Source organism: Neopelma chrysocephalum, unplaced genomic scaffold (assembly GCF_003984885.1).
Source record: "Neopelma chrysocephalum unplaced genomic scaffold, ASM398488v2 Primary Assembly neopelma1_26, whole genome shotgun sequence".
Lineage (NCBI taxonomy): Eukaryota > Metazoa > Chordata > Aves > Passeriformes > Pipridae > Neopelma > Neopelma chrysocephalum.
Genome location: NW_020897695.1, coordinates 29,267,423 through 29,339,511, shown reverse-complemented (window position 1 = coordinate 29,339,511; position 72,089 = coordinate 29,267,423). Strand labels below are relative to the sequence as shown.

The 72,089-nt window shown below is 41.3% G+C and overlaps 1 protein-coding gene across 2 annotated transcripts; it reads right to left on the bottom strand.

Annotated features, from left to right (window-relative positions):
- Positions 1–13,762: 13,762 nt before the first annotated feature.
- Positions 13,763–70,495, bottom strand: MBOAT1 (membrane bound O-acyltransferase domain containing 1). 2 transcript variants are annotated; one of them, XM_027676042.1, is made up of 14 exons: positions 70,376–70,470; positions 47,632–47,777; positions 47,022–47,099; positions 43,268–43,363; positions 40,129–40,140; positions 32,948–33,003; positions 30,694–30,748; positions 27,943–28,126; positions 26,004–26,196; positions 22,944–23,047; positions 20,140–20,204; positions 18,663–18,795; positions 17,360–17,511; positions 13,763–15,628 (listed from the first exon to the last, which is right to left on the bottom strand). In XM_027676042.1, the coding sequence occupies exons 1-14, from the start codon at positions 70,463–70,465 to the stop codon at positions 15,496–15,498; spliced, it is 1,497 nt and encodes a 498-aa protein (XP_027531843.1). In that variant the 5' UTR covers positions 70,466–70,470; the 3' UTR covers positions 13,763–15,495. The 2 variants fall into 2 exon arrangements, with proteins under 2 accessions (XP_027531843.1, XP_027531844.1); XM_027676043.1 differs by lacking the exon at positions 40,129–40,140 and having other exon boundaries at positions 70,376–70,495.
- Between the last annotated feature and the right edge of the window lie 1,594 nt (positions 70,496–72,089).

The following is a 72,089-nucleotide window of genomic DNA, read 5'->3' as shown; positions in this document are numbered from 1 at the left end:
CCAGGGGATGGACCATGTGAAAATCTTGCATGCAGGTCTGAGGTGTCTCTGTAGAGAACCAGTGCATGCCCGGCTCCAGTGTGAGGGAAGCTGCACATGCTGCTGTGCTGGCTTTGTGCACAGACGGTTTTCCTTTCCTCCCTAGGACCCCGTGTCCTGACACTGCCACACTCCCTAAATTCACAGGAGAGGAAAAAGCAAGGCACTAGACAGAGGTTAGCTGACCATGAACCCTCAGCCTTGTCCCTCATAGATATGTAAACTACCCTAAAAAAATATCCCTTTGATATACTAATGTTTTCTAGCTCTGAAAAAGTGACTTTCATCAAGCTGCAGCATTTGAGGAGGACTAGTATGCAGCACTCATTATCTGGACTCAATATCATTATCTGGACTCAATATCATTATCTGGACTATTTTTCTCGTGAGGCTTTTTTTTTCTGCATCGGTGAAACACCTCCACCGTCTCCTGCCTTGCCTTAATCTTTGGGCCAGTAATAAAATGCAAATGAGGAAGAGCCCATCATGATGTGGAAATAACAAACAGATAGTGACAGGACAAGGGGGAACAGTTTTAAATTTAATGAGAGGAGAGGAGAGGAAGAAATTCTTTACTCAGAGGGTGGTGAGGTGCGGGAACAGGTTACGCAGAGAAACAGTGGATGCCCCACCCCTAGATGTGTTCCACGCCAGGATGAATGGGGCTCTGAGCAGCCTGGTCTAGTGGAAGATGTCACTGCCAACATCAGGCGAAGGAAAAAACCCAAAACAGAACAAACAAACAAGCAAACAAAGACCTAAACCAAGAAAAAAAAAACACACACACACACAAACACAACCTGAGGTTTTGCAAAAAGCTGCATAACTTGTCTTTGGGGCTGGAAGAGAAAGAAATGCATTTGCCTCAAATGAAGGAGAACTAAATCCATCTATTTTCAAGCTGGAGGATTTTAGCCATTGGTGCCCTTTTGCTGATAAAAAATATAGTGTCATTAGTGATCAGCAGCACTAAGCATGTGTACCTACCTTCTCATCCCTAACCTGCTGATGAGCTGAAGGTCTGTTCTGTTTTACTTTTAGGAAGGAAATCTTCAGGGTTTATTTTAAATAATATTAAGATGAATACTTCTACGATTCCATGTGAAAAAGCAGGAAAGAAAGGGTAAAGGGTCCCAGCGCTCTGCCCTCGTTTTCGTTTGGTTTTGCAGCCTCCTCTGTAAGGAAATCGCTGATTTCTGGGTTTGGGTTTTGAACATCGGACGCCGAATTCTTGGGGGAGCACTGCCCTCTGCCGGGCCGGGCCGGCCCCGCCGCCGGGGCCCCGGGGGCTGCGCGGGGCAGCGGGACCCCCCGCCCCCCGAGCATCACCTCACTGCCCGGAGATGGGGGAGCGGGCTGTGTGTTATCAAGCTCGTGACTGAAGGTTTCCCTTTGATGTAGGGCTGGAAGCGAAGGATTTTGCCGAAGCATTGCTGCCCAGAAGAAAATCGTATCATCATAGAATGGCTCGAGTAAAAGGGACCTTAAAGAACATTCAGTTCCAACCCCCTTGCCATGGGCAGGGACACCACCCACTAGACCAGGTTGCTCAAACCCCCGTCCAACCTGGCCTTGAACACTTCCAGGGATGGGATCCACAACCTCCCTGGGTAACTTGTTCCTGTGCATCACCACCCTCATAGTCAAGAGTTTCTTCGTAATACCTAATCTAAAATTACTCTCTATGTTTAAAGCCATTACCCCTTGTCCTATCTCTACATGCTTTCATAAAAAGTCCCTCTCCAGCTTTCAAAATGAGGTCTGGGAAGGGAGCATGGATTGCTCAACTTTTTATCGCATCAGTCCTGTTCACTCACCAGTTTGATTCCCTTCACTACAGTATCATGCTTTAACACTTATCAGGATTTGGTTTTATTTGCTTAATTTAATTACAGTCAGCTTCCTCAGAGTGACCGGTGGATGGACATGTGATTATTTCCCACACTGCCCACTGCACTACTGAGTCACTTTTCAGCCTAAAACTGTACACCCAGGTTTCGTGCATCTGCCTGGGAGTGGTGGTACCCCCAGCTGCACAGCCCACTGCTCAAGGTAGACGATGGGTGATGTCCTCCAGCAGCTGTCTGAGAAAGTGGGCAAAATCCTGCCACCAGCCAGTGACAAACCAGTCAGGCGCTGAAGGCCTGCACTAGGAGTAATAAAGCAAGAGCTCTGAAAAAAACCCCCTGTTTTCCTCTGAGTGTTTGTGTGTGTGTGTGCCCGCGCGCGTGCAATTTCCATAATAATTGTGTCTGTTGTCTGCAGACATGAATTCATTACAGCAGGAGGTAAGAGAACAGCCAGACTCAATATACATTTCAAATTCCTTGCTACAGCCTTGATTTATAAGGCACAACCTGAAACACTGACTAGCTCGTTGCCTTTCAGTGAACTGAATTTAGCATGATAGCTGAGAGGACTGAAAAACAAACGAACAAATTTTGTTCTTAGAACACTCCATCTCTGTATTTTTCATTTTTAAGAGTTGCTAGCTGTGTCCCGGATATCACCCTGCTTCCCCCACTCCACCCCCTTCCTTTCTCCTGTGCATGCTCCATCGGCGTTTGCATTAATCCAGACCTGAAAGTACTAAATTGATTCACAGTAATGCAGGCACCTAGGGGCAGAATATTCCTGGAACAAATGAATTAATCATCTCAGAGCTTCCATGCTAAACCACATAAAAGCTCGCTGCCCAGAGCAGCGGCGATGAGGGGCACAGCCTGGCCCCTCTTCGCACCACAGAACGTCGGATCCCACAGCAAGCTCCTGGTCTGCCCTGCACATCGCTAGACACGCACGTGGAGGCTGCTGGTCACATGCCCACGTGAGACAGTATGTGTGCTTCCATGGGTGCTCTTTGAAGAACTCCAGCATAGAGAAATAGGTGTAATAGGGAGTCCTGCAGGAAGAGAGGCCTGTAGTCATTATAAATGGACCTTCACAGCAACAAAAAGAAGGGGAAAAAAAAAGCTTTCAGGGAGAAACAGAAAATAACGTTTTGCAATTATGGTTCACAGCTGCCGCAGCGCCGGCACGCGTGCTATACACAGGTGCAGCTATTACAGCAATGAATAGCACACACTAAAGGTGCCATCCATACGCGTGATAACACGAGGGCTGAAAAGGTATTTTCATTTGTGAAACAGCCTGGTGTTGAGAGGGAAACAAACATAATAAGTAGGCTGTTTCCCAGCCACCCAGGTCTCAGCCTTCTCTGAGACAGTGAAGCACCAGGTGGGTAGGTGGGTACTGACAGAGAAGCTCCTTTCACCATCTGACTGCCATGTAATGTGTGAGTTGAAACCATGAGGTTTTAGCTAATAGGGAAACTGGCAGCTTTTTCACTTTGTTGTGAATAGAAAGCTTTTAAAAACTTTTTCTCTTTCTGTTATTTAAAACACTTGATACATTCTTGAGAGTAGGGAAAAGGTGTGAGCCTCTCCTCTGATCTCTTCCACACGACACCCATGCTAGGCAGTGCCACTTCAGCAACTCAAGTAGCAGGGTCCTTTACTGGTATGAACAAGGGAGAACCAGACAGAGAAAAATGGCCGTGGGACCCATTCATCAATATTTTGACCTTTTCCCCCACCCCTATCCCTGTGTCAGCCCCATGTGGCAGCAAGGGGGCCTGGACAACCTGACCTCCAGAGGTTTCCCCAACCTCGTTTATGCTGCTTCTGTGACCTCCCTCTAGCGAAAAGTGACTGACTGTTGCTTGGTTTCATTGTGATCTCTTGCAGCTAACAAACCCTCTCCACTGGTGTAGACCTGTGACTCTAGGGGCACAGGAAGATTACTTCTCTGCAGCCTAGTTTGTCCCCCTAAATCTTGTCACTGTGAGACAGGTCTTAGAAGGGGACAGGGTGTCCCTTGAAATCATAGACTTACCAACTCCTCGCAAGCAAGCCAAATGCTTTACAGACTGTTATACCACACATATCCTTTCTTTTATCAGAAAGGGAAGATGTTTTAAAGATACTTAGCAGAGAGCTAAAAGAAAAGCAGAAAAGGGGTTATCCAGTCCGATAGGGCATCCTACACCAGGGTGAGCTCTTTTTTCCTATCTGTAGGTCACTAAACATTTTTCCACTGGTGACGGAGATGTCTAAATCACAAATGTAAGGCTAATATCAGGTTTGCCTTTTCCTCTCAGAGCTCTTGGCAGCTGTCCATAAACTCCCAAGCATCCACAAGTCATAGGCCCCTGACCTAGCATGCAGCATGGACAGCTGTCACAAGTGCAAGGGTGTTCTCATCCCCCATCACCTCTACTAACTCTGAGGCCACACCAAGGTCCGTGTTGCCGCAAAGCCAGCTAATTTAAAGCTAAATAAATAAGTCCACCACGAGCTGCACCCTTTCGACTTGCAAACCACACACAGACCTAACCTTTTTTTAATTTTTTTTTGGACCTTGTATGGGAAAACTACATCACTTGTCACTTCACCACTCCCACCCAGGTTCAGCTGGGCTTTTCTGGAACAATCCCAGCTCTGATGAGTTAGTTGAGCATGGAGTTGAGGTTGTGAGGCTCAGGACTGCCTTGCCGGGATTGCCTGACCCAGCACAGCGCAGGGCAGGGCAGTGACATCCAAAGCGTAACTCCATCCTCTGACTCAAGGGGTGCTTGGGAAGGGTCCGGATGTTTTCAGACTAATAGTGCCAGGAACCCACTGAATGCAGGCAGGGGAAACAGTTACCCTCGGCACCAAGGCAAAAGCATCCTCCAGATTCCTGAACAGGTCCCAGTTCACCAAGGTAAGCACAACTGAGGTCTTTTTATAGGCCTTAAAATTGAGGGAGGCATTAAAATTAATTTGAAAACTTTGCAGGAAGCTGGCATAATGAAAACAAAAGTGGATTGATGCGCTGGCTGGCATACCCTCACTCTGGGAAAGAGCTCAGGCAGCCGCTTCCAGAAAAGCTGGAGCCTGCTGGAAGAGAGTACAAAACAGGAAACACTACTCAAAGGAAGCTCGCAGACAAAGTGGCAATGTGGAAGAAATTATAATGATTAATACAGCGCCTGAAGTGTGCAGGGGAACTACAAAAGATTGAAAAAAAAGACCCAGAGATTTGATTTTCCACTGCCCTTCATCAGCAGCAGTCATTTTATACCAGCACAAAGCGGGAGTGCAATCTTCACAGCATAGAACAAGTGCACTTTATGTTGCTTTTTTCCTGCTTTTTTCTCTATTTTCCTGCTGCAAAGCTCCCAGGGAAAGGGGCAATCAAGACCATTTGTCCCTGACCACTGGGGATTGGAGCCTAAGCTAGGACAGAGACCATAAACAACAGACAAAGGGAGAAGGAAACCACTGAGAAGAGCTGCCACATTTATCTCTGGCGAGGATGGAAGAGGGAATAAGAATAAACTGGGGACAACATCCAGTGACCACCTGCAGAAAAAGCACAGTTACAGAAAAGAATAACATGTTCCTTCTCTTAATTTGATTGGACTCCAGAGTTTTGCCACAGTCAATCTCTTCAAATATTAAATGCAAACCGAATTAGAGCCTTAGGTAATAACATTTTAAGCCTGTAGTTCAGATTCAGTCACTTCTCTATATCCATCATAGCAGGTCAACAGCAATAAATAGGTATAGATTGATAGACAGGCATATAAGCCAGGTATGAAATGCCACCAAGGCCAAACAGCAGCTTTTGACAGTAGCACCAGCTTTCAGCTGCACTCTCAAGGCATTCAGGGTTTGTCCTGTGAGGTGCCACCACATTTCAGGCACTGAATTCTCTGATTTCTCCAGAGTGAAGAGGGTTAAGATTTCAGTTGTCATTCTGCTTCCTGAAGAGCTGTGACTTGAATTAAGAGGCTTCTTGCTCAGATTTGCTGTGAATGGGAATATGTTTCTTCCAGGTCTGACTTCAGCTCCTCGGTGCAGATGAGCACCAAACCAAACTGCTGATGAGATTTTCACTAGTAAATTAAGAAACTTAAAAATATCTAGATGACCTTAAGGATTACAACAATGGGCAAAGGGGTATTTTAGGTATAAATATCCCTCAATACATTAAAAATACATACATTCACCTGTTATTTATTTGCTGCATCAAGTCCAATGCAGATGAGATTTGCACGTTGAACTTCACTGTACCACACAGGCAGGGCCTGTGGTTTTACAGGTTACAGTAAATAAGTTGGAACTAGGCCATACAGGGGCGACAAAAACTCCAGATGTGCTGAAGGAAAGGATGGACTGAGCCTGACCATATAAATGTTCCTTACTTCTGATTTGCAGTCCATACAGCAGCTTTGGGGCAGTGGGATCAGATGCAACCGCAGTAAATTTGCTGACCACACCAAGCTGTGTGGTGTAATTGACATGCTGAAGGAAAGGGATGCCATCTAGAGGGACCTGGAAAGCCTTGTAAGGTGAGCCTGTGCAAACCCCATGAAGTTCAGCAAAGCAAAGTGCAAGGTCCTATACCTGGATTATCACAATCCCAAATACACTTACAGGTTGAGTGGAGAATTGATCGAGAGCAGCCCTACGGAGAAGGGCTTGAGGGTGCTAGTTGATGAAAAACACAACGTGAGCCAGCAGTGTGTGCTCACAGTGCAGAAAGCCAACAGAATCCTGGGCTGAATTAAAGCAGAGTGGTCAAAAGGTTGATGGAGGTGATTCTCCCCCTCTACTCTGCTCCTGTGAGATCCCACCTGGAGTACTGGCTACAGTTCTGGTGTCCCCAACATAAAAAGGACATGGAACTTTTGGAACAAGTCCAGAGGAGGGTCACGAAGTTGATAAAGAGGACTGGGGCACCCACCCCACAAAGAGAGACTGAGAATGCTGGGGCTGTTCAGCCTGGAGAAGAGAAGGTTGCATGGAGACCTCATAGCAACATTCCAGTATATGCTGGGGGCCTACAGGGAAGCCAGAGAGGGACTCTTTGTTAGGAACTGTAGGGACAAGACATGAACTAATAGGCACAAATTGAAGAAAGGGAAATTTAGTTTAGATATTAGGAAGACATTTTTTACTTTCAGGGTGATGAGACAGTGGAACAGGTTGCCCAGGGAGGTTGTGGATTCCCCAGCCCTGGCAGTGCTCAAAGCCAGGCTGGATAAAGTCTTGAGCAACCTGGTCTGTTGTGTCCCTGCCCATGGCAGGGTGATCTGGGACTAGATGATCTTTAAGGTCCATTCCAATCCCTTAATATTCTATGACTCTGTGATTCTATGCAGTGTCTAAGTGTCTCCCAGGGGTTGTTGCACCTTTGTGACAGGGGAAGAATGTTTGGTCTCCCTAACTTCTGGCTTTATAAGGCTTCATAAAGACATTTGAATGTATAGTAGCTGTATTCTGATATGTATTTATGTCTGTGATAATGTTTGGACTAAGCTAATGGGGGAGTGGGGGGCGGGGATGGGGGGGGAAGGGGGTAGTGTCCAAAGCAATAGGCTACTTCCCTCTAAAACAAAAAGCAAACAAACAAAACCAGAGCAAAACTTTGGTGCTAGATCTTTTAATTTATTTTTTTTAAATAGAAGAGGAATATTTTTTTATCTGGATATCCAGAACATTCTTCCAGCTCAGAAGTATTTATCTCCTGACTTATGCGCTCTTGCAGCAGTCTCTGAATTCCTTTGAGTCATTAAAGGATTTTGTCCTCAAGTCATTCCCATTAGGGGAATATTCAATTTAGAAACTTGCCTGCTGTTCAAAGTTTGCATGTGAAATTCATGGTTAAGATCCCTCCTCGCTGAGTTTCAGGTCAGTGCCCTCTCCACTGAAGAGAGAGAGATATTTAACGATTAAATAGTCCTCTAGGCTACGTCTGTACGAGGCAGCCTAGGAGTGCTCCCCAGCCCAGGGGTCTACGTGCCCTGACTGTTTTTGCTCCATAAAGGAATGGTCTCACCCCGCCTCTCCCCATACTCCCCTTCCCAAAGGAAGGAAAATTCTCTGCAAGGGTCAGGAAGGATACACAGTGCCTTCCTGGTCCTCAAGGCAAGCAGGTGGGGTCTCTGGCCACAGAGCCAGCCCTGTGGCTTACAGCAGCTGAACACTGCTGAAGAGCTGGGCACAAGTTCCAGAATTATCTCAAGGTGTCTAAACACCTTGTGTAAATCTTTCCATCGCTTCAGGCACCCAAGAAGTAGGAACAACCTGAAAGGTAGGGGGACATAAGGGCATACCTTTGCCTGTTCAAAGACGACACAGTTCTGCTTGTAGACAGCAAGTTATTTTTCCATTCTTGGGCTTTTGATATTAAGAATTAGCTATCCACTTTGCAGAAAACAGGGAATTAGTCTTTCCAGACTACCTATTTAACAGAGAAGAAATGAATCTTCATGAGCTCAAGACATATTCCCTCTTCTTCTCTTAGCCCCTCACCCCCTGCCTCATATCTCTTCTATGCAGTTTTTCAAATAGTTTAATAATATTCACAGGGACATTAGATTAATTGGATTTTAATTCCAAATGACTGTGAAAGCAGAGAAGTGAGTCACCAGTCCATGCTAATGAGAAGATCTATTAAGGACCCTTCTCTGATAGACACATAGAGTAGGGTTATAAATATTTCATATTCAATTAATTGAATTTTGCCCCCTGTTATATGATGCTGCCCTGGAATGTTAATCAACTGGGACCAGAGAAAGAGGGAGAGAGGAAGAAAGAGGGGGGAAAAAAATCTAAAAGAGTGTCTTTAAACAACATCAGAGACATTCCCATCCCCAAATCCTCCCAGTTCACACAGCGCCTGCACATCAGAGTAGAGGTTTTCATACAGACTGCATCTGGTTACACACAGTGGATAAATTAATGTTAATTAATCAGACAGTCATTTTATGGAGAACTGTGCGCAAAAGGTTATTCAAGCCCTGCTGCAAGTAGATTTATAGGTATAATTGCCATGTTGAATGACCCTCTGCACATAGGCTCATTAAACTGGCCATCAGTCAAGAAGTCTAATTGAGGCAGGCCCATAGCATGCCGCTGGGACCACGCGGCTGGCTGCAAACAAAACAGCTCCACAGAAGATAGCTCTCTGAAAGCTGCCACTTCCCATCCTCTGGGCAGTTCTGCCACTGCCACTCCTGGCAGCTGAAACTCCAGGCAGGAAGGAGAGAGGAGGGCTCCCATGCCTATCATTGTGGCTTTACACCATTTTCAAAAACCATCGGGGATCTGGGTGCCGCGTGGGAAAGGTTTTATTGACAGATGTGTTTTCTAAATGCCACTCTAGCATTGGCAGTTGGGAACAGCTCAGATGCATGGGCTTCAAAGGCGCCGAGATCAGAAGGTGAATATAAAGACACTAAAGATTCTCGATGACATTTCATGTTTTAAGAGCATCTCTTGATTTCATTGGGGTGGGGGGAACCACGGAAGGGTCCAGCCCAGGAGCTGAAACACCCAGGACTGGCAAGCTGGGTGGGGCAGCTTTCAGGGCTGCAGTCCTTCCCTCAGTGCCACCCAGGTTCTATGGTTATGCCAGAGCAGACAGTCATTCACATGGGGGTTGTCTCCAGCCCCGCAGGTGCTGGGTCTAACACAGACCCCTCTGAAACAGCAGACAAAGCTTTCCCCTGTCTCTGGCACCAGACACGCAAAGCCATAGGCTGGCACTGTGGAAACTTGCCTGTAGCTCCTTCTTGTGGCACGAGCTGTTTGTTCATGGTCACTTGTCACTATCTCTCTGTGCCTCCAGTCCCCACCTACACAATTATCTCTGCTGTCTGCTGCCTGAAGTGATCTATCTTTATGCTCACTGTTTGTTCAAGAATCGTCTCTTATTTCACATATCCAAGGAACCCTGCATCCGGGTTTGCACGCTGAGGACTGCAGTTGCAAGCACTTCCTCACACATGCTGTGGGTTGCCCTCATGTTCCCAGAGTGGGAGAAGGAGAAAGCATGTGGCACCCCAAGCTACCCCAAAGTGTCCCAGGCAGCCACTCACCAGGCCAGCCAGAGGAGCCTGTGTATGTCAGAAATGTAGGGGTTTTTTTGTCCAAGACGCTTCCTGAGACACGTCCAAGGAAAACCTGCACCATCTGCTCCACACAGGAAAGTGTCATTTAAGAGTACTCACAGGAAAAAAAAACACATCAGAGTAACAGTCAGGTAAATGAATTAATAGAATGTGTTCATATTATCTTTTCCAATACTCACATTATTCGCCACATATTTTGAGGTTGCCCTTAGTTGTGTAACAGCCTGATCAGATACAAAACAGCCACATAGCACCAAACACAAGTAAAACAATTAAACAGCAAAACTATGGTGCACTAATACAGAAGCCCTAAAGGCAAGAATAAGTATGAATAAAGAGAAATCCAAGTGTCTCAGAGCAGTGATAATGTCACCATCTGAAGATGTTTCTGATGAAAACGGGTACCAGTTTCCATCCCTGGACAAGGCAAGCGTTGCATAGCATGTCTGGGCTGTGGCAGCATTTCTTTTCATCCTATCCCACTGTGACTGGTTCAGCCTTGATAGGCTCCACACTTTTTCCAGTACTGCTGGGCACAGTATTTACCTGTACAGCATCTGGCAGAGGGATCAGAAAAACTGATTGTGAGCATGGCATGCTCCTGGATCAGCTGCCTGCTGTTCATGCCAGAGATTCAGAGGCCAGCTGCACAGCCTCTCATTCGGGTGCACAGAGAGCCACACTGCATTAGAACAGCCTTCAGGCAAACTTAGGGTCTCACTTTCCGAGCTGCTTTATGGATGGACAATAAATCAGGTCCCAATGGGCACTTCTCAGAACTGATTTTCCCCCACCCTGTGGTTCCCTTACAAAGACCATATTTGAGCGAGGTGAATGAAAATGTAGCCCAACTTCTTAAGGCATATAAACACCATCTTTTCTACCAACCAACAGCATTTCCTCCCATAATAATATTTTTTTCCCAATCTGTCTAAGCGTTTTAATTTCTCCCATTCTCCTGCCCCAAAGCAGAACACCTTTGTTATCGCAGATGTGAAACCCAAGGCTGCCCAGCAATTAGGGCGGCTTTGCTGCTGCAAAACCCTTCGCCTTTGCAGCATCCCTGACTCAGCACACAAGACTCTTATTTTGTTCACCCACAGAGGGCACCACTCGTAAATGTATCTGAGCAAACGCGCTGCCGCTTCCTGTCTCACCAGCAAAACCCAAACCCTCGATGCATATTACTGCTGTCATCTCTAGGAAGAAAGGAAGCAGCAGGCTGATGGCACACAAAAGAATATGTTTTTAAAGCGCACACCGTGCATTCGTGCTCATGCTGAGATGTCAGGCAAGCTTCCCACTTTGTATTGCTGTGGAACGCCTCTAGGCCCCGAGAGCTGAACTACATCAGTTCAATGACAAAAGGAAAGAGAATGGTACTCAAAGGATATTCGATATTTCCATATATGCAACCATGCATGTCACTTCATCTTGGGCAAGGATGAGGACACATATGCTCTTCCTATGTCCACAGCAGGTGGACTATAAGGATTCCACTCTTAAATGTTAAGGACAAGTTTTTATTTACTACCACAGCCAGTAGATAATTTTTCTAAAGTCCTCAGTTCAGGGATAAGGAGATAAAGGCTTTAAATATCAGTCACTAACCTCAGTGACAGGAATTTTACCCTTAGACTTCCTTGGGTGTTGGGATTTCAACCTGTATTTCTATGAAAGGACCCAGATCTAGTTTGCCAAGCCTGCTTTTACATGTGCAGAGAGGTAAGTGCAGGTTTATGCAAACACCTATAAATGGAGTAAAAATCTGCAGCCTTCTCACACACCTATCTCATTTTAAGTGATACAAAAATCCCAGCTATGTGCAATGTATGGACATAGAACAGAGCAGCCAAACAGGGAGGAAAAATATCTGCCCACCTTGTATCCCACTTCAGTGCTGCCTCCGTTGCTTGGTAAGCTTCAAGAGGACATGCAGGAATGTACTTAAGGATGGGACAGCTTACAGGACAGTAAAAATGCACATTGTGCATTCAGTTCACTAAGGAAATTGCTGAGCTGTTGCTTCTTTAAATACCAGACCCATAGTTTAGTTGAAATGAAGTTTTACTCTTCATTCATTTCTCTCTTCCAAGTGCATCTCAACTTCTAGATGAGAAAAATCAAAATATGCTGAAAAATAGCAGCTAGAATTTGCCTTCAATCCAAGGGTGTAATGGTGTCGGTGTCTTTATTGTGTTCTCATATTTAAAATCAACCTTTGTCCACTAAGTACAATCCACCTTTCTGTCTAACAGTCCCGTATTTCTCCCTTACAGACCGTCAAGATTGTTTTTGTCTTCAGAATCTCTCTAGAAGCTTCAGCTCTTGAGCTTTTTGCAGCACAAAGAAGCCAGAAAGGGATTAGAAATTAATAACATGTTGGTAATCACCATTGTCTATTTCAATCACTGAAGCACACCCTCAAATTACACTAGAATTAGAATTACCAGAATTCAAGTTCCTGACATCACCCTTTTATACGGGTATAACCCGAATTTCTACTTTGGTTCTTTGAGTTATATTCTCCTGTGCAAAGTAGATGCACATTACTAGCACAAGTGTCCCTTAAATAGTAGTGGCTATTTGCAGTTTTTCTATAAAATCGAAGTTTCTTCCCTGAGAAGAACAAAAGGAGGGGAGGACTCAGTACAATGGGTTGATCAGGTTAACCCCATAGCTAACAGCCTCTTTTCAAAGGAATATTTTACAGCTATTAAAATCCGGTCTGTATTAGCTTTGCAGGGCCACCACGTTTGGCTAGGTAAGATGCCTAGTCCACAGTAACACAGTACAGCAAAGGTTTTAGATAATTTCCCTTTTTTCACCCAGCTTTAAGATTAATTCAACCAGCAAGTTTCCCTGCAAATACAAGGTTTCAAAAAGACAGTTTCAATTTTAATTCATGTAACACATCATATTAAATCCACATGACCAGTTCTCATTGTCACCCATAGTGCTTGGTTTCAGGGAGAGGTTCAGGCTGAGAAGACAATGTGACAGGAGAATATGAGTTTACTCATTAGCCCTGACTAATTCATCACATTGTAGGAGCTAAAACTACAACAGAAGTTGATGGTAAGTTCCACTTAGGTGAAACTGTAGAAAAGAAACCCCACTGATAATATCTGGCCTCTTGAACGTACAGCTCAGGAAGGGCTGCAGACCAGAGCACGGGCTGTGCAGGCAGATCCCAGGGCACAGAGCAGCAGGTACAGACCTGCAACCACCTTTGAGTTGAGCATTTATTTTCCAAAGCAGGTGCTAAAGCCAACCTGCTGGGAACATCAGTCTTCTGCAGCCTTGCTGTGCATTATGCTGGCTCTGCCAGAGCTTGCAGCAATTCATTCCAGTCTGTGGGAGGTAAACGCAGGCTCAGCACACAGGATTCCACAGCCAGCAGCACCCAAGTCCCCATCCCTTCCTGGGGAGACACCCTGGTTCCCTCCCATGAGAAACAGGAAGGACACAGCTGGACCTCACGGGAAACATTAGATGCCCAAGGTGCAACTGAGGCTGGTGTCACAAGGAGAATACACACACGAGGACCAAAAAAAAGACTTGCCAAGTTAAGGACAAAGCTGCTACAAAAATGAACGGTGGTCATCTTTTCTCCATTTCAGCAGGAGCTGGATGGAACACTCAGCTGCTCTGCAAAATCCAGCAGACCTGAACATCTCCCTTCACAGGTGTGAGGGATTTCACCCACCCACTCACCCATTTTCACATTAAATGTTTGTGATTAATAACGCCAGGCAGTGACACAAAGCAAATGGTTTATTCAGATCAATCTTTTAATCCCATCTTGCCCTTTAAAATAAATTACCAAATAAACTCTTCCATGAACTATGCTCTAAATTGTGAGGTGGTCATAGGACAAAAACTTCCCACAGAGGAAAAAAAAAATCACTTCTTTTGGAACTTGTTTTGGTTTCCCTGATTTTTTTCTCCTCAAAACATTAGGATTCTGTAAAATTTTAATCTGACACAAAAATCAGAATGCAGTAAATAGCAGATTCTTTGCTCAATCACACACTGATTAAATGTTCATAAAGCAATACTTTAACAAGGGAACTGCTTCTACAAAATCCTGATAAAAACATTCCTGGAAAACATTTAAAAACGTGGTTTAGTTGATTTTGATGTGCAGTACCAGCCTATTTTATTGGGGTAAGTGGATTTAAGGAAAAAAATAAAAAAAAAAACTGACACAGTATTTTGCAGTAGGTTATCTCAATGCACAGCAAGCTCTTAGGAATTAAGCCACAAAACATCCCTATAAGTCAAGGACTTTACAAGCAGGGAAACTTGCATCAACAGTTAAGTCAGATGTCAAGATCATACAAGGACTCAGTCTTGACTCTTGTGGTCATCATATCATATCACATCACAATATTTTTCAGAGAATGATTTATTATGACTATGATAATTACTGCTCAGGTTTCTTATTAGTGTTATCTGCTGGAATGTAACCACACCATAAGATGGGATGTTTTTGAGTAGAACAGTCTGATCCACTGCAAAGCTTCTTCAGATTTAACCCATATCTGCAAGCTTTAAAACACTAACCCTGCATGGTTCCTCACTTATTTTGATACCAAAAAGGAAATGCTGCATCACACTAAAACTGCAAACTAAGGCTGATGTAGCAATGAGCTCCAGCTGCATCATTAGAGAAGCACAACTCTACACACCACAGGGTGTATGTCCCTTCTTTTACTCTAGGTTGAGTTCCCCTTTCTGCCTTTTGTTTTTCCTTTACTTGGCTTTAGATTTTGGCTTAGCCAGTTATCAGTGCTCCCAGACATCTATTCCCAAGGGACTTGTCTTGCCCTCATTACCAGCAGGTGTCACATTGAAGGATGTGAAGTACCCTTGCTGCCGAGCTCAGGCTGCAGTCCCTGCTCTGGGGATTGCTGGGGAAAGCCCCATTCCCCCCTCCCCCTGCTGAGGCAGAAGTCAGTGCCAGCACCTTGAGCAACCCCATGTCTGTAGTCTTCTACTTGCACCATCTCTCTCCATAACCAAGAGATGAAAAGTTTCCCCTCCCAGCTGCCCACAGCACCAGGCCATCAGGAAGCTGGTCTAACTCTTTACTAATTGCTTTCTGTCCCTCTCTCTAATCACAGGATTATTTGTTGATTAATAATTATGTATTTCTGTAAAAGAGAAAAAAATGCCTCTCTGTGAAAAAGTTTAAATATATAAAAACATTTCATAAAAATATTTATTATAAAAATCAAAATGCCCCATGAGCCTGTAAACGTTGCCTGTAAAATCTCCACTAACTGCAGTAAATTGAAATACAGTCATTCAGGCTCTTCTCTGCCCTCTCCAGTAAGATTTTAAGATAGCCAACAGAAATGCCACTTGTATTGTACTTCAACCCTCATGCCACCCATTTTTCTTCTTCTTTGTTTGTTTACAATATGACAGTTCGGTTACCCAATGCTGGCAATTTTCTTTGGAGGCATCGTTTGTCTTTGCAGGCATCATTTGTCTTTGCTTTTAATAGAGTTCATCATGGCCTGATTCTGAGCCCTTCTTAGGGAGTGGGTTTGAGGTCTGATTGGTAACAGGAGCAACACCAGGATGCTTAGAATGTGCATGTGAAAATACACAGACCTGGGAACAAAAGCAGAAAGGGAATGTTATATTTTTGTTGGCAATAACATGAACTGTGCAACATCAGTAAGCAGAATTAAGTGCTAAGGGATGAATGCAGAATGTACGAAACCTAGAAAGCACAAAAATACACCCTTGAATTTCACACACTCACACATTTCACACAGATCCACATTTGATATCTGCTGGCATGGATGAAAACGTTGCCGTGAATGTTAATGAGGCAAGGAAACAATCAGCAAACTTCAGAATCCAAAGTCTGACAGCTCAGATAAACCCATGTAATTCAACCCCAGACTTATTCAGCCCATCTCTCTTTTAATGTTAGAGTATAGAAGGCCATGTTCTGAAGAAATATCCTTCATGCTTAAAAAAAACCTTAAAAGTGACAGAAAGAAAAAAATTCATTCAAAGTCCTGACATCTGAAATAAATCAAAGCACTCAAGTTTTAACTGGGGAAGGTCAGGTAATGATGTTTACAGAAGGCTTGTGTTTTTGAAGGTAACTACTCAGAGATATCTTTATTTGGTATCTTACTAAACATCAAATATTTTTATTTCAAATAATTCAGTATACACGAGATTGAAGAGAAATAAAAAATACTTAAACCAAGTATGTGAGGCTCTGGCAGCTTGGTAAGGATGACGTTTGGGAGCAGTATGGTCCAGCTCTTAACCACAGAAATGCATCTTTCCATGGTCTCATTTATGCTTCTTACCACAGTTCTTAATATCCTTGTAAGGTGCTTAAGACCACTGCTAGGTGAGCAGTGCTCAAAAAATTCATGCCCTAGTCCAAAGGTGTATAATTTCCTTGCTTAACAGTCTCTAAGTTTAAATGTTAACTATGCTCAAAATCATCAGGGCAAAAAATATTAAGAAATGAAACTAAGAAATATTTGGAGTAATTTTTATATGGTAAGTTTTCTGTGTTGAAATCAAATGTTTTAAGAAACAGGAATAGAAAATGTCGAAATTCGAATCCCTCCAAACAGACTGGCAGCAGCCTATCTTGACTACCAGTTTCGTGTCTTTTATGTTAGAGGAGGAAATTGTCTATCTTCTGAACCAAAACCTGTTACTCTATGTTAACAGTTCACTGTAGAATGAAAGAAAAGCAAAGCAATGTACTCCAGTCTCCTTTTTCTAATTATTTTCTCAATTTCCCAATTTCAATTTGGTTTTATTAGAGTACATTTGATATACTCTGCAACAGCAGTATTTTCTTATTTTAAGGAACCTAGGGAAGTACTCATTTCCTAAGAAAAGAAGCATACTTTAATAACGAAAAGCATACTAATTTCAAAAAGTAATGGGCTGCCAGAACCCTCCATATCTCCTGATCGATCACATCTCTTTTTGTATCCATTTAGCAGCTGGAAACCTGGTCTTTGCTCAACAAGTCCTTGCTACTGCCAACTCACATTATTTTTAACCTCTTCAGCCTTGGCTATGGCTAATGGCTGAGACTCAGCTGTTTTGAAAATGGAAACAGTATATGAAAAGTTGCATAAGGACACAGAGAAGTACAAGCAAAGTGCTCTGCCTTGGCGTTATGATTACCTCACTATGTTACAGAAGCACAAAAATCACCCCTTATACATTATGAAGCATCCTGCTTGAACTCCTTTCAAATTTGATGAAACGCCAACTGTCTTTCGGTGCGGTTTGGGTTATTTAACGAAAGTCTATGCCGGTGTGGAGACACCCAGTCAAGAGGAGAAAACTTACTTGTAAAACTTAATTGTGGGCTCAACAGCCAGCATAACAAACGGTGCAACAGTATAGCACACAGCCAGTTGAGTGACAACCCAGGTAACAATGTCGTAGGCTATCTTAAGAGGCACTGATGAGAGGAAGTAATGTCTGCAATTGTTTCTTATCTGCAGATTAGGGAAAAGTAAACAGAAAATTATATACATCCATTTCTTAGGCAAAGCCATGTGGACACATTGCAGTGCATAACTCTCCACTTAACCATCAGCATTAGTATCACAGAAAGGTTTTATACACCTGTTAGAAAGCACTGAGAGTAGGAACACAGAAGTGTATTGACTGGCATATCCAAGATCCCACAGTCAGTGGCAAACAGAGAAGTGGCCCCCAATTTCCTCTCTCATAATCACAGAAGCAGACTCTCATTATGGGTGTCTGGCACAGTATCTTTGGGGAGGGGAGCTGTTATGATGTGATCTTCCTCCCTCCTTGTTTTCATTTATTACTGGTTATCAACAGTAAAACAAAGTTACTTTAAATGGACAAATAAGTGTTTATACCTGCAAGTATGTACTGTTCCATAGAGATTTTGGGTTAGTTTCACATTTATGAAATCCTCATAAATGAGAGGCAAAGTACATGTTAAGAGAGCATGTTCAGCAACCTGCTTTAGCCATAGTGGTTAATACTGATTACTAGTTTAATTCACCTCTCAAGTTGACCTGACTATTTATCCATAGTCAAACTCTAGAAGACAACAGTGGTGCTTCCTAGCCCTGCACAACTGGCTGGTTCAGCCTGAAAGATCAGCAGTGATAAATTTATCAACAGTGAGACATGAAACCTGTTCTAACCAGTTTACTGCATCAATTGAATCCACGTAAATTGTTCAAGTTTGGGCTAATGCTCAGCCCATAGCAGCTTCTTGTGTAAGACTGGGCCCAGAGTCACTTACACACCAGCATATAGGCAACGTGACCCAGCAAAAGTCTTGCAATCCAAAATGATCTGGAATCCCAAGCTAATTTGACTGCATGGACACAGTTGGTGGCTCTACTAACTGTATATCCTTGAACAACGTTTCCTCTGACAGCCAGGGATAGTAGTGCATCACGTGCAGAATCAGTGCTGGTTCTAACTGCTGGGGGTATTTTGCAATTAGTGTCAATACAGAACAAAGTTTCAATGAACACCAAGCCTGCAAAGGCACGCAAGAGGGCTCACATCAGGGACAAGTTGCTTGACCATGTGATGGTGCAGTTGGCAACTGGATAGTATCTAGCACTGGCCTTAGAAGAGAACAATGAAAGGTACATACTGCTCTGGCTGCAAGTGTGATAAGTATTCCAGTGAGAAACGTAAAATAATATCCAGGATAGATACCATGCCACAGGGCCGACAGGATAAATGTTAAAGCCGTAGGGTACCAGGGAGCTCTGTCATAGCAGACACTGCAAAAATGAAAACAAAAGAGAAGAGGCTGAATATAACTGAACAATGGACACTGCATTTCAAATACTTCTCTGTTTCTAAGGTCTTACTCTGTTTTCTTAATGGTCTTATCTTGCCTCTGTTACAGACTAGGGCATGAGGCACTCTCCCTTCATTTAAATGGAGCTTTAGATGGAATGAGGAAGCATGCTTTTTGGCACTGACTATCCAAAGAGTGCCTGTACTCATTCCTGGTGCTCAAAGCATTTAAGTAAATAATGGAATAAAGGACAGGCAAGACTTCATTCACCTTTACATCTCTATCTGGAATCATACACTACCCTTCAAAACTCTGATGACAGATCAAGAGCAAGTTGAAAGACAAAGAGATGTGACCCCACCCTTCAGTGGTGAACAGAGATATTTTTAGGCACAGTTATCCGGCAGATGCTGGGAACAACAGGGAGTGCCGTAAGCTATTGCAAAACAGGGGATTCCTGCTAACTTTAGCAGCCTGAAAATCCTATTCCTAAGATGCAAGTGAAGGATAACAGTTAAGAACACAACAACCGGTCCATTTGGCTATCCAAAGTTTAACTGAAACACTGTGTTCCAAAGAAATGAGTCAAGATAAATGCTTTTTTTATCAGGAACATAATTTGAATAATGAAAAATAGTAGACATTGACTTTTAAGATGTATGTATTTAACATCATTATAGTTATGATAGCTACAATAAATCTATGCCTGCATTTCAGACACCATGTTGACTGTACACTGAGCTTTAATCATGCCACAAAGTGTAATGAATAACAAGACACAGCCCAATCTACAAAATTTGTACTTGTGCTAGTATTTATAAGATGTGTCTTAACAGTCAGAGGTTAAAATCAAGTCATCTCAGTGCCGTATCCTAAACAGGGACTCCTTGGCAAGCATCTTCTGGTAACTCCAAACCAGACTACACTCGGACTTTGAAGATTTTGACTTCTCTCCACTTCTTGCTGAACTGGATCCCAGTGACACAGCAAGGTTCACCTCCACATGGGAAACATAGCACAGTAAAGCAAAACAGTACAGGAAGAAAAATGGAGGGAAACAAGAAAATGCTATTACTTTCTATTATGAGGGATTCAAACAGTTCATTTATGACTTTGCTGCTCATATATAAAATATGAACATTTTACATTTGCAGCAATAAAACTTTATAGCACCAAATACCCTTGTATACCACCAACTGTTAAAGACATCGAAACAAAGAAAGAACAAGAGGCTATACATTTATGAGATCCACCAGTCAGCGTTTTTCCAGGCCATGTAGTGGTTTTGGGTCTCACATGCATGTTACTGTTTGATTACTCTTACCGTTTTAGCCAGGCAGCTGTCTGAATGTTCCAGTTTTCAATGTACATTTTAAAACTTGTTGCAGTCTAAGAAAGAAGTTCATGTGAAATGTTAGCACTGAAACTTGTAAAATACTACTTGCATTTTAAATTCATGAGGAGGTACATGGAAAATATTAATTCTAGCTGCTAACTTTTGTGAAGACCGTGCCACAATCCATCATTACATTAATATGATTTGGGAGGGACATTAACTAGGTTGATGGCTCACTGCCAACTTGGCACTTGCTCTAAAGTCTCACTTTGTTACATAAAATTAAATACAATGTTTGGCTATTTTTCAAATAATGGGAAATCTGAAAAGCTTTCTTGTTTTATATGGTTGGTCTTCCCTTCAGTTCATAAACAGCTTCATTTTTGGAAGAGATATCTTGCCACCCAATTATGCAGTCTGGACTTCCCTAGAGTACAATTAAAACAATGTGTTAAAAAAATCAAAAGAAATGCATTATTATTTGGAGAAGGAAGGGGGGGAGACTGAAAATCATGGATAAAAAATTTCAGGACTAAATTTAGAAGCCAACTGTCAGTCCACTGACAAGCTTGAGAAACCAGAGTAGACTCCAGGGTCCTGAGAGAACCACTCATACTTCCTCTGAGTTCCCCCAGCCTTAGGAGACTGCTGGACTCTGTTGTTCAGCATCAGTTCCCTAATCCTGATCAAATTCACATCTGGTGGTTCTCCATCCCTGCTCCCCGCCTCGGTTCCATGCCTGCTGACAAAAACCTTCAAGGGCCGCCTCACCAAGCAGGGACATGATTCAGTGACACTGCATTATTTTGCCATATCAGCTGCAGGCAAGCACACACTGAAAAGATGTATTAAGGGCAATGATTTCCAAGGGGAATATGCAGATATCTTTGCACTTCCACAAAAAATCCCTAAGGCTAGCAATTCATCCTCTGAATTTAAAGAGTTAAAATGATTAGCAATTCCCAGTGCAGCACTGCCACATTTTAATTGCCTTACTGCACCAAGAGAAGCCAAGAAAAATACAGTTTCTCGTCCAACTAATATTGTCACTCTCTTTTGGCCTCCTTTAATTTCCCCAGTTACATTACCAAGAGTGAAAGTAGTCACTGGCTGTCAAAACAAGCATGTTGCCAAGGCTTTCATGTCCCCAACACGTGTTTAGCCCCTGTCCACGTTTTAATGCTTGTACAACTCCTGCCATGTGCTTATCTTACTACAGATCAGATAGTCCCATTTAGCACTCAAGTTCCCAACTCTTAAGCAATTTTACATATGCTGAATATACAGACTATACCTGTACACACTGCACAATCACACTTCAATTTCCAGCATTGTTGTTGGCACATAAAGTGATGGTTCAAGGCTTACCCGAAGTCATGGTCTCTGTAGCTCCTTTTTTTCTCATTGCACACATGATCAGATCAGAGAGCACTCTGCTTTATGCTCTTGGAAACAATTTCTGATCTCTGTTGTCCATGCAACCAATAAAGGAAGTAAGTTTTGAGAGGTATACAGTTCGGTGGCTAGAGAGGAGCAAAAGCTCCTGTTTCCTTAATTTGGCTTGACTGAAGAGCATTGCTTGCACTTAACTTTCCTACTTCAAACAAAAGTTTCCTCAGCTCATCAAAGTAGGAATCATCTCCTGCCAAAGACTGAATCAGATATTTATTCAAGATCTCAGAGTGGCACCTAGGGTGCTGCTATCATTGAGGAGTGTAAAACATTTCTGGGCTCTGTATTCTCTACTGCTCAAGGAGAGATGTGCACTGAAAATTAATTAATATTAAAAAAAAAAAGGAAAGAATGTTGAAAAAGAGGGAGTGTATTATGATACTTCCAATTTTGGCATCTTCAATGAAGAATTACAGGGGCTCTTTCATTTTTGAGCAGAGCTATTACAGCCCGTTCACTTAATCACAGATCATTCTGCAATAAAGCATTCAACTTATTTTCCTCCGTGATTATGTTTAAAATCATAACTACAGAATTACAGAGGGAAGCTCCTCCTATTTCTAAAAAAGAAGCCTTTAGAAAGCAGTCTCAGACACATAAATATTTCCCTATCTCACTGGCATTCACAAAACATTTTTCAGGGCAAACAATTGGCCATCTTTTGCATTAGAGATACAAGCATAAATAGCTCACAAAAGACTAATGGATTTTAAAAGTACACTGCAGTCACAAGAAATGTGTGACAAACATTTTGAGAAACAGTGTGGCTTGCTGGATGGCGTCCTAGACCAGTAGCCATCTAAGCTCTATGTGGCTCTGTCAGTTCCCATTCAGGTTGCTTGATTTGTACCTGTTATGCCTCCAACCCTAGCTTTTCTCCATTTACAAGAGGCACTCCAGCCCTTCCAAGTGTTTGTGCAATGACTGCTTGTGCCTCTTTCACTACCACCACTTATCTCAACTAGGCTACAAAAGTGAAAGTGTTAGAAGTAAATAAACAGACATTTCACAGATGGTGAAGAATCATAGCTGTGAGCAATTTACTGACCCACTGAGCTCAGCCACAATCTACAGCACTTGACTGCTCATTTATTAAATATCTGATGTAATTATTTATAAGCATTCAGGAAAATATTTAGAAATACAACCTGAATACAGACCATGAGGAAGCCTGTGAGACAGATGCTTTTTATCTGCCCAACAGATAAAACACAAAACCTCTTCACACTAAAGAGGAGCAGTCTGGTGGCATGGACTTATTTTCCTTTCAACAAAGCCTCTCGTCATTATCATGCCCATTTCTCCACAATTATGCCAATGCAGCCACTCCTTTATCTCACCTCAATGTTCCAGATATTCAAATTGGATAACAGGTCCCAGCGGAAAGTGCCTCTCTCATCAACTCCACTGAATCCATAACCAGCTGCATTGTTGACTGCATCTGCTGCAATGTCAAAGCAAAACAGGTCAAAATCAGACTGCTGGAAAAGCCATATTTTCTTACAAGTCAGTATGAGACTAAACACATATTCAAACCAGCTTTGTAGCAATTAGCAACCTCTCTTTCCAAGAAAAGCTTTTTCTTTGCAAAGGGGCACTACAATTAGGCTACATAAGAGTCATTTCTTGAAGAGGAAAGACTAGCTACCACTTAGGCAAAAGAAATAACAATGAATAGAAATCACTTTTCCTATTATTTTGCCTTTATTATTTACCTGAGATAGATATACAAGTGTGGCCATAAAATGAATGAGTATTTTCTTCAAAAGGGCAACTGGATGTCACAGCATTTTCCAGAATTCTGAAAAGCTGTAATGTCTCAAAGACATGCTTACCATTTCTATTAAGAGTCCAACATGATTGTTTTAATTAAGACTGTCATTCAGACTTCCACAGACAAAGCCTTTTGCTAATCCTGCTGCTCAGTGCCTCACTAAAGTGTCTCACCATCTCTACAAACCAAATATTGAGTAACTTCAATTACAGACTTAGCTACTTAAAGCACAAGTAAAAGCTTGGATAACAGTAGGTATTACACATTGTTACACTCTTGCTCTTGCCCGGGGTGTTGGTCAACTATCTCCCCTCTCAGACTTGCCTGGAAGTCACCTCATCACTGGATCTCGAGATTCTGCTTTCAGTGTGCCCCTGCTAGAAATACCTTCTTGGAATACTAAGAAAACATTATCACCTCTGAATCACCAGTTGCAGCCAAAACTGAGGATCATTGGAAGAAAAAGTGAAGTGCAAACACAGGTAAGGCTTTTCCTTCTAGATCCTTTACAAAATAAAAGCCTGGTTTTAAAAGCAACATGACTAACAACAAATAAATAAACAAGCAGCCTTGTCTAACCTGAAACTTTCCATTTTATTTTCCACTTTACTAAATGAGTCAGATTTTACTGATGGAAAGAAAGGCCTCCATGTTTTTAATTATCTCCCTGTTTAAAAAAACCCAAACAAACAACAAACAACAACGTTGCATGAAGTTGGCCCATAGGATCCTGCCCAAACTCAGAGGCTGGAGCTGCATGTAACAGTCACCCCAGAGCAGGGGAACTCCTGCATTTGCTACTTCTTGCCCTAAGGGTTGCAGGGACCAACCATTTAGTGTTTATTTGCCAAAAACAAGAAATCAGAAATCATAAGATCAGCAGTTATAATATAGCAGACCCCTCAGCCTCTTGCTTCCCAAGCTGCTGCCTGCAGAGCGAGGTGTGAAGCACAGAAAGATGACAATTGTCCACACTCAAATTGCTCACAAAACCCCCATCTCCACAAAGCTCAGCAGAGGTTTGTCTCCCTGCTGACTTGAACAGCTCTGGTGTATGGCTTTCACCACCCCTTGGGTGGAGGCACTCAAATCTGAAGTGGTTTGACGGCTCAGAGTTAGATTTGCAGCCATGTTCCTATGACTATCGCTAATGCAGCAAGAAGCTGAATTTTCTTTCCGTGGATCTGGAGGAATTCAGCAGCGCAGTCCTCACACAATAGCGTGCCTGTCCTTTTCTGAGGACAGGAAGCGTTTATCAGCCCATTTCAGCAGGCACTTTTGTAATGCCCTGGGCCACACCACCAGGAGCAAAACTGCAAAAGGATAAAGTGTCTGCTGTTCTGCTGCCTGGATTTGCAGTATGAATAACAGAGGCCTCACCCTCCAGTATGCAATGCATGCTTTCCACCCGCCCCCCTCCCATTTGTAAGATATTTCTACAGCCTCTATGGCTTAGTCATGTCACAAATCCAAGTTCAATAATGGACTTTCAGTTAACTATAATGCTGGAGAAAATGGAGGCAACAATTTGACATTGGATCCCACAAAAATAAGTTTGTGAGCAAGACATTCTTAATCTTAAAGCCTTTCCCATCCCAAACATGCCAGTCCTGGCTGCCTTCCCTCGATCTGACAGTTTTATTCCCAGCAGTTTAATCACAGTCTCACAATGAATCTCCCTGACTATTTCCATCCCATCTCAGTGATGTCCTTCTCAGCTTCAGGTTCATGCACTGCTGGCTGGGCTTTTAGGATCTCCCCTACACACAGTGTCTTGTAATACCAGCAAAAAAATTCAGTAGATTTTCAGCCTGGCCTAAAGGATCTGACTCCTCACATACAGATGTGAAACATGACTTCTAAAAGAAAGAAGATAGAATGCAAAAAGATTATTTTGACCACCAGTCTAGCCGGTTCCTAAAAGAAATTCGCTTCTCTTTCTAATGAGCTGTCTTACTTCTCCTTTTCCTTGTAGAGATTTTTGGGTCCTTCCAAACACCTCTCCTTTGTTCCCCGTGGTTCTCCAGTCCCCTCTCTGGACTGCTCAAAGTCAAGGTGTATACAGGACCCCACAGTGCCCTAGAGGCACAGCCTAACTTCAGTCCCACAACATGCACCACAGCTTTCTAATAGAGAGACATGTGCTAAAGAGGGCCCTAAAGAAAGAGAGGGGTCTGTTTGCACTGTAACATGCAAAGCTGAGCCAGCATGACAAATTTTAACCTCTCAACTGTATTGATGTAAGTGAAAAGCTATGAGTACAGCATTAAAATCAATGTTAAGAGGAGGATTTCCTGTAATGATTAATTTGATATATTAACAAAATTTTAAGTGAGAGGAAATTGTTACATTGACTCTACTGTAAAGAAGCTGAAAAATAGATTTGGCTCCAGAGACAGGGAATCTTCACAGACAAGCTGGAATAGATTTTATGCATGTTTTTTCAAAACTTTTGACATCTCCCCACTTCACCAGGGTTCACTGCCTAAGGAACACAAGTACATCTCTCAAGTGAACTACAGGTCTAGGGACCATTTTATTCTGTCCCCATCCTCAATGCTTCCTCTCTCTCCCATTTATGAACTTATTTGTTACACACAAAAATACATGATGTAGCCACACTTACCCAATGTCCACGCAAAATAATACTTTGGTTTTGCTGCCTGTGTTACGACATACAGGTAACCAAGTCTTGACAAGAAGGGTGTTTTATCAAGAAATTCGTTATCAATAATATATGCCATAGGAAAGTTCTTGGTAAGCGTCAGGAATAAAATGAGAGATACTAGTGTGATACAAAGCTTGTACATCACTGCTCCCTAAAAAGACCAAACAATGAAACATTCATTAGAAACATTTGATTAAGGGGAAAACAAGGCAGTGTTCATGACATACAAAAACAATGTGCTTCAAGAACCAATAAAGTTAGAAATTACAAAGTTGATACTGACTAATTCAGAAGATGTGATGAAGAAAAGGCCAGAGTCAAAGCTTTAGTTTCATTTGGTTTACTGAACTACCTATAGATACGTACAAAGGACAATCAATCACAAGTCAATTGTGATTGGTGATGAACTTCATGAAAGACTCCTACACTAGTTAGTGGAGGTCCTAAAATGAGAAAGAAAACAAACAAAACCCTACAATGGAAATTAGAAATCCTCTCTATATGTACTATCATCTCCTGGAACTGAAGACTTGGTTCCTCTTCAAAGCCAAAAGCACTGATATTCAGTATAGGAGTAGGTCTTACTGCCCAGCTACCACCCAGAGGTCTTGTTAAAAATCACTTGTCCAAAAACTGAACGTGTTGTACAGCACACTTGTACCCAGGTACAGGGTATCTGCTCTGCCACAGTGTTTTCTATTACAGCTCCCCACCTTCCTACATACTACTATTGACAATCATGTCAGTAGTTTGAACCTTGTTTTCACAGAATCACAGAATATTCTGAGCTGGAAGGGACCCACAGGGATCATTGAGTCCAACTCTCAAGTGAATGGCCCATACAGGGATCAAACCCACAATCTTGGTGTTATTAGCACCAGGCTGCTAATCTCACGGTCAAACACACGCAATGAGTAAACCCTTCTGGATACAGTCATAATTAAAAAGTAAATCTGACACTTGGGTACCACATAAAAATTGACTCATGTTCTGAAAAGACTAATAAAAATGCAACATACTATTGAAACAACAATGTGGTTTTTGATCCAAAGTACTCATTTTATATATTGTCCACATTCTGGAATAAATTATTGTGAAATTATTTTCTAATGTAGATTCTAATATTCTCTGCTGATTTACATCTTACACAATATAGGCCTTATTCTGACCTCAGTCAGACTAATGTAAATCAGAAGTGACACCTCTAGAGCCAGTAGAAAGACAACTGTGTGCAACAGGAATCAGCTATGCATAAGCTCATACTCAACCTCAGAGGAGACATTCTGCACACACTCACAAAGCTACGCGTTCAGTGTCACCTTAAGAAAAGAGAGAGAAATCTGGTTTTCATGGTGTTATCCTGCTGTACCAGAAGGCCATTTTATAAGAAGGTCTTAAGTAATATTAAAAAAATATAAAATAAAATTAATGTTAATAGTATGTGAAAAACTTACCTCTGAGTCATATTAAAGTGTGAGATTCTCTTGCAAAGCACCTGGACAGGCTACAGCTTCTGATTAGCCGTGAATCATATATTTCTAACATTTCCTGCACTACAGGGGAAATTTTACTTTTTTCCTGATGTTTCCTCTTCTGTCTGGAGCTTAACTGCGACTTGTCATTGTCAGAACCTTCAGACCATTCCCATTGCTTCACAAAGGAGTGCACATTAACCAGTGACTCGTTCGGCAAGCCAACCCATTTGGGGAACTCACTAGTCCCTTCACCCCTGACCTTGTGATAAAAACAGCAGCCACACACAGAAGAAAACCAGTGTAACATTTAGTGGGAAGATAATCCAAAACTGGTTTTTCTTCTTGGTTTTAATTATGAGAATCATGTACAAAGCTGAACTCTCCTACTGTGTGCAATAAATCTTCATCATTTTAAAACTTACAGTTGGAGAAGGATCAGGAAGTCTGTCATAACCCTTCTGCTTCCAGTTCACTTCTAACAGTTTCATGTGCACATGCCTCCCTTCAATGAAGGCGATATAATCCTTGTAATTGCTGCAAGGCCCAGCTATGATGCTCATAAAATTGAGGAGATAACTTAAATACTCCAGTAAAGAAGGTCTTGACCTGTGAAAAATCAGCCACACACAACAAAACAAAACAAAAAAAAAACCAAGGTAAAACACAGCAAAGGCTTTCACCAATTTTTGTTTGCACGGTCTGCCTCATTTCCCCACCTCTCTTCTATCATCCTCACCCCAGCTGAAAGCTCACTAGATCTGTTTGGGGGAAGATGAAACACAATCTGCCTTATAATCTGGCGATGTCTGGCAGATGGCAGTCAGAACAAAGGTAACATGGAAGTGCTTAAGCTACAGGTGAACTAACACTAAGGATTTGAGAAGTTGTAATCTTACAAAGATTTTAGTTTAAAACAGTAATAAATTTAAATACCCACTTTCAAACAAACTGGCTTGTGCATTTTGACCAGGTCACCAGTACCAGGAGTGAGAAGCTGGTAATTAATTTTGGACATCTGTCCAGTATGTCAGGGACCATAGTGCCTTGTTATACAAACCACAGGGTAGGGAGCTTTTAAGACCAGGGCTCTCAATCCTGAGAGAAGCTCTCACTTACCCTTCAGTCCAGCCTTTTGAAAAATGGGAAGTGTCATGTGAGACACAGAGGAAGAGAATGAAGAGACTCTCTCCTACTATGCAAATAAAGGAAGTAATTGCCTATATTGCATCATGAACAGGAAAAGGAACTAAGGGAAAAAAAACCCACATAAATTAAAAGACAGCTGAAGATGAAAGTCAAAGAAAGTCCATCATGTTCATTTTTTTCATTTTGCGCGTGCATATCCCACCAGTTCCTTCTGGAATTTTACATTTTATGTAAAATGAAGAAGATTCACTGCCTTTGCTACAGGAAAAATAAGATGCACAGGGGCTCAGTTTTTTAATGTGGCAAAAAATGCCAACATCAATATTGTGCACTGAGTGCTCTCCACAAATGTGCTAATAGTCACCATTCAAGTCCACATGGAGCCCTGAGATGAGAGCACAAGCGTGAGCACAGTGTTTCAGGGCTCTCCTGTCCAAGGCACAGATGGACAAGCATAAACCAAAACCCACTTAAAATTCTTTCAGACTAAAACAAATTTCTAGCAGAAAAACTAAGCAACAGTTAAACATTTTCTGTTGCCTACTTCTATTCTGAAGTGGAATTAGTTTGAATAAACAGTTAGATTAGCCAGGATTTTCTGCATTCACCCTACTGGTTATTGTAGATGTTAGTGCCTGAACAGTACGTTCTCTGGTGAAAGCATTCCACAGAAAGATGCAGCAAACAATTTGGGGTAAGGCTCATCTTTCTGTTCTACAAAATCAGGTCCATGATTTGGGCTTCTGAGGTCTACAGTAAGATTAAAAATAAGGTCATTAGTTTCAGCTTAGATACTGCACATGGTTGGGTGGGGAGACATGAGCAATGCATGAAGGAATGTACAGAGGATGAGTGAGAAACAAAAACAGACCAAGAACAGGAGGGAAGACAAAAGGCTGTATTACCAAAGGGGATTTTAAACTCTTCAGTTATGAGCTCATCTACTGTAAAAGAAAAAAAAAAGCCTGTTTGGTAAGAATTTGAGTAGAATTAATCATATGGTCACAAGGGCTCAGTGCATTAAACATTATGCTGTGAGCCTTAAAAATAGACACAAAGCTATACAAGACTACCTACAGGATTTTTGCTTTTCAAGAAATTATTCCCCTACTTTTTGAAGCTCATAGGTAGATTTTCTGATGGCTGAATCTTCTGCCTTGGAAATGAAGGAAATAATTTCCTTGGCCTTAAACAAACACTTCATGGTGAAAATTAGTTATGGTTGTAAGACTAATTCTGTAACACAGATTCTTAAAAAAAACCAGCAAACTGACTTGCATCCTGCACTTGTATTGACAGACAAACTAGAAAAAAAGGCATTCAAAAGAGATGATCAGCACACTCTCTCTATCTGAAAAATGAGAAGACTGGTCACATAACGTGAAGAACCAGGAGTATTAACGTTATGGAGGGAGACAGAAAAAATAAAATTCCAGCATTCAAAAATGATGGCAAAGAAAAGCAATACTTGAAGTTTCAGAGTCAAACCAAAATGAATTTTCACTATGCAGTGGTTTGCTGACAGGGTAGGAGTATTCTACTTAGAAAAATAACATATCATAGATCAGATGAAGATAACAGCCAAAAAGTCCATATAGTACAGTCTTAGCCTGAATTTAAAAGAGTTAATTCAGCAAAGACTAGTTTTGTTGCATGTGGAGTATGTATTTAAGTCAATAAGACATTGCCAAGTATTTCAGTGCTTTACTGACCAGCACAGGGATTGGATTGAATCACTGGATTGAAGAAATAAGGAATATAGGAGAGAAGTTATGTTTTTGTAAGGTGGGCAATAACAGCAGCATTACAAAAAAAACACATACTCAAGCAAATAGAAAAAGCACATAGGACTTTTGGCATATCATGAACTGGATAGAAGCAGGGAACATTTTCATGGCCAAGACACAAAGTTGTTCCTAACATTGCAATGAAAAAGAAAAAAACCAATAAAAACAAATAAACAACCCAAACTCTAAACTTCTTTGGGAGAAATTAAACAAAAATCACTAGGGGAATTACATTCTTACTTTACAGCAAGCCGATTTTGCTCAGCAGTGAGTTCCTCGGCTTGTCGCCCTATTCCTAGAAAAAAAAGTCACATTAGATCTTTCCAAAAGACAAACAGTAAAAGCTATTCCCAAAGCCTAATGTTTGCACCCCACATGTAACTTTCTAAAACCACAAACTTCAAAATTTCTTTGTCACAGGCAGTTGTAATACATCTCAATTCCTAACTTTTAGGTCAAGTATATTCATGTTCTATTCTACCTCTTTACCCAGTTTCTTACTTCATTCCCCCTTTCTCACCCTACACTGTCAGGAAGAGCAGCCATAGCATTCCCACACACACAATGGAACTGGCAATGCCACCAACTGGCAGTGACCCCCAGCAGCCTCTACAAACAGTCCTGGGCTGGAAAAACCTCAGTTGCCAGAAGCCGCTTGCTCATTTAAGCACAAGCCTCCCACTGGCTCCTTGGTGAGAAATGGAGCATTTCACAGCAGGAGGAGTGGGCAGTGGAAGGGAAGCAGGCTCTCAGGGAACAGAAGCTCCACTGGTGTGAAAGAGCAGCCCAGCTGCCTGCTGCTGGAGCAAGCCTAAACATACACATCAGTAATAATCTGGAATTGTACAAGGTCTAGACTGGAAGGGTGACCTCCTGTGGAGTGCACAAGACCTTTGGGGCCAGAGGTAGAGCACAGACTCAACATCCCAGGAAAACTATGGAAAAATCTTGTGTGATGGCCAGTGGTAAACCGATGTTGCTTATAGCAAATAGCTCCAGATCTTCACTCTGAAGCTTTAACTGCTCATACTGTGAGGAATCCCACTGGCTTCAGCAGAACTCACCAGGGGATGATTCACAGCACTGATCCAAGCATGCATGTGTACAGCTCCGCAAAATGAGGGGCTTGGCATCAACTTACACTACTGTTCTAAACCTACTGGCCGTAATTACCAATACACACACAGAGGACCCATTTCCTAAAACGACTGCTGATAAGCTGCTCATTTCCATTCTCTCTCTCTACTGTTTCAGTTTGTAAATATTAAGAGAGCCTGAGCTTCAGAGAAACAATTAAGCACTTAATTACTTAAAGGGCTGGATATTTTGTTTGTCTGTTTCCATTTATGGACAGCTGTGTTAAATTTTTACAAATAGAAATTTGTCACTGATGCTTGAACTGCAAGCTGCCTCTGTTTGATCAACTGCTCCATATATGGGTGTTCACAATATAATGAGCCTTTTCCACTGTCATTAATCTGTAGGATTTCTGATCTGTTTAAAACACTCCTGCCTCTGCTGTTATCTTTTTCCTTTCTGCCTGTTCATTTACCTTCCATATTCTAGGTGTGTACCTAGGCTGCACACTGCTGTGGCATGCTGAGCTGGCTGCTAGCTTAACTAACAGAGGCAGGGAAGCCCCGGCAACATGAATGCCAATAAAAAGGTCAATTAGCTAAGCTTCAAGCTGTACTTTAGATTCACTTGTGCAAATCTGGCTTGCAAACAATGCAAACCTGCAGTCTCTGATGTGGCCATCACCTAAATCCTAGATCATAGCAACTCTATAGCAGGTTACTTATTTAGTTGCCCACATCTTATAATGCAATGGGCCTCAGACCATCAGAAATTCACACTGCAACATCAGTAGGTGCAAGCAATAGTGCTACTGATAACAACTGACATTTGTAGCCTTTGCACTGTACACTGTACTACACACAGGCGTTTTACTGAGAAATAATAGTGTTCTTTGTCACAGCACAGCACAAGACTGAAGACAATGCTATTTTGCTTGCAACTGTGCTTCTCTCTGCACTGGGAAAAAGCTACTGAATTCTATCTGTCACAACTCATGGAGTATATTACCACTGAATATATTAGCGCTAGCATATTTTTTGCTAAATTAACGTTAATGACTGAAACCATGCACCACACACAACTCTTGACTTCTGAGAACCAATAACAGCTTCAGAGAGCTTCATGGAGATGCACTGTAGCATCTAAACAGGAGATACCAGTACTAGCTAAAATCCAAATTGGGCCCAAAGGGAGTACCCAAAGGGAAAAATACAGTTGTCTTTGATATTGCAAAGACAATTTGATCCTAGAGAACTGATCACAATTTGAAGTTTCTCATTTTCCTCCACAAAGCACTTTTCTTCTTCATTTGAAACAACTCATTGAACTACATTCATTCACTCCATATCTCAGCCATAGAATGCACTGGAATAAAAAGGTCGTCATCAGGACGCGGTAAGAGATTCCTTTTTCTTACCATCATGTAACTGACATGCAAGTGTTGTGATCTTCTGTGTAATTATCATCAGCGGACTATAACAAAGACAGAAACAACAGTTACATGTCTTGCAGTACAAATTATTCCCAACTTTCTTACTGAATGTCTTTATTCCTTTAAAAGGCATAACTGTATTAGCAACAAGTGGAAAACATCCAATTAAAACTGAAGGAGGCACTCAGGCATAAGACAATTGCCTGGGTTCAAAACAACCCCACAGTAACTTGCACTGGAATTTTTAATTGCTAAGTGCACACAAAGCCTTATTTTATGTCTCCCTATCGTGCAGCAGTGCAAATTGTAGTTCAGAAGAAATCACACCACTAGGAAATACCAGCTTCTGCAGTCCACTGAGCTTCCTTTCAGCAAAGACCAAATTCAATGCAACACCAGAATACAGCAATGCTTCTGTAACATAACTCTGGCTCCTCTTACTGTTACTCTCCTATTGTCTGTCTCCTCAGTGCCCTAAAAAAATGTTGATTCTGCAGATACAGATGCTTATTTCCCCACATGAATAGCTCTATCAATTAGGACTGTGTGCAAATACCAGAATACCTGTCAGCACAGCAGTTTCCCACTTGCTTCTTGGCCATGCAACTGCCTTGTGAACAGTGCAAGATACACTCTCCAACTGGGAGTGTACAGGCATGTGGGATCTGGAACCTCTGAAAACATGAGTTAGCTGTACCTGAGCCAGGCTTACAACCACCCAGAAGCTTTGGTGCCAACTAAACATGCAGCATAGAAATAACCAGTATGCCCAATAGAGCCACTTATAGTTCCCATTTCCAACTTGACAGAGCTTCTTGGCACTGAAGGCAAATGTGAGCTGCTGCAGCTAAGGACTAGGAAAAAAGACAAAACTCAGCATAGAGGCATCAGGAGCTGGTTCCCGTGAGGGTAAAGGACACAGCCAAGAGCATTTAGAGGTAGGTTAGAAGAAAGATGGGGGGAACACCATGGGGACAACTGACCACTTCCTCACTGGGGTAACTGTAGTCCATATACAGCTTCTAAGGGCTCTCGAGCTCTGAACACAAAACCTGGCACTGAATAACTGCAATCTGGAGGGACCCATGGTTGGCAAGGAAAGGGATGAGCACCTGCTCACACTGCTTCTCCCTACCTCTCTGCCCCCGGGGACACCAGCACAGGGTGCCCAGATCCCACACTACCTATGAGACCTTCACAATCACAATAGCCAAGAGGTGGAAATGGGTGATGAGGATTCATCATTATTTTTAAAGCATTAATTGTGAAGACTACATGTAAAACCACATAAGAGATCTGTCTTCACTGAGGATTAATACAATGGATTGTTTCTCAATTTGAGGATAAATTAACATTAACCATAGAGAGGTTTCTGTTTGAACACAACTGATGTGTTCAACCTGGAAATTAAAACTCAAGTTTCTATACATGCTATTTACACAGTTTGACCAGTATATGGAACTTTTTTAAGAGATGTAGATGATTAATCCAAATATTACAGCTACTCACTTTAACTATTGCAATATATTTTCTGGAATGCAATTAAAGAAAAAAAAGTTGAAGGTTTTTTTTAGTTCAAGAACTGTATTTTCCCCACAAAATTCTCAAGGTAAGGAAAGAAGAAAAGTGCAAAAGTTACATTCAATGACGTCTCTATCTAAAATAACATTAAAATACTCACTTCTGCAGAGATTTTCAAGAGATTTTGGATCATCCTTGGCTAAACTGACCTACTGGTTACAATCCCAGTGGCTAAGATAAACTGTTTGCAACCAGACTATCCCTTTAAGATAAATCAAACAGATTTTCAAGATAATTCATATGCGGAGCATGGTAAATGCACAAATTCTGGCAAAAGACATTCTTTCATTCTAAATGGTCTTTTTTTATCACTAAATATCACTGATCTTTTTCCAGAGTCCACAAGTAATTCTGTGTGGGCAATTTGCATTTTCTACCCAAAACCAGAATATGCAATATCAACCAACTTCATAATCAGAAATTATTTTTATTGTTTCAACAGTCCCTGCTTGAAATGTAAGCAAAAAAAGTTTGCACATAAAATTCAGAATAGACTTAAATATGCACAGAACTTGAATACAGTTGTAACATAAGGGCTTGTACATCAGCTCTCTTTGGGTCACCTAAATCAGCTAAGGAATGGACAAAGTCAACAATGACTTTTCACCTTCCAGACAACTTCAGTATTGTAAAATAGTCATTCTAAATTTTATTACAATTAATCTTTCAAGAAAAATTATTTATAAGCTGTTTTCACCATTATCTTCAACATCCTGTTTCTCAAAGTAGATTTTCCCAGACAAAATTTAGTTTTGCTTTCAGATACATAAATCCTAATCCTCTAAGCATATGAAAAGGCAGATTTTTTTAATCCTTAGGAGAGACAGAGGCTGTCAGCGAATCAGCAGTTCTACTGCAATAAACACAGATTTTTATTTTGTCAGTGCTTGATCTTTTAGCTTTATGGAGGAACATTAACACTTGATTCAAATTGGTTCAATTTGTTGCATATGTTTCTTACGGCAAGCGCTTCATGCCAATAGTAAAGTGAGTAACTTTAAAACTCAGGGTCTGAGCCATAACTGTATGACTTTAAGTGCCTAAATTTAGACAATTGACTAAGAAAATTGGGCCCCCACGGTAAGCCAGAGAGAACCAAAATGCAAACAATCCTGACGTGCTGATTAACTGAGGGAAGCCAGAGTACAGTCTGCACTAAAGTCATACAACATATAAACTGAGGAGAGATGTTCTCTTCATCTATATTAGGAATTCATTGCCTCATTGATGGCACATTGCAACCCAGCAGAACAAGTCAGCCTTTCCTGTACTTTAATCAGAAAAGACAGACAGTCTGTCTCCCTCAAATCCCAACTCCAAAGGAGACAAGCAAGCACAAAAGTGATGCTTCTGACATCGTGGGTGGGAAGGAGAGCTACAAAGTACATTAGATACCTTCCATTCTCCCTCCTGACATCATCGCATTACATGTCATACATATTTTCCAGAGTGGCTGGAAAACAGCCCAGTGGAAAAGGACCTGGAGGTGTTGGTCGGCAGCCAGCTGAACATGAGCCAGCAGTGTGCCCAGGTGGCCAAGAAGGCCAGTGGCATCCTGGCCTATATCAGGAATACTGTGACCAGCAGGGCTAGGGTAGTGACTGTCCCCATGTACTCAGCATTGGTGAGGTCACACCTCAAGTACTGTGTTCAGTTCTGGGCCTCTTACTTAAGGAAGGACATTGAGGTGCTGGATCGAGTCCAGAGAAGGGCAACGAAGCTGGGGAAGAGTCTGGAGTGCAGGTCCTATGAGGAGTGGCTGAGGGAATCAGAGAAGAGGAGGCTCAAGGGTGACCTTATCACTCTCTACAGCTAGGAAAGGAGGTTGCATCCAGGTGCTCCCAGGCAACCAGTGACAGGACAAGTGGAAATGGCCTCAAGCTGCACCAGGAGAGATTTAGGTCAGACATTAGAAAGAAATTCTTCACAGAAAGAGTGATTAGATATTGGAACAGGCTGCCCAGGGAGGCGGTGGAGTCATCATCCCTGGACGTGCTTAAAGAAAGACTGGACGTGGCACTTAGTGCCATGGTCTAGTTGACATGGGGGTGTTAGGTCATAGGTTGGACTCGATGATCCCAGAGGTCTTTTCCAACTTAATCAATTCTGTGATCTCTTCTATACCCTACTTGGGAAGGTGAAAACCTTCTGTACAGTGGCACTGGGATGACACACACTAAATCTTTCACAAGATCAGTGTCAGATATCACTAAACAGTTCACAGCAAGGGTAAGCAAGGTTTCAGGTGAACAAGGAGCATCTTCCTCCTCTCTCACCCATCTACCATTCCCCACTGACTTGATCTCATGGGATAACAATGCCTTCACTGCAGGAATAGGCAGAGAACAACAAAATAATGACAGTACTGGAGCTCTCCCTTAATTTTAGGGGGGGGGAACAGTATCATAAATTCCTAAGCACGTGAATTTTGATTATTAAAACTTTGCAATATCAGAGTATTGAATTGTCATTTCTATTCAGCCTTTCAGGCAAACTCTAGTTTTAAAGAGCAATAAAACATTGAATAAGTTAATACATAAAATACAGTACCGTATCATATGTAGTCAACTGTTTCCAACATGGTAATATTTTAATGCTTAGATTCTACTGGAAAAGTCAGTAGTGCTAAAAACAAGAAGGGGAGCTAACAAAATTATAAAACTTCAAATTACCTTTCTTGCTCCCGAATTTTGAGACACACAGGTTATTGAGTGGGGCAAAGTATTAGGTTGAATTTAAAATTTACCTACCACATGTGCATTTACAGATGAAGCATATTTATCTCTAGTAAGGAAGCATTTGAAATAAAACAAATTTAGAAGCCTAAACAACTTGAAATCCACTATATTTGAACACCTACGAATTGCTTTGCAGCCATGTGCTGAGTAGGGATTCCACACCCTCTCCTCTTCACCTGTCCTATTAGGCACTACAGTTACAAACTAGAATTTGATTTACATGAGGTGTGACTTCTCTATGTTTTATATATTGGCTATGAGTTTAATCTCAGGTTGTAACTGCATTGTACCTACTGTACATAAACCATAGCGGCCAACTTTTAATTAAAAAAAAAAAAAACAAGAAACTGTCCCAGGGACAATTTGATTTTTCAAGACATCTAACGTAGGATAAAGATAGCTTTGGAGTTTTGTTTGCCTCACATTAGATGCCCTGAAAAATAACACAAGACTAAAATGCAACAGTTTACAGAATCCTCAACAGAGGGTTTTACCCCCTAATTAAACCTTCCAAATGAAAACATACCAGTTAATGTAATTTTTAAACACAGTTTGCCCCAATGCAATAAATTTGCCAGGCCAGTGGAACTAAAGAATGTTAGTAGACTGCTGTAGGGATCTTCCTCACATTACAGGCTGGCTTTTGCACTGAGCAAGCTTCGATTCTTACAAGAGAAAAGACATTTACCAAGCACAGTCTGCTTGACCTGAGGTAATCCCACGGAGAAGTCTGGCGCACACTGGCTAGAAATAGTTTCCACTGACCTGATTTCACTAGGAGAGGAGGTGGAGTCAAAAGGCTCATAGCAGAAAAGACTCCAAAACAGCAAACATTTATTTCAGGGTTACCTTTTTAGCCCTGAAGCCACGCTGAGAAGTTCACACAGTCACATTCTACTATGACGTTAACCATGCTGATGAGGGGATGGCCAAGCCAGAGACACCACAACAGCTTCACTGGCAGTGGGCTCTTACTTTTACTTTCGACAGTAAAATGAAGTACTGAAGTACACAGAGGAAAAACACTTCACTAAACACACTTGCACTTACAAAGCAACTTCCAATTTGCTTCATGTGCTGATGTGTTGCCAATTTTTTCTTCTTTTTTTTTTTTTCTGTGAAAGCTCCCAAACAGTATTTCTTAATCCTTCACTATAGAAGCATTTCTCCTAAAAGAGTGTTTACTTCTGGAGAAGTGTTCTGGTGCCCTGGGATGCACAATCTGCATGGAGCCCTCTAGTAGTGACTGCCTGCTTGAATTTTGCCTAGTTCCCACACTGCAGTTCTTGCAGGGATCCTGCGTATCCAATGGTAAATGATCTCAGTGCAGTTGCAAGTGGACAAACGCCCATCTGAGCAGTAAAGTAGCAAATGGACACAGAAACAGACTGACCCCCCCCTTACTCACCCTGCACCTGCGCTGCTGTACTGCCCCAACTGCAGACCAAAGTTACCCAGAGCTGCTGGGACAGACAATGCAATGACTCACTGTATGTCATACATTTAGAAGACAATAAAATAAAAATAACCAACTGAATTCGCAGGATCAGTTAGCATCTCTGATCTGTGTTTTAGCATGGTAACAGAGCACAGCTATCTTTGCTCTCATCAGCAAATGTATTTCCTTTGTAAAAAACAGCCGTTGTACCTTTATTCCTTCCTTTTGTGGTTGATACTAAGCCACTGAGAGGGAAAAAAAACAGCAACAAAGCACTAACAACCCAGCAAAAATTCACTGCCTGAAGTGACACTTGTTTCTAAAGTATCTGCTTATATGGCTTTTCGAGAGGGCTCTTTCAATGATCATCCCTTTCTAAGCAGTTTGCTGAGAATGCTGCTGCTGCTGCTGTTCTGCATTTGGTATAGGGCGAACATAAAGATGTCCATGACATCTGAGGAGTGATGTCCACCAAAACACTCATGTAAGAGGTACAGATTTGACATGTGTGGGGAGAAAAACTGCTTTAGTCTCCCTGATAATTCAGCTATGGTCTCTCTAAGACCAACAGAAGATTGAAAGCAGTGTCAGTGTGTGGTGATTTTCACAAACTATCTCTGCTGTAAAGAATGGCAGCAAGAATCATAGAATAATTAAGGTTGGAAAAGACCTCTAAGATCATCAAGTCCAACTGTTAAACCAGGACTATCATCTTCACCACTAAACTATGTCCCCAAGTGCCATATCACCACTTCCCTGGGCAGCCTGTTCCAGTGCTTGAAAACACTTTTCATGAAGAAATTTTTCCTAATATCCAAACTAAACCAGCCCTGACACAATCTGATGCCATTTCCTCTTCTCCTGTCACTTGTTACCTGGGAGAAGTGACTGACCCCCACCTTGCTTTGACCTCCTTTCAAGTAGTTGTGAAGTGCTACAAGGTCCCTCCTTTTCTCCAGGCTAAATAACCCCAGCTCTCTCAGCTGCTCCTCATATATGAAAGAAACTCACATCTGCACAATGACTCTGACATTTCACTGAATGACCTGCAATATTAGGAAATTTTGGTCAGACACTGCAAGAATTCAAAGAGGAAACTAAAAAGCTCTATGAGCTTAATCAAGCAAAGGATTAAAAAGACACAAGTTCCATATGGATGCAGACATCCTCTGAAATCCATCCAGATGATCATATGCGTATGGCATTTGTTCATGTAGCTTGCTAGATTGAAACCATATCTATTACTAGTTTCCAAAAATCACAATCAAGATTCCTTACTTTAAACTAATTTTTCCTTAAAGCTATAATATTACTATACTCAATCTGAGCCTGTGATACAAATGGAAAAAACACAAAGTGTATGATATTACTACCGGTTTTATAAAGTTATACAGAAACAGGTAACTTACCAGCATAATCCTCTTAGCATAAAGAAGAAATAAGAGAGAGAAAGAGTTAGGATTTAGTTTTTCTGGGTATAATGTATAAATGTCAAGCAAAATAAAACATGCATGTTTCTCTCAAAGATTGATTTGAATTAAGGGTGAAGTACAGCATTCAGTTATTGTTTAATTAGTGTTAAAAATGAATAGTTTTCTTTGAGAAAGTAGTAAACAAAGTTCCTACATTATGTCACCACTCATTTGAGAAATCATACAAATGAAAGAGATTTGATAGAATATATATATTTGATAGAATATATATATTTTTTAAAAAGAAATTAAAATTGAAGTGCAGCAAGCTGGAACTGGTTTTCCTTAAAACCTGACAGTAGTTTAAAAAAAAAATTAGTTTTTCCTTAAGTACTACGTAATACATGAAAAACTGTTAGATCAAGAAATTGCTGCAAACAGCTTAAGTACAGTTCTGACTGTGGGACTCAGTGACTAAACCTACTGTTTGCATGAGTTAGAAGAATTAACTAGTCACCAGTAGGGAACAAGTTGCTTATTTAATATTTTTTAACCCTGAAGCGATGCACTGAAGTTTGATCTTCCATTGTCCAGTTTTCTTATGACATAACTCAAAAGTTACTTTGTTCTCTCCATCTCTACCTGCATTTTACAAGCTGTGTTCACAAAATATGGGGGGTCCAAACAAATAGCACAACCAACTATCACTAAAAAGAAAAAAAAATGTATTTGCAAGCACACATCAAAAGGGTTATGCATGCAAGTTGTTAGGTGCACAAAGCAGGTCAAGAGAGAAAGTGAAGGATGCTGGTTTCCAGCATTGCAGCTGGGAAACACTCATTTAACATCTGGCTCGTCATTTTAGGGAACTGATATTGGAAAGGGAATGGCACTAGATCTGGTTAAGTGCCTATCTGATGTAGATTAAAACTCCTCCTTGTAACCAGATATCACCAGAGACTTACAGGATATTGAGACCTCAAACACAAGTCTGCAGATGATGGGCTTTTTTTTCCAACTTAAAGATTCCCCTAAATCCAGTGTCTTGCCTTCTCAATGTATATCCCCAGCCACATTCACCTAAAAGGGTGGGAGGCTGGAGAGAGATGGGCACAGCTCCACAGATTCTGTCTCGGTTGTTTATGAAGTCCTAAGGGAGAAATTTAAGACCATCCTTCCAGCTAGGAACCTGCCTGAATGCTTCCCTATTATCAGTTATCAACTATCTATTATGCAATAGATGAGGAACCATCAAATGTGGCAGGACAAGCAAGAGGAGGTTCAGTTGCTGCTCATACATGATAAAACTGTGGCCAGAGAGCATATTTTGTCTCTCTGGGTCATCACATCTGTTCAGGTATGTGCATAAAGCCTCAGGGGGCACATATTATTTACAGCTGTTTTAAGGCAGATTTATGAGGCAGACCTGGGTTTCACCACTTTGGACTGCAAGTTTTTATTGATACCAGTACAGTATTTTTATTTATGTTAGCTTTTAAAATATACCATGAAGATGCAGTTCATATCCATACTATATTTTCCATTTGTTTACTACTTGGCAGTTTTATGTTTGACTCAAGTTTATAAATTGGCATGTATCTTGAAGCACTAGGACAAAATCAAATAACACAGTAAGTTTAGGTATTATTCTTTCACTGCTGTTATTATCCTTGAGCTAATCATTAAATAAGAGAGAAGAAAATGCTACCTGGTTTATAAAATAAACAGCCACCCTTCCTCTTCTTCCACCCCCAGTCTCAGCTGGATCTTTATTAAAATATCTTCAGAGAGAGAGAGCTAATATGCCTCACAGTGCATTTCTGAATGCACTACTCAGAAAAGTATGATCTCTTGCATTTCTCTCTCTGCCTCTGTCTCATACACACACAGAGCTATCGCATCCCATTTACAGGCTTCTTGGTATGTTACACTCTTTCAAGACATGCTTTTTTGTATTAAAAGAACCACAGAAAAATTATAGAACTAAATTTCTCTAAATGCGTGAGTTCCCATTTCTGCACCCTTCTCTAATAAAAAACCTCAGAATTCACAGAGGAACTTCCCCTCCACCCCCTAAAATTTAATTAAATGCTTAAACCCACTGCCTCAGAGAGACACATGCACACAGACAGCAAAAACCTTCAATCTCCTACTCTATGCCTGTAAGATGACAGACTAAGAAGAGTCATGTACAACTTACTGTGCCAGTTTACAGAATTTTTTCATAGTACGTTACCAATTGGTTTGTAATCAGACATTCAATTAAACAAGTGGAATGCAGATGAGCACACTGTTTTTAAAGCATGCAAAAGTATACCTTCCTTCTATAAAACACATAGGGTTAGCTGTCTCTATTTTTGCAAAGCATCCTCTGCTTCAGTGAAATCAGAGACTACAGTATATATGTAAAACACTGTTTCATGGAAATGCGTGGCATATAAAAACTTGTGCTAATTAAACAGCAGCCACAACCTGCCCCCATGAGAGAACCCACTTTGGTGCCAACAACCAAAGCTGATCTCTTATCTCTCTGTTTGGTTTACTCAGCCAGCTTCCAGCTCCCCTAACAACTCACCCCCTGCCCAAGTCCTCCCCTCATGCCCGCTGAAGTGCCTGGGATGGGTGAAAAACACCTTCACAGCTGGGGTGGGAAATATCTTCCCAGCTGAGGCTTCAAGATAAATCCAAATGGGGGAAAGGATGGCACAGAGACAACGGCTGTGCCTAGGAAGCTGGAAGGAAGCTGCCCACTTCACCTCTCAGGGCAGACCACCAGGGACCAGAGCACCAGCCATGCCACTCACCAGGGCCATAGCAGTCCTCCAGCTCCAGTAAGAGGCTGTACAGACCTACCCTCCCAGGCTGCTCTAGGTGGAAGCCTAGCTAACCAAGCTCTACCTTCCTAACCAGACAGTGCCTCATAAAAAACCAGTAGAAACAATGAGTCAGTGCAAAAATCATACTGTGTTTGTTCCTTCCTTAAAAAAACCTAAAAAAACCCACAACAAAACTCTTGGAAAAAGCTTAAGGGAAAAAAATTGCAGGTGCTCCACAGATAACATACAAATTATTCTTCAAGCATACCAAAATTAACTAATACTAATTGAAACAGGAACCAGCTTGCAGGCTCACTCACCCGGAAAAATCTGTAGTGAGAATACCATAATGAAATATGTATATTCGGCTTATGTGGCACAACGTGAGGTATCCCATAGCTACGACAAAGGAGTACCTAAAAACATAACATACAGAACACATAGTTACCGACACAAGTACCAATAAGAACTAAATTGGGTTTGGGCTACTTTTGATTTTTGCAAATTAGATTGTTAACAAGTCTGAAGCTATGCTATAAGACCTGGAAGACATTTTCAAAGAGGACTGATAGTTTTGTGTACCCAGCTGAAACATTACGGAGATGTCTCTTCACTCTGGCAGTGGGGAAAAAACAAAAGAAAAAATAGGATCAATCCAAGTTGCATATTTCAATTTCAGAGTGCCCACCTTCACATATTATTTTGAAATTTCTGCCCTACTAAAGTATTTGAAACCAGATGATACTGTATGTGCAACACTGAAGTTATTCACTGACCTTTTTATCTGTAAATGCTCTTTATTTACAACTTTCCCTCAGATCTAGCAGAGACTAAAATATTTTAAGGTTCAGGTATTTTCTCTCCTCTGATTTTCTGTAAAGGCATATAATGACACATAGCCACATAGCTCTGGATGCTGAAACATGCCATCTTCCAGAAGAATCATAGAATCATTTAGTCTGGAAGGACCTTTAAGATCACTGTGTCCAACCAAAGAAGCATCCCTTAAGTAGAGGGTGACAAATTCATTCTCTGTTTCTCAAGATGATAACAAACTTATGTTAGGCAGGGCAGCAGCATGACTCTTTCTATTTTAAGAGCTGAACAGTCTGAAGACTCCAAGTGTTGCAGTGTCTGCGTGGGCAGATGCAGCCTTTCATACAAGTAACTTCTCCCTGTATTTATGTGAGCAAGAAAGAGGATACTGAGGAGGTAAGAAGCAGATGGATGTTTGGAAACAGATTGACACATGAAGCAATCTACACAGTGCAATGGAGAGCTGGGGCACCAGAATAAAAGGCTTGCATCACATGGACAGGCCAGGACCTGGTCTACTGTTGTCCGCTGTAGCAGAAGTTACCCATGTGGAGGAGAAGATGCAAAGACCAACAGACTACAGAACAAGATGGCACATCCGGTATGCCTGGAAGAGCCAAGCCATAGGAGGCTGCCAAGCAGGATTCTCCCCCCAGACCCATAAGAGGATCAGTCACGGGGGAGAACTAAAGGTGAAATCAGGCAAGAGGATCACTCAGCAGACAACTGAAAAAGAGCCAGACCTTTGTAAAATTACGGCTGGTTTTAAAATAAATGAGTTTTTCCTCCCTGGGGACTAATAAACTGCAGTGTGAATGACAGTGATGGATTGCAAGTCATCCTGCAGGTCACATGGCCCATAGCAAACAGCTAGATGAAAGGCAGACTGAGGGGACATGACAGATTCTTCAGGAGATTCAGCGTAGAATTTATCTTATTTTATCTGGGTCAGGCATCCCAGGTATCCTGCCTCAGCAAGGTCTTTGGACTCCTCTCTCATCTAGGGAGAGCAGCAAACATCCCTCTAAAGGCAAGTCACCCATCTCAGACATGTAACGGTAACAGACAGCATGAAGGATCTAAAATAAGCCTCAATGCTTAAGTGTAAAGCACTTAGACTGAAAGGGAAGCAAGCAGAGAGAGAGACGCTGAACTGCTTCTGCAGCTGGGAGCATTTCTGTTGCTGGATTAAATTGTCCATTTATAGGCCTTGAAGGTTAGCAGCCTCACCAGAGAGCAAGGTATCAGAAAATAACCAGGGAAAGGAGCATGAAGGTTAAATTATGTAGTTTATTTCATTTGTTCTCTTCCACTGTATTTTTTGGAGGGAAAAAAAAGCCAAGTCTTGAAGCCCCACTACGAAGGATTCTGTGCTTTTACAGGCCACCACAGCTCCAGATCTTAAAGTGACATTGGTCAAGCTTACTCTCAAGCAGTCTGAATACATTGTTATTTTGCCAAAATTAATAATGTTGATGCACTTTGAGTCACACTGCTATGGCTAGTGGAATACAGTGGGAAAGTCCTAACCCAATCCTCCCAGACCTCCTGAGGTTTTTCAACATGTTGAATTGACATTTCACATTGAACCAAACCAACCTATTACTATCTTGCAGCAGTGGGTGACATTATATGAACCAGCTTATTTTGTGTTGCAGTATACAGTTATTTTTCCCAGTGGTGTCCATTTCCCTATCACCACCTCAGCTTACCTAGGAAGATGTAAATAACTATTGGATGATTCCCTGTGTAGACTTGATTCCCCTGATCTACAATCACTAACTCCTGTATTTCTCTCAAGTGACTGGCAGGGACAATGCCCAGGAAACAAGTAATACACATTTTTAACACATTTTTGTTGAGGTCTCTGGATGGCATTTCTTTAACAAATATTACCAATTACTTTTTTTTTCTGAAATTATTAATAATTTCTAGACTTCTGGGATTTGCACTCTGTGAGGGGGTGGAAAAAAACCTCCTTAATACCTATCCTGCTGGTGCAAAATGCTAGTGACTGCTGTAGACAGGTTTGTTGTTTATACTTCATGTTTCTAAATAATCTTAAGTGGGGATCCCATTTAGATATTAGAGAGAGTTCTCCTCAGGAAGTGACTAAAAAGGTGAGATGATTATCTGAACATCAGATCCTCAGACAGCCCTGGCCCTGAGGACAAGTGAAGAAAGGCTTTCCATTCACCAGCCTACACTGTTGTGGATTATGAGCATTCAGCAGCAGCTACAGAAACAGCCACACAGAGTAGAGACAGAAATCACCTGTAACACACCCAAACCACAGTATTAACCACATGCTGTTAGGTAGACCAACAGAAAAGTACAGAAGTGCGAAGAACCACCAGCTATAAAGTAGCAGCTTTACAAATAAAAATTCCTATTTGTGCAGGCTGATGGGAAGCAAACAACTCCACCTAAACAATTTTAAAAACTCCCTGGTGCTGGTGCTGAACTCTCTCTCAAGAGAGTATGGTACCCACATGAGAAGGCTTAGTGACTGAACAGAGAAGTTCTTCCACACGAATTTCCTCTCAGTCAGTGAAAGAAGAAGACATAACTATCCTGTAGTTTTCATTTTCATAAGAAAGCAGTTTTTGTCTTTTCGCCGGGAAGGCACTCACTTGATAAAGCTCTTCGGGAGTCTTATGTGCCTTCCTTTCTCTAAGGCATTTGTACAGGGAAAAGATCAATACCATGGTGGAGAACTTCTCATGATGATACCATAAGCTTCCACTAAGCAGCAATGACAGTTCTGGTACTTTCTACTTTTTCCGGCTCAAAGTCCAGTACCAAATGCAAGACTTCATTTTGTGGATCACTAAGTTAAGCTGCCACATGACCTTATGTGAACCACCTAACTCAAGAATAAGTGGAAAATACCTAAAGGCCAAACAGCAAGGGGAAAAACACATTAAAAAGGATTATCAAATGCAATCCTCAAGAATACAAGACCAAGGAGAACATGACTTCATCATGTTTAAGAAACCAGAGGTTTGGCCATAAATTATTAAGCCTGGAAAAGTCAACTTTTGAGGGCAGCAATTTTGTAGGAAAATACATCAATGCAAGAAACCACAAATTGAGATTACAGCTGCTTCTGTAACTGGATGAACAAAGCTCCTGCAAGTAACAGGGAAAGAAAAGCAAGAAAGAAGAGAAGGTGTTTCTAAAAACCCCTCATGCTTCTCCCTGAAAGCAGAGAGGTGTCAGAGGGGCAGCTCCACACTTGCAGCCACATCAGCTCACCTGTGGATGTTGGGAATACTCGCCATATTCATAATGCCATAGTTCATCATCACCAGGACAAAAAGATGAATGGAATACCTAAAGATAAGAAAGGGAGTATTTAGATAATTTCTATGTTACCTGGAAGTGCTGGCGGTTCAGAGCAAGGGAATATTTTTCCATGCAAATTACATAAATGTGATGTCATATCAGAGTACCAGTAAACACGGATTACCCCAATAGATCTTTATAGCCTGAATATCCAACATAGACTGATACTTACTGACAAGATGTTATTCATGTGTTTCACTGAGAGAAAGAGCAGCCTAGATCGAAGTGCACACTCAATTTCGATACATCTTTTCCAAAAGAGGTATCTTAACAGCAGACTGGCATGGTTTTAACTTCCAGAATAAACATCACAAATTAAATTAAATACTCCACTTAAAAATACTTTCATGACTCATTTTACTTTGAGGATTTGGAATAGGTTATGGAGGTTATGATTTTTTTTTAATTTATTTTTTTAGGATAACCTTAAGTGCCTTAAGGCTTAAAAGATGTGATCCAGAAAAGCTGATATGAAAATATTTTTACCCAAGCCTTGTCTACATGGTGACTAAATACTTACCACCCAAAGCAGAAGACAGCAAAGTATATTCCAAAGAGGGTTGCAAATGCATGGCGAACAGCGGAGCTGGCATGACTGGGACTCAGGTAAATACGAAACCAAAATGCAGCCAAAAGTGCAAACAGTTGACATGCTACAAAATTGATCTGTAAAAGACAAACAAAACAAAAAGCTGTTGTTATTCTTAGAGGAGAAGGGGAAGAAGTCTCTCTGTGCTCAGAACAATTAAGAGTAGAGACAGGAAAAGGGGCAAAAAAGTGAGCTATGCATCTTTTGTTTCTTAGCATTTCACTTGTGAGCCCATATGGTAACTTCTCTTGGCCAATGACAGAAGGGATTAAAAAAGCATGTAGGCACCCAAAAACTCATACAAGAGGAAGGGCAGGCTCCAGCTACCCCAGGGTACAGAAGGGCTCTGGTGTTCCTCACTCTCCCTGGAGCAGGGCTCTACTCTCTTGCCATCCCGACGCAGGTGACCAGGCTGCCAGCCTGACCCCTTCTCTGTCCTCTTGGTGGAAGGCAGAAGCCAGGAAGCAGACTGGGATTTTGAAGCATCACCCCAGTGCCTGACTTTCTCCAACCCCAGCACAAGGGCAAAATCAACAATCCTGATGTGACACTGTTTCACAAGCAGTAGTAACTGGACAGCTGCCTTTGTTGAATTCCTCCACTCCACAGCATCTTCCACACAGACCTTCCAACTCACCATTTTTTGTGGTTCAACAGTGCAAAGAAAACAACTTTGCTCCACCACCAAGCAGACAGTTAAAGGAATATACAATTGTTCTTTGGCTACTGCATGTGGGAATCAGTCTGACCCCATTGTAAGGAGGTAGCGATGGCAGTGGGAGCACAAGACATGCAGAGAGCAAACAGTACATGACTAGAGGCTACTCTTATCAGACACAAGGACAAGCAAAAGCTTCAGCATCCTCAGAGCAAAACTGACATCATGCTGCCTTCAAGTCACCTTGTCTTTGGCAGCCTCAGCAAAAATCCCAGAAGTCAGAGGAAAAAGCAGAGCTCAGGAGCTGTCTCTAACAGAACAAATACAGCATGAGGATACAACATCCTTAAGTCCACCCTGGACCCTAGACAGCTGGAGTTAAATTCATTTATTCAGTTGCAGTCCTTTTTTTTTTTTTTAAATCACCCTGAGCTCTACAGCAGCAAGTCATTCCAGAATGAGCAAAACTAAATAGGCTGCAACATTTAAGCAATCACTTGGATTAGAGGATTATCCAAAGCTATCAGTCCAGGACAGGATGATATATCTCACTCAAATGCTCTGACATGCTGGCTGCCCAGAGGTGGCTGGATTCAGCCAGGCTTCTTGTCAAAAACATTTACAATGTGTTTAACAAGATACTACAGCCCCAAAATGCTTTTATTCTGGTGGACCATATCCAGTACGGTGCAGTTCATGCAAATCCTCTTATTAGAGGTTTGTTGGCTTCATTGCTGCAGTTGCTTTATTTCAGTCATGCAGGCACTCATGCAATAGAATAATGCAATAATTTAAATACTTAGGTATGCTGAGTTTTAGTTCTTTGGAGCGGAGCCAATATCAATTGGTTTCTTGCTCATGTAAGCAACCAGCATTTATAACAGATGATATCAGGGAACTATACTGAAGCAAATAATTCTTATTTTTAGTGCAAGATTTAAAAAGCAAGAGAACAAAATTGCCCTGGTCTCACAAAACACAGATGTTGTAGTAGAAATCCCAAACTCTTGTCTATTACCATAGAGTTACACTCAAAACATTAACACCTTGCTCCCATCCTTCCCCAGCCAGAGGTACAGCAGAAATCTCTGAACCCCCTACAGGGCTGCTCTGATTGCATGCTTTCTAAGCAAGTTCCCAAATCGATGGATGCCAACTCATCAATGACAATACAGTGAACCTTAATCCCACCTCAGCCTGCTCCCACTTAGGGTCACACCAGCACATCCAGTGCAGCTCAACTCTGCGGCATGCAGAGCTTCTCTGATTCAGTATAAAGAAGGGAAGTGCAAAGACTCACAGGAACTTGATGTTGCTGATTGTCTAAAAGACACAGAAGCTTTACAGTAGTAAAAGCCATCAAGATAAGCAAGAGTTTGCTTTTGACTTTCATCCAGCTCTGGTATGCCCAGTTCGAGATGTTAAGGATGCTGGGATTTCAGAGGTTCACACACAGCAAAATGAAAGTGCAAGATCCCACAGCAGACACACTTGTAATAGCATTTAAATAGCTAAGGCAGTAGCAGCAAGCAAGCAGCAGAGACATCACACCATATTATACCCATTACATCACATCATGCAGTGAAGGACAGCTGATCAGCCCTGCAATACATATGCTGCTGCTTGCCTACACCGTCAATTCCTTTGAGCATGTGTCACCTGTGCTACTTGGATTAAAGTCAGGATGGGCGCACCAACCATGCCACTATCACATCTTCATTTTGTTGTGCAAATTAACCAACATGGTTTCTTCTCTGTGCTCTTTTTGCAGGAGTTGGGATAAACCCTTGAACCAGGATAAAAGCAAAGTACACATCACCCTTATGTTTCAATTAGTTTTCAGTTTAGAAGGGCTGTTTCTGCAGAGCAGCCAAACATCAGACTCAATGTACACAGTAAGCAATAATTTGGTAATAGAACAGATTTGGTCTGTCTTCCACAGAGTAATAGAGGGACATGATAGCTTTTCATGCAACTACCACCTCTGTTTAGTTATTTATATGTACCATTTTAAACACATACAGCATTCACATGTGTACACACAAAGGCTGCCAGTTCATCTGACAGTGACTTTACTGCATTCCATTTAACATTAATTTTATTCTTCATTCTACATATTTAAGGCACCTAAGTAAACAGATCCCTAAGAATTTAAGAAATGTTGTGCTGCATTACAAGTGAACTATGTCACCTTTTTCTCCCTTTCTTTTCCCAAAAAGAAAAGGGTTCATACTATTCCCTTCTGGTTATTTCCACTGTTGCTAAAAACACCTTATAAACAAACAGTTTACTGAGGGCTTCTGAACATTGACGAGTGGTGTCCACACAAAAATAACATGGAAATAAAAATTATATGCTAATTAATCCTTCTCATTCAGATCCCCCATCTCAAGTCATTTAACCTATTTTTTTAGCCAGTCACATCTATTCAATATTGCCATAAAAATTTTGCTCATCTGCTCTCAACTTTGCTAGCAGAAAAGAAACACTTTTGCTTTTTACAGTAATTTTCTTCCATGCTCTAGAGAGTAAGATGTAATAAAATTAGGAATCAGAGCGCATGACACGTTGCCAAAAGAAGATACTGTCTTCCTTTCATTTTCCATGATTACACACTGGAAGACAGAAAGGCAGTTTCATCATGGTATCCTGCAATGACATCTGGAAGACTTGTATCTGAGTCACAGCCAGCTGAAGACAGCCTTGCAATGCAGAAACAAGATATCTGCACTTTTGGAGAGAGAGAAAATCTGGAACAGCTCCAGCTCAACTGGCTTGATCATTATTGTTGTCTAGTTAATGAATCCTTTTATTCCTTATTAGTCCCAACTTTAAAAAGCTGGATGGATCCAGAGCATGTAAACATAAGATGTGAGCAACAATGAAAAAAAAATAAACTGTAGTTCCTCCCCTTATTCTGTCAGATTCTGTAGCAGCAATAACTCAAAGTAATATTTAGATTGCAAATCTGAGTTTAATACAAAGCAAGCAATCAGGTCAAACCAACTGACCAAGCACCCATGATGCTGATGCAAGAATAACCAAACATAACAGTTTCAAAATCCCCTTATACTATTATGCTATATAACCCAAGCCCTCAAAGTACATAAAAGGTTAGTTTCATCTGCCTTGAGCTTTTGCATCTTCTACCATTTTTAACAGGGTGAAACCAACTTGGCAAATGTTGGACTGGTACTGTAGGGAGGGGACACACAAACTCTGAGGGATTCGGAACCACCCTTCCAGTCATCTCCATCAACAGGCAGGGCATATTACATAGGAAAGTCATCTCCTCAACTTCCGAACTACTCTCAGAGGACAACCGTAAAACTTTTTGCTCAGTATTTTATTGGGTCCCACTAACCATTTGCAGGTGGGCACTTTAAAGGGCAAATACCAGCTGGCAACTCACAAAATAAAGGTTCCAAATAGCTGACATTAAATACATGGATCTAAAAATCTCACCATTTGGAGGACATGAGCCCAATGTAAATAATACTGAGTAGGAAGAATTAATCACCCTTTGGTCTGGAAGTAAAATGGCTCCATGGTGAAGGCCAGATGAAAAAAAAAAAAGAAAACAAAAGTAGTAACTTGTCAAATCCCTCTAACAGGAAAGCCATGGATCCATAGAGGATTCCCAAAAAGAGACAGGTAAATATGTTGCTTGGTGCACTGAAAGATTACTAGGAAAAAACCCCACAAAAATCTTAAAAGGAGAAAATGAAAAGTGGTTTTCCTAGCTAGGAGTTCTTGAGATAGGAAACACAAAATATGAGAGGAGACAAAACCTGGATTTATACACTTCCATCAAATCATCACAAAGAATCTTGATCACTGCTTGCTGTAGTTCAAAGTAGGCTGCTAATCACCCACCTCAGCAAGTTTCCTTTTCCCTCACCCCATAAGCCTTCCATCTGCAAATCTCCCCATTTAAAAAAGTGGTCATATAAATTTGAGAGTTACTAGATCACACTCTAGGAAGACACAGTAAATACAAGCACACAGACTCTTATTTTAGTGCTTTAAACCTTTTCCTTATAGTTAAGTATCAGAAAGAAATATCCTGCATTCTGTTTTGACCACAGAAATACTTTGTTTTTCCTCTAGTACTTTTTTTCTCCCTTACACTATCAGAAAGACTGACTCACTTTCCAAAAATCTAGGAGGATATAACAAATTGACCACGCAGTTCTCTCCAAACTCCAAATGGCAATTAAGTCCATTACACAAACCAGACAGTCCTCTGTAAGCAAAATTCCTAATAATGCTGTAATTCACTCACCATGAAAATCACTATGAGCAGTCACACTGCTAACTTGTCATTTGCTGGATGACAAGGTGCCGGTGTGTCCCCAACAGCACAAAATCTTTGGACAAAAAACAGGCATGTTGCAGATTTATACATATTCACAGAGGTATAAGTGTGTTACAGCACAGCCAGGCTGCCAGAATATTGCCAGCTAGCATCCAGGTCCACGTCCACTTTGATGTGCAACAGATGATCCTGTCTGACCTCAGATTATAGATATCACAGAAGATACCTCTATTCCAGGCTTTGCAATTACCAGCCAAATGAGAGAATAAGGCTTTAAATCTGCATTTCATCTGCTGAACAAAAGGAAGTATAAGAACAGAGGCCTAATGGTGGCTCATTATAAAGTTGTAACTCATAGTCAAGACACTCTGTGTTTGCTGCTATCTCCTAATGAGCTACTGAGCATTAGTTTAGGAGGTTGCTACAAGGTTTTTATATGGAAAATTAGAATTTCTCCTCTATTAACCAACTTAACACAGATCACCAAACAGCTGTTTTCAGTATTTGTAAAAGCATAAAAAATCTTGTTAACAGAAACTACTGACAGCAATAGTAACTCCTCAAGTCAAACCACTGTCTTGGAGTCCAACAGTCCTTAGGTAGTATTTTGGAAAGGGGATGCCATAATAAAGGATTCCACTTTGCCAGAGATCAACCCCATCTTCTAGGATGGTGTATTTCTTGCAAAGAATAAAGCAAGAACTACAGAAGTGCAATAATTTGTTTTCCATGTTTAAAGGATTCTTTTGTGCATATAACCAAAAGACACCTGGCAAACAACATGTTTAAGTTCACTTTGCAGAGGATATTTCTACTTTGATGTTGAAAAATAGATCTGCTGTTATGATAACATTTCATAACATCCAAATTGTGATATTTAAAATGGGTGTGTTAAGAATGAGAGATGGAAAAGTCTTTAATCAGATGTCAAAGATATCTGATACTTACTGAAATTTTTCAAAATATTTTGATCTTCCAGACTATTTTTGTGAACTATAAGGACAAATATTCTCTGCAGAGATCACTTAGCTCTACACAGGGAGGGGACAAACACCCCCACAAAGGAGGGCAATATCATAGAAAGTTTCCCACCGCTAGAATTTTGACTTAGGTTTCCACAAAGGAAAAGGATTTCTCTAACATCATCTGTGTAGCTCCCCTTATTGCCCACAGTGGTATCGCTTTGCACAGAACTCGGTGCACTGAGAGCCAGCACAAACAGGCATTTGTAAAGAAAGCAGAACTGACTGCCACTTGCAGGGTGCTTGTATTTTTTTTTTTTTGTAGCCAGGCACTGTGGACTGCAAATGGCATGGATTAGAGAGGAGACAAATTAATATACATTGGGGAAATACTGATTTGACTACTGAAAAGTCACAGCTCCAGTACTATATAAAAACAACTCATTTCTCTGGCTTTGTGTTGTAGGAGCCCTATGGAAGATTTTGAGGGGACAGGAGCAAAGGTTTGAATACAGAATTTCTCTTATGGAAGAGAGATAAAATGCAGACATGCATGACTAATTTAAGATTATTGTGCTCTTCAGAAGCAGCACTAAGTTGTCATAGCCCTGGCTTTTTTTGTGCAGTTGCATGCAGAAAACAGAGTTGGTAAAACAGAATATACCAAACTGACAGTATTTTGGCCTGTTGTGCTGTTTTCCTGGGTAAATTCTGCTGTTTCCGTACTTACAGGGTCAAATATCCTTCCATGATTTAGACTATAAACTTGAAACAGATGTTCTTTCTGGATTACTTCTGCGAAGCCACTAGCAGAATAATCACTAGCAGGACACATAAATATAGCTATAGAACACATTAAACCCTGAGTCTTCAAAAATTGTAAGAGAAAAACACTTGAGTCAAAAGTAAACTTGAGAAGTCAAATCTACATCATAATGCTATAGTCACACACCCATACATTTACCTTTGATGTCTGATAAATTGAACATGTGGACCTGATCCAAAACTAGCTTTAGTTTGCTGTCAACAGCTCTCACATTGAGTTGTAATGACTCTGTATGTTGAACAGATGTTTAAGCACTGATTATTTATGTGCAGCAATGTTCTGCCACTACTTATAGGTCACTAATTACTCCTCTCTCAGCGAGTAATGCCAAATGATGAAATTTCCTTGTACCTGAGATAGCCAGCACTAATTCCTACCTGCAATAGAAACAGCAATAAAATCAAATAATCTGGAGCCTTTACTCATTCAGGCGGTTCTTTTAAACCAGAATGCCTTTAGGTTATTAGGAGAGATGCATCATTTTTTTAGTCTACTCAGTAGTGAGGTAGCACACTAGAGTACCCTTAAATCCAAAAAAAGTACTTTAAAAAGAATAATTTGACATATCACTGTGCAGGTAGAGAATCGCACAATATAATGTGTCAGATACGTCTAAAAGCAGAACTACAGACAGCAGGTCAGAGCATAGAGGATATTTTAATCTAAAAAAGAAAAAGACTAGTAAAATGTTGTTATCCAAACAAGAAGTCTGACCAAAAAAAATCAATACCAGCCTTGCTTTTCCAAAAGCTTCCCAAGGAAATAAGGGCCACTTGGATCAAGTACTTCCCGTAAGAAAGATGTGATTTTGTGCCATCTACCCTCCTTGCTTATGCAAAGTTTCATACTGATGCAGAGGGTACAGACCGACCTCATCATCACATTACTCCATCAGCTCTTCTCACAGGGTGCGCTCAAAAGACACCGTTGAAGCGTATGTGAAGTTAGGAGACACATGCTGAAGTGAAAATTAGCAGAAACATGGAAGACAACAACTCTGGGAGAGTAAAATACAACAAAGCAGAGACTTGAGTGACTGCAAAGCCTCTTCTGAAAGCCTTCCCACAGTGGGTACACCAAGCACTTCTTCCCCCACTTTCTTAGCCACCTGCAGGGCTCAGGCAGCTATCTGGAGCTTGGTTCCTTAGTTTTCATAATCATTAAATACACCACTTACCCATCTTTTTCTCACAAACGAATTCTTGGATAATAGATATTGTTCCCAACTGGTCTTTTCAGACATGATGAGTGCTCCCAAATCCCAAACAACTAATTTCACATCACCTCTCAAGAGCATTGCCAAGCCCCTGCTCTACAACACTGTCACCTCATCCACCACAGACAACAAAAAGGGTCAGCAACAAAAAGGAAGCAGGACCAAGACAGGTCTCATTAGACATGATCTAGATTGACTTCACCAAGCTCAAGCACTAACTGCTCTAGAGATTTCAGTCAAATTTCTACATTTGTATTCTTCGGGAAATAACTTCAAAGTAGCAGCACTAAGAATAGCATCAACACAGACCTGATTTTTTCCCCTCAGATTTAAAGGTTTAGTTTTTAAAAGCTTACAACACAGCACAGCAAGTCAAGCACCTTTTCACTTTGTCTGCATAACTGATGAGTACCTAGATGATTTATTCAAAAAGAAAGAAGACAATACAGACAAACGTTTGTAAACCCAGTAACCCTGCTGGCATATCTTTCTGTGGCTTCAATGTCAATTATCTTCCCCAAGTACCAATGGGAATTGCATGAATGTAGGAATGGCAGGATCCTTGTAGCAATTTTTCTAAAGCCCCAATTCAGAAACGCGCTTAACTTTCAGGTCAGATGAAAGCCTTGTATATGCACATATTCATCAATCTAAAAATAAAACAGTAGGCTTAAAGTGCAATCCTTCACTAGAATGGGAAGTGGCACATCTAAAACAACTTGCCCCATTCTTGCTGTTGCAATGTCTGTGCAATTCTATTTTCAGTTCCTTTTCTATAGAAAAATGTAAGTGGTCTTTAAAAATACAAACCAACACAAACAGAGCAGGTTCGTTCACATTATCCCAGTTATATCCCAGTAAGTGGACATAACAGAAAGAAACAAATATCAGTAAGGGGAAAAAAGTGCCAACTTCACAAGTTATTCTAAGCCAAAAGAAAGCTGGCTTTTTTTTCCCCCACTATAGAAACTGTCAGCACTGTGCTAAATTTAGGCACATTATCCTTGGAATTAGTGGCTTGATCAAAGACTAAACTTTTCAGATATCACAATGGTATTCTGTAATACTTTATTAGGCCTTTACATACAAAAAATCTGGAACATCCTGTATTTAAATGCTCAGTCATGCTCATAGTAACTTAAAAGAAGGGTACTGTAAATGTTAGTGTATTAGGACATGCTTAAAAAATTTATGCAATAACTTTACTAGTGGAAGGGTAGAATTTATCTTTCCTGACATTCATTTTGATACCTGAGGCAGTCCATCTAAATTTCTTTTAATTTCAATGGGGAAGAAAGGGAATTTTATGTTGCAATTCATCAAATCCTAAAACACAAGTCTAAAAGAGGTACTTCTACCATAAAAGTAACCTAGATGAGTATGTTTCAATGTAAAAATGTACACTGAAGACTTACAAAGATGAACAGTATTTATACTACATGCATTAACTTTACCAGAAGCAAAAAGAAATCTCTGGATTGTGAAACTGGACTTCATTTAGTTATAAGAAATGAGGTTTCCAAAAATGATCCACAGTTCCCCATGCTCCAGTTTTTGGCTTAACACTTAAAGACACCATAAAATGGTATCCTATTACAGAAGCTGGTATTCTGCAATAAAATAAGCCCACTTCAAGTGCCTGAAATAAAACTGAGGGAAAAAAAAACCCAAACAAAACCAAAACAAACCCAACCAAACCAAAAAAAGTGCCAATCAGGAGAAAAGCAAACTAGCATATCTACTCCTAGATATGTGTGGAAGAGTTTTAGGGCAATAATGCTCCTACATGATGGGTGTAGTCAAACACACTTGGTTTCCTGCTTCCTCAAGCAGGTGCTACAAACCTCAGTTCTTCCTGTCCTCTTCCTTGCCTGAGCAGTCTTGTATCTCCAAAACACAGAGTGACAGTATTTGCAGATGGAGTGAAGAACAAAAAAGATGCTTTCAGATGAGCTTAAAAATATAATTTTAGGGTACATCAACATGGAAAGGTGAGGATCTGTGTTGTACTTCCATGCTCCAATCTAGCAAAATAAGGGGCCACCATACCCTTTCCAACAATGCAGAGTCACAGAATTTGTTGAAAGAGGTACAGAAAATATTCCCAGCTACCTTTCACAGGCAGAAGAGGATACACAAAGATTTTGGGAAGCCATCAGTAAGGGCCAGGGAAAATCTGCAGTGAATCTGCTGAGAATTTTTTTTGGTTTTAGAGTTAATTTTCAGCCATCTCAACCTGTGCAGATGCACAATTGAGAGGTTTTCTACATGAGAAGAAAAAGAAGCATGGCAAAAGAGGAGGAAATATATGCACAACCACTGTTTTTAGTAGTAAACTTTAGTCAGAACCATTTATTTGATTGGAAAAGTCAGTTTATATTTTGGCAATTATATTTGCAAACATAAGAGTTAGTAAAATTCACTCTTTTTGCTTCCATAAACAATGAAAACTTTATATTCTTCATTTGCTTGCAGAGTCATCCATTTTCACCAAGGCCCTTGATTCTGCTGGCCAGCAGATTTTCTGGATAGCTATTTTCTTCATTTTTAGCCTTCTTCCAAAGAGCTGTGTATGGGTTTGTTATTTTGTTCTTTTTTTTTTTTTTCAATTCAAGCAAAATTATCTTTCTTTCATTCCTTTGCTATAACAGTGGCCATGTGGAATCAGGAGAACTGCCAACTCCAGGCACTCACTTTCAGTCTCCAGAGATTTCACAGCCATAAAATACTGCTCTTTCCTTTTGTTCTGCAGTTTAAAAGTGAAATTATTGCTCTATGCTTTTTAATATATGACACTTTTATCTAACCTTCATTCAGGTGGGTTGCAGACTTATTTTTACTCCCTTCAGAACGGTGGCAGGAAGAGAAGCCACCAATAAAACGTGTACAGTGACAATATCCTGTTGTGGGTTTTTTTCCTTCCTTATTTCTGCTCAGAATTTGCAGCATACTTGCTTCACGCTCATTTATTTTGGATCTTAAACCATGCAAAAAGACAAGAATGTAGCCCCAGCTGTTTAGTTATGCCTGTTACAAGCACCTTACATCTACAGCAGATATCTCTGGAAGCTAAACTTTGGAGCATGTCTAATTTTAGGCGCTTAACTTCAAACATTATTGAAAACAAGTAACTTGGAGATGACAAGTACTCAGGACTTGGCACAAGTCAGACATCTCAACTGTGACTGAAATAACATCTCTGGAAATCATCAGTACCTTTCCAAAAAAGTCATGCTCTGAAGGAATTTCAGGGTTGACCCCTCAAATTAAAAACAAACAAACAAACAAACAAAATCCCCAAAACATTTCCTAGTTTTCAAACCTAGCAACCAAATCAAAACAAAAACTAACAGGAAAACACACGGCATGAATAAGCATCAATTGGTGAACAAAGAAATATAAACAACAACAAAAAAAGAAGAGATATGTGGATTTTGCTATAAATTCATTTTATTTGCAATATACTATATTTGAGGAAAAAAGACTTAACTTCCTTGTCTCAGTAACGCCTTCTTTACACATCCCTCCACCAGAGTTGCACAGTTCTATTTGCATGCAGTACAACAGAACTTTTGGTTATAACACTAATACTTTCCAGAGATAACTGCAATATCAGGAGGAAAAAACTCACGTTTATATTGCTTAATCACAGCATTATATTTTTGTATTCTTGCCATGCTTATGAGTCAGCAATAGCAGAAACATAACCTGCTTTTGTTAGGCAACAGGAATAAGTCTCATTTTTTCCTCTTCAACAGTTTGGCAAAAAAAGAGAAGAATGCTCTTACAATTTAAAATTATTACAGTGATGTTCCTACTATGCAGTGACAGGCAACTCATTATCCAAGAAACAAAGTACAACAACAAAATTCCAAAAACTCCCAGTGACCTGTTCTTGAAATACCCTTAGAATTTGAACATAGCCAGGGAAAAGAAATTCAACAATCCTTTAAGTTGCATAAACAATTATAACTTCCCTTTCAAACAAGCCCTTTACACATAAAGCCTAAAAAAACATGCTTTTAAGAGAACTAGGACATTGCAGGATCTGCACAGCTGGCTTTCCATCTCTCTATCGCAAGGCTTTATGCCACTAAAATCTGGATGTCTCAGAAGCATGTTGAGAAAACATTTCAGGGTTGATTTTTAGCAAACTTAGCTGTCTCAAAACACAGATGGAGTTTTCCCCCACTGTTATTGTAGCACCGAAGTGCAGATTGGGATTCAGGTAGCATTTCAGTATCTCTGATGCTGGAAGGCACACGAGCAATGAGCAGCACATACTTTAGACTTTATACAGGACAAGGGAGAGGAGCCTCAGAAGCAGATGAACAGGGATCGGGGTTCCCAATGACTGCCGGAAGCCTCTCCAGGGCAAAAGACAGTAGTTTCACCTGCCAGAAAATAAATGAGACCACTGTCTCGTAGACAGAAGGAGACAAAGCAACTGCAAAGACATGATCCTAGACACTGGAAACAGGCACATTTGCCATTTAGGGTCTTCTAAACTGGACTGCTACATCACCCTTACATCTATGCTCAAAAACTGAAGTGTGAGAGGAAAAGGAAAAGAGAAGGCAGATTCAGAATCCATTTTCTCCTAATAATCATATAAACTCTGACTCAACTTTATCCAGGCCAAAAAAACCCAGGAAGCCTAACTGAGATATCTAGGCAACTGAGATAATGGTGCACAAAAAAGGTATGATTGATAAACAGATAGATAGCAGACTACTGATCAGGATGTCAGAACGCTATCAAAGGATGAAGGCAGACTTTACTAGACACCTGCTGGCAGAGTCTCTTCAGAGAGAATATGCAGATCATGAAACAACCAAATACAGCATTGAAGATATGCAGCATGAACTGAACAGAGGGGAAGTTCTCAGCATATGGACAAAAATCCCCCAACAGTTAAAAATCAGAACAGAAAAATAAGAGGCTAACCAACAGGGAAATACATTGTAAATCATATAAGGAGTCAGTTACTTTTTATATAAACTAATAAACAGAAGAACAGTTGCAGCCAGGTCTGCTTGAAAGTGGGATGTTGGAGAAGTGACCTCTCCTGGGCATTGGCTGATCTTCCCTACAGAGATCTGGTGCTTCCTGCAGTATCACCATGTGAAGAAACATGAGTAATAAATCCAGCATTGAGTCAAGCTCTGGGAGGGGTTGACAACTCTAGCAGACCCGCTCACCCATAATGGAAGAGGCCATGCTTGGTACTGCCAGCAGTGACTTGGGATCCTAAAAGCATCAGCAACAGCAGCAGCAGAGCTGGCAGAAACCAGTGCCTGCAGAGGGGATAGGCCCTGAAAGGGCTTTTAAGCTAACCTTACTCTAGAAACTCATGTTTTTCAGCTAAACATCCAGGTCCAGACTGGCTCTGGCCAAGTCAGTACCTCCTGTTGAAAGGGGTTTCACAGCCAGGCCTGGACTGCACGCAAAAGATCTTAATTTTAATCACTGTTGAATCTGCAGCTTTTCAATGTTACCACATTTTTCTCTGCACATGAAGAAACACAGAGAGACAGAAAGAAAGGAGTCCCTTCTTCCTGTGACCAGAAAGACTGTGAACTCCCCATCCCTCGAGGTGATCAAGATCACCTGGTGCTCTCAGTAACCTGGTCTACTGGAAGGTTCCCTGGCACAAGGGGTTGATGTTAGATGATCTTCAAAGTCCCGTTCAACCCAAGATGAATTCTAAATTCATTAATTCTATTTAATGAACTAGTTGTCATTCAGTTTATTTCTAGTTCATTCTAAATTCCAAGAATTCTATGATTCTACGTCCTGGATCTACTTCTCTTATGCTGCTCACATATACTTTCACCATGATCCCTTTTAAAAGTCATATTTCTAATGCAAACCCTTTAGTTCCTTCATTTTGCTTTTGCATGTTTAAGAAAATAAACTTACCCTGTAATTTTTTTTTCTTTTACCTAGTTCATATTTTCATTCTATTTTCATGACAAAGAACAGTAGTCATCTTTTGATTAACAAGAGCAACTACAACGGGACAGAAACATTTCCCTCTGCCCTGGACCATTCTTTGTTCTAATCCTCATTTTATTTACTGATTATCACCAGCAGAACATCTCTGAAACTTTCTTTTTCCAAACTGCTGAGCCCATTTTCCTCTCTGCAATGTTATGTTTGAAAATTGGGAACCAGAACCTTACTACAGAAGTGGTAATAAAGGTAACACAAAATTAAAATCACATTCTCCGAATAGAAAACAAAGAAATGTTTCCTCTCTCAAGAGTCTATCATATTTCACAGTGTATCACAGCAACATGCCTACACTTTTGACATACTTGTATAAAATAGGGAAAACCCACCCATACCCATACCAGTGCAGTGTTATTGTTGCTGTGGCAACTACAGACCACAATTTTTCGCCTCAAGAGAATTAGCATGAACACAAACACACACACACAAAGGCATAAAAGTTGAGTGCTAACAGTGCCTACAACTCACTGTGGATACATAATGCTGCCATCAAAAACTGTATTTAATTCAAAAAAGTCCTTTAACTTCTCAGTCACTGTCTCCAAATCATTTGTCTACACTTTGTTTTCACCTTCAATATAGCACAGTTGGCAAAACATCCTGAAAAACCATTACACATAAGAAGTGTAAATGTCAGACTACTAAAACTCCGCTTCTGAGCGAAAAAAGTAATTCTAAAACTCTCTCTAAAACAGATAAATTATTGATCTATAAGCTGGAATTTGCTGGTATAAATACTTAATGCAAACCATAGGAGTCAGGGATTTGAACCTGCCCTCTGTGTGTGCACACGTAAGATAAACAAAGTCAATAATGTACTCTCTTTAACACTCCCTCTCACTGATAACAGGAAAAAACCTACTTTCACCAGTTTATAATGTCGTTTAAGCTAGATGTAAGAGTTAATAATTAAAACTATTCTACTCAATGGTCCATTAAAAAAATAAAAAGGTTTACTTAAAACCAATACATGAGCACAAAAACAAGCATGGAAGTTATTCAAGAAATGTTGGGAGTGGGAGGTCCTCAAATGTCTTGGGTTTTGCCTTGTTATTTTACCTTCCCCATTCCTGTCCTATCTGCATACCAGTGCCAAATTGCACTTGAATAAGAAACCACAAACGAAGAAAATGCTAAAGTCCAATTAGAGCTTTTGTCACAAGACTGGGGCCTGTAGAAGCAGCAAACACTCACCCAGCGCATGACAGCCTGCAGTTGAAGTTTCTTTCTTGGCCTGAAATTTTTATTAAGTTTTTCTAGTATTCTGCATGCAATCCAAAGAAATTATCTATAAGAGTATTTTCTTGCCTCCTCTTCCCACCCCAGATATACCCCGCCTGACACACTCACTGAACTCAAAGACCACAGAATATAATCTCACACTGATCAAAAATTTTAAACGTGCTATTCCATAAGATTGCCAGTTTTTTGTCTGGGACTTACCAGACAGATACACACACTCAAATCTATTTGCCTTTTGCATAAGTCATCTAGGTAGGCAGCTCAGATGCTTTGAGACAGCATCCGACCCACTACGCTGCAGAGGCTCACATGAGGGCACAGGTAAAAGTCCCATTATCCAGCCACTCAATCGCCCAGGAACACCAGGTAAATGTTCAGGGTGCTCAAATCCCACCTGGACAAGGCATCCAGAAAGAGGGAAGTGAAGAATTGTTCTAATATTGTTTTGCCTGAGACCAGACAGCACAGCAACACCCATGCTACTGACTGACTAACTTCCTTAAGTTTTCAGAGTAATACTACCATTTCCTGTTAAAGAAAAAAATAAAAATAATTCCAGGGTGGTAAAGTTGTCTAGTTAATACCTTGAATTTTGGTTTAAAAATTATTTTCCATTCGGATATTTTCCTTAGACTTAGAGGAATCATTGAGAACAAATTCTTTGGGAACCTTTAAATGTTCCAACATATTTGATTCAGAAATATGTTTGCAAGGTTTTTTCCTCACGTTATTAAGATGTTTTTTTTTTAAAGTCTGGACTTTTCTTACCATGAGGGAAGTCCACAACCAGCAGAAAAGAAATTTCCACTCAACTCCATTAAGAATGCAACATACTGCAAGTAGACGCCCTCCAAAACACTTCTAAAAAACCATTTATGTCAGAAACTATTGCTTGTGCTTTTGTTTTTGCGCTCACCTACAACTTTGCAGAACCTGTTTAAAGTGCTTTGAGCCAGGAATAAAAAGGATTAGTGAAAATGAACATTTCCAGTCGAGATCATACGAAGGGAGAATGATGCAATCTTGATCTGGGGAAGGACCACCCAAAGAGTTTCCCGTAGCTGTTTTTCTCCTCGTGCTGTTCTCTCCCTCGGCAGAGGTAGGACTGGCTGACCCAGCTGATCCCCGTGCAGAACGGGCTGGATTCCACCTATTCAGATGTGACCAAACAAGCCTGACCAGTGCTATGCTCTGAAGAAACCGCCAAATGAAGGTCAGAGAATTCCTCTATGTTCATCTTACCAAGTGCTATGGTGCAGCAAAATGGGTTTGAAGAGCAAAACAACTGAGGGTGAGGACCCCTCATTCAAGGGACTAATTGCTGGAAGGGTGTCAATTCAGAGCAGCTGAACTTTAGTGCTGTGTGCGCCATAACAATGAAATACTGCAAGTTTCTGGGGCACATCCTTTGGCTTCACATTCATAGACAGCAACCCCGTGTAGATGCTCCGTGGCCACTTCACGTACAAAGTGTGCCAAGTGGGGACAGTCAAGAGATTCCTTCCTGAAGCCCACTCCTGATCCAAAACTACATGTTAACATAAAGACTCTCACCACTATTAATAAAGGACAGTAAAATTTTTTGCATCAGACTGTACTTTTAAGAGCCAGCCTGAGTTTCTGGAAGGTCTCCTTAATCACCCTCACTAGACTACCCAAGCATCCAGGAGACAAGGCTTCGTACCCTCAAGGTTACCTGTAACTACTAGGTGACATACAGAGTGATTTTTTTCATTCCAAAGAGAAACATGGCCCATTGACATCAGACTTTTTACTTGGTTTTAGACAAGTACAAAAGGTTGGATTCACCTCTGCAGTAATGCCAAGCCCAGTGCTGCAGCCACCCCTGCCCAGGGATTAGCAGCACCACTTACAGTTTGGCAAGTCTGCCTCAAGCGCTGCCCACTCTTGTGAACTGTAACAGGAGCCAAGGAACAGCCAGGGCATTAAATACTGTGCCAGGCTGGCCAATGCTCAGTAAATCCTAAGCATCAGGGGCTCCCCTGAAAGTACAGAGCCAGCTCTGTGCTCGGTGCCTAGAACCCTAGGCTGGAGCCCAAGAGTATTCATCAGTACTCTATATTTTCTCAAAATAGCTGCAGAGCACCACTAAATCAGTTCTGGCATGATTAATGTGCAGAGAAGGTTTCAGGAAACTTTATGCAGCCCTTCAACCTTTATTTTTCCAGATCTTGTTTAATACAAATGAAGAAGGAAAGTGCTTAAAAGGGGGAAAATTGCAAGCAGCTGATTCCAGTTGCACTTTTGTCCCCCGCCAAATGAAAAACTTAAAAGGACAGACTTTGTTTTCAAGGCATAAGAGATGTGGAAATATTTACACTCATAGTATCAAGACATCAGCCATGAGTTTCAAGACTGCAGTGCCAAACTGAGTGAGAACACGTTGAAAAAGGCAGCACATGTTTCCAAAGCAGAGGAAAATGTGTATTATTGCAATTGTTAGTAATAGCTGAACTGAACAGGAAAAAATGCTTTGGAGATAGCCTTATTCTTTGGAATGTACTATACTTCTGTCCCAGTACTGTCTCCAGAAGATACAGAATTTGCTCTAAATGCACTATGAACTGCCCTGCTCGCGGGCACCTCTTTAACTGGGGACCAAAGTGTTATGTCCTTCATGGCATTACAGTAAACCACTAATGGTTTCTTTTAAAGACAACAGTTTTACAAAATCTGGGTACTCAAAAGTCAGAAAATATCAAAATTAAAGTTGGTTTTGGCAACTTAAGTAATATTTCTCTATAAATGTGTTTTAAGATGTTGATTTCAAATTTCATTTTTCCTTACTGTTTCTCAAATAAGTAAAATTTACACAGCTTTATTTTTTGCAGTTGAGGGTGTCAGGGAGGTATTAAATGACAAGTACTGCTGCACTTTAAAATGAAAATGTAGAATTTTCAGTTGTAAAATGAGTGGCATTAGGAAATTGAAATGTAGCATAGTTGAACATGGACAGTTGTTGCCATTGCTTTAGAGCAGCTTTTTTTAGTTAAAAATCTGATATTAACCCCTCTTAAGTCTTTAATGAACTTCCATCTTCAGTTATCCCACTTCAGTCTGTAACAAATTACCTTTCTTCCTCAGCATTACATCTTCTAATGTCTCAATTGACAACCACTAAAAGATCCTCAAAGTTCACAGCCTAAACTTTATTGAGTTCCTTGAGAGCAACTTTTTTATTTGGCTTTACACTGCCCAAAAAGTGGATTAGAAAAGTCACGCAAAGAGGTTTGAAACTAACAGATCTGCTGACTAGCTAAATCAGAAAGCGTAGAAGTAAAACTGAAGGCGGACAGCAAAAGAGTTGAAAAATGTGAAAGTTAACAAAACCATCCCTTATTTTGGGATCAGAATACATGTTTTTTGTAAAAGAAAAAAAAAGATACATATACTTTTTTCTTCTTTCTCTTTTTTTAAACCAGCATGCTTTGCACAGAGAGTTATTCAAACTCAAGGAATGGTGGGAGGACATCTTTAATATTTGAAGTATCCCAAGTCTCAGAGGCATGTCCCAGAGTCCCTCCACAGTTAGTGTTTTATTTAAACTTCTGCCAAAACATAAGTATGCAGATGACTTGCAATGAAAGAATTAAAATGAAAAATAAGGCCTACAATCAGCAGCCAAAGCATTCAAAATTAAGTTTAAATGAACATTTTTTTCCTCTTTAGGGAAACATGGCTAGCCTCATCAATGAAAACACTGAAGTTAAAAGCCCTCTGATATAAACATGAGAAGACATTCATACAGTTTTTGAGAGAGTCTCCTTGAACAGAGAACACATTTCCTTGAAAGTCCACAAACTTGGTACTGTCCAAAATAGGTCAGTGTAAGGCCTGTTAAAATGTAAGGTTTGTGTACAGCAGTTGACCATTTGCACTAGAGTTGCTACTTCTAAGACAATAGGAAACCTGGGATATCTAGAGTACTACAAAATAACCTTGAGAAGTGAAACTTTTTAATCACGTCTTAACCCTTTGAACCTAAATTACTTCCAGAGATGCCTAGACCTTAAGAAGGCATGGTAAAAATACATATGGATAAACAATTCCATTAAATTTACTTTTAATATAGCTTTAAATAATATATTTATTTCTTCACTGTATTTATACACACTCACACACTTTGTTTACATAAATTACACTATTAAAAGTTTAATGTTTAACTTCCCATATCTCACTGATTTATGGTAGAGGACTATATCCCAAAATTGATGATTTGGGACATATATAACAAAAAATTGTCTACTTTGCCAAAAGTCACTCTATAAGTGTACTGGGAGGGACGACATTCCAGCATCACTGATTTGGAGCATATGTGATAAGGAAGTAAAAAACACCCCAAAACTCTTTTTCAAGTGCTGCTGAAGGTATGTCATTGACCCAGCCAGATATTTTTAGAACACAAGTCAGCTAAACTTCAAAGTCTGCTTTCCCGGGATATGAGAAAGAATTGAACACACAGAGTCTTTTCATCCACTTTCAAACTCATTAATCTTATTACCAAATATAGCACTTCTTAAAAAATAATATTTCAATGTTAAATTCAAAGATAAATCATCCATTAAAGAGACATGCAAATACACACTGAGAAATCAGGATTATTTCAGCATCTAAAGCAGAAAACTCCACTATGTTCTCATGCAGTAAACTGCTAAACAAAATGTGAACAGTCTGCCAAGGTACACAATGCAGACAGGAACTGCACCCTCTGTAATTCTGTGCTGCTTTTAAACCTAAGTTGTAATTTTTTTAAATTAAGAAAACAACCAATGTGAAAAATTAAATTTTCATATTCATCCATGCTTCCCATAATGAGTGATCCAACAGCTGCTTCTTAGATGACAAAACACTTTCCATCTACCCTTACTACAGCTTTCCTGCCCCTGCTATGAAAGGGTAACAATGACAACTTTCATTTTTCAGACCTTCGGCTCAATTTTTTTCTGGCCTTTTTCATAGATCGAAATCTCACTCATAGCACAGTCCTCATGGAAAACCTATAAAAGAAGGGACAAGTCCTCTGTACACTTAACACAGAGGTGGACACAGATGGCTTTCACATACTACAGTGACACAGAGGGTCTAAACTCCCACCTCTGCACCTTTCCCTCTTGCTCTCTTGGCATTTTTGAAGGTTCAGGGCCAGCCATGGGGAACTGCCAGCCACAAGGACCAGAGGGAGATCTGGACTGCCACCACCCAACAGGCTGAGCACAACAGTGCGGACACACAGTGACAAACCAGAGATACCTCCCCTGTTGCAGCCCAGCCACTGAGCAGAAGGCACAGAGACTGTCAGCATTACAATAAACCTGCCCCTGCTCCACGTGGGATTCATATCTAGTAAAAGTCATATGCAGAGCGCCATTCTGCTTAGAGGAGCAAGTGAACTTTTCCCCCACAACAGAAATCCCTCTCTCATTCTAATGAGGAAGGTAACCCACCCACCTGGCAGAGGAGCTGCGTGAAAATGTTTTTATTTTGCTTCCGAGGGCATTAGCACTGCAAGTCAGAGTTGAGGCTCATGATTTGAGGGGACAGTGGTAGCACAATGCTTCCATGCAGTGATCTGGGTATTTCCTATTCCAGGGCAGCAGAAATCTCTGATGCTTTGCATCATGCAGCATGTTGCAGTGGGGCAAGAGGAGACGTTTTAAAATGATTGATAGCTATTAAGTAGGGTGGATTTTCAGGTGAGGAAAGCTGTATTTCATCACGGCTGTGCTGCAGTTCTGTGATAAACCCCAGCAAGGTGGGGCTCCTCCTGGCCCATCACTGCTCCATGCTGCTGGAGCCAACAGGGTCGTTCGCAGGGACAGCACCTACACCTGCACACACACTCTCATAGCCCAGCCACACTGCTTACCCCAGAGCATGTCCCCCCCGCTTACTGGGGTGGGCTCAAGGTGCAAACCACCAGATACAGAAGTGCCCACCATCAGCACCCATGAGACCAGGGCCCTGGGACAAACATAGCACATAACCAGATGCAGTGAAGCATCCTCAGACCCAGAAAGGCGCAAGGAGAATCTTCGCCATGGACAACATCATCTTTGAATCACCTTGGCTGAATGGAAGGGCAAGTTTTTGAAAGCTTAGAAAGAAAAACTGCAGTCTGTCAAGACTTCATTGTTTGGTAACTGAGTCATCCTAACACTGAATGTAGGCTGTGGCACCACAAACAAGCCGCAACAGTAAATGTTTGCTATTTCTGGGTTTTTTTGGTGTTCTCATATTCATCAATCATGGTATGGAACACCTCAAAAAAGAAGCTATCACTACTCATTATTCTTCTCCTAAATTAATAGCTTACGGATAATTACAGGTCTTTATTGTTTGACTGTTTCAGCGTTTAGCAACAGATCTCTTTTCTTGCATCAAAACCTGTTTTCTGTCAAAAAAAGGGAAAACTGGCATGGTTAGATGAAGGGGTATAATCTGTAGAATTCCTTACTCAACTTGGGAAAAAAAACAGTAGTAAAAAATGACACCTAGCACCAGCCACTCTGCAAACAGAAGAAAGCAAATAAATTTCAATCTTCTGTTTGTTTTTACCAAGCACACCTCTGCTGCCCTTGTTTCTTAGAGCACAGTTTAACCTCCTAGCAGTTTGGTGGAGACTTGTTCTGGTTATCACAAACTTTCAGACCTAACTTCCTCATCAGTGAAAGAATGCAGGAAGGCAGCAGGTGCATGCAGGCTTGAGGGACAATAAAAGGTGTAGGTGGGGGAGGGCAACGTTTTCTGCCTGTTAGGGGTCAGTTTAACTAGGCGACTATAAACAATTAGAAAACACCACCACAGCCAAAAATCTATTGTGCTGTTAGGGATTTAGTGCAAACTTGCTCGCCCGTAAGACTGCTTGTGTGTGTGTCTGTGTGTTTTGCCTATATCCATACAATTCCATCAGGCACTTGGACTAGGCTGGAAGTGACTTCTGAGCCTGCCTTCCACAGTCCCGTTAGCCACAAAAACAGCGCCTGAACGTAAGGATTCCTTACAGGCCACCCCGGCCTGGCGGTTCCCAGAGGTGGGCCAGCACCCGAGCTCCTGAAGCATTCCAGACTGCCGCAGTCAGCCCAGCGCCGTGACTGACAGCACCCAGCAGCATCCAGCAGCGAATTCTTGCGAGAGTAGGAAAAGCGCCAGGCATTGCCGGGAAAAATGAAGGGCTTCCACGGTGACAGCAGCCCGCCCGCCCGCCCGGCAGAGCGGCACGGCTCGACCCGACCCCCGCCCAAACCCGCTCCCACCGCGGGGGACGGTGTCTCCGCGCTGCTCCCGAGGCCCTTAGGCAGACGCGCGGCGTGACAGCGACGGACCTCCCTCCTCTGCCAGACAGAATCCCCCATTTCAGGACAGGCGTGGGATCCGCCACCCCGGTCCCGCCGCTCGCCGGCGCGGCTCGCAGGCTCACCTGGTCCAGCGGGATGCCCAGCAGCGCGCTCAGCGGGTGCAGCAAGGTGGAGCCGGTGGTGCGGTGCGGGGCGCCGGGCTGCTCGGCCATGCCGCATCCCCGCACGGCCCCGGCCACCGCGCCCACCTGCGCGCCCCTCCCGTCCCGCCGCACCCGCTCCGCGCAGCCCCGACCGACACCGCCCCGCCGCGCCCGCTCCGCGCCGCGCCGGGCCCAGGGGCGCTCCGCGGGGCGGGGCCGTCGCCGACGGCTGGGGCGGGCCGGGGCGGGCTCCGTGGGCGGGGAACGGGGAGCCCTCGCCATCCCCGGGCCTCCATCTGTCGCCTCCCGTCGCCCGTGGCACGGCAGGGTATCCACGCGTGGCGGCACTGGGACTGCCGTGGCCCCGCGGGCTCGGTTCGGCAGGGTGCGCACCGACAGCCGCTGCCGCAGAGGAGTTTCCCCGGTCCCAGGTTCTTGCCAAAAGCACAAACTTGTCCGGCACCCGCAGGGCCAAGGCTCCGGTTCACAGCTGCCCCAAGCAGAGGAGAGCTGGGGTGTCACAGCCAAACCAGTCCTAGGACGAAGTTTTTTGCCTTTTCTTTTGGCAATAATTATTACTTTAATTTTTTTAATGTATTTATTTAACAATAACACTTTTTTTTTTCCAGTCATTGCTCTTAGAAACACTAACGTTTTTAGTGAAGAACTACCGAGCATACAGACACAGCGATTTGCATTTACTGGAGACTAAGATGCATGTGATTTGGGGAAATAGTGACTTTTCCTTCACAAGGTGAAAAAAATGGGGAAAGGAGTAGTGAGCTTTTAAGTTATATGTTTATCTTGTAAGTGAAATATGGCCGTTAAATTGGTGCTTCTGCCGAGATCATCTTCTCTGCAGAGGGAGTGTTCTTACTCTTGCCCTGGAAAATGTAGTATTGTGTTGCAAGGAGAGCTCAGCAATGCTGCACAGCCTTCTGTTCAGCTCGACCTGCTAGCATGCTCAGAACCTGAAATACACCAAAGGGTCCTTGCAGGCTCAGTTACAGGCTCTTCAATAGGCTCTGTCATTTTCTCTTCTTCAACTAATTGCCAACTGTGGTAGCTGAAACTGTAGTAGTGGTTTAAAATGGTATCATGCCATGCTCAAAGTGCCCTGTTTACTCTGTACAACGGAGTGCTGTGCTGGAAAACCCATGCAAAAACAGTTCAGTAGGGAAGGAGATTTACAGAAGCAACATTCTCTCAATAGTATCATTTTAGTGGTGCCAGTTTGAATATATGTGAAAATATATACATACACACAAGCACACACATACTTTAAGTAGAGAAAGTAAGTGGTTTGGAAAAACTGGATAGCCATGCATAAGAGTGTTAACGTTTTCCATTATAAGTCGCTCTTTCCAGTTGTTTAAAATTTGCCAGCCTGAAATTATCTGGATGGAACTTTCCATGGTCTGTGTCCACCACAAGCAAGTTGCTTCTTGAGCTTTGGCTAAAAATGTTGACCTGCTTTTGGGAACAGAATAAAATATTACACACACCACACTACAGATATTCACAAAGCTTTTTTCACTGTGGAAATCTAGTACCTCCGTGATGGTGACTTCAAATTTAGACACGGTAGTTTTTCTGAAATCAAGGAAATGCCTTTCATTGTCTTTGTGAAACTACTCAAGAGTCATCAACTGCCAAAGTTGCAGGGAATAAGCCATGTGGAGAGGCAGGGGAT

Bases quoted from the DNA above. Each gene is read 5' to 3' on its own strand.
- MBOAT1 (XM_027676042.1), bottom strand. From the start codon at position 70,465: ATGGCCGAGCAGCCCGGCGCCCCGCACCGCACCACCGGCTCCACCTTG. The intron at 47,778-70,375 runs GTGAGCCTGCGA...TGTCTTTTACAG, and splicing joins TGGGCATCCCGCTGGACCAG to ATCAATTTTGTAGCATGTCA. The intron at 17,512-18,662 runs GTATGTACCTTT...CCTAATCTGCAG, and splicing joins TCACACTTGCAGCCAGAGCA to ATAAGAAACAATTGCAGACA.